Raw genomic sequence first — 72,089 nt, 5'->3', positions numbered from 1 at the left:
CCATCCCTACATATAAAGAACTTGATCTGCTGTGAGGATGGACTTTAAAGGAGAGAGTATGTATATGTGCTACTTGAAATCGGACACTAGTCAGAAGAGTGTTTGTATGTGCTGGAAAATGCTGCACACTGGTCAATTGTTTTGACATTTGGAAATATGATGGACTGTGCAGGGGTCAAGATTTTTTTAGGCAGGGTCCAGTTTAAATGCTTGCCTGTAACTTTATTATTTTATGTTATTTTGTATTTAGTCTGACACCCGACACCTCATCCCTTAACCACTTGCCGACAGCCGATTTACACCAGCAGAATGGCATGGGTAGACAAAAGGGAGTTCCTGTGCATCCCTTTAAATTTGCCGCCTAGTGGGCGTGCCGCAGGAGCGTGCCTGCGGGTCCCGTAGACACGATGTTCGCCAGTGTCCCGCGATTGCGGCGAGGAGAGACAGAAAAGGGAGATTGTAAACAAGGCATTTCCCTGTTCTGCTTAGTGACATGGCAGAGATCTACTGCTCCCTGTCAACGTGAGCAGTGATCACTGTCATGTCCCAGGTAGCCCATCCCCCCTACAGTTAGAACACCAGGGAACATACTTAACCCCATGCCGTATAATTGTCAATGGTCCCAAAATAGTGTCAAAAGTGTCCGATCTGTCCGCCATAATGTCGCAGTCCTGATAAAAGTCTCAGATCGCTGCTCTTACTAGTAAAAAGAAAAAATAATAATAAAAATGCCATAAATCTATCCCCTATTTTGTAGACTCTATAACTTTTGCGCAAACCAATCAATATACACTTATTGCGATTTTTTGTGTAGAAGAATACATATCGGCCTAAACTGTGGAAGAAATTTTTTTTTTTTTATATATTTTTGGGGGATATTTATTATAGCATAAAAGTAAAAAATATTAATTTTTTCCCAAAATTTCACTCTTTTTTTGTTTATAGCGCAAAAAATAAAAACTGCAGAGGTGATCAAATACCACCAAAAGAAAGTTCTATTTGTGGGAAAAAAAGGACATCAATTTTGTTTGGGTACAATGTCGAAGGATCGTGCAATTGTCAGTTAAAGCGACGCAGTGTCGAATTGCAACAAAAGCTCTGGTCAGGAAGGGGGTAAATCCTTTTGGAGCTAATGTGGTTAAGAGCACAAATAGGAAGAAATTTTGGGGTGGGATTATAACAGTGCCAACAGATAATAATGGAATCAGAAAATATTTAAAACATGAAATTTATTTTAAACATGATTAAAATTGGATCAAATATAAACACTATTTACTTTTATGAGATACTGTATGTGGCAGCTAAAAAAGGTGTGCTTTAATGCCCAGCTGCCCCACATACTGTATGTGTCCACGGTGGACAGTGTGCTCACAGCACATTGACTGAGCTGTCACTGACTCACGGCATCTGACCGGAAAATGTCAGAATGGGCTCTCTATCATGTAACCATTGACAGAGCTAATCACAGCAGTCACGCATAAAGGGCAGCTGATAAGTGATGTTAAGGGGTTGATAGAACATCTGTTGTTTATGGAATAGAGTGTCTTGGAAGTTTTTGCTTTTTGTCCATACAAATAATCGATTGGCAACCCAAGCAGATAGGGCATATATACACCTCTCATCTCAAAATTTATAGACAATGACATATTTAAGAAATTAAATCATGGGGCGTGGCCGCGTCATTCATGAGTGAGGATGTGTTCTCCCTGAGCTCTATGTGACCTGCTCAACATACCACTTGTACAGCAGGTTTCCAGGGGGGAAATTGGCATAAAAACATACCTCCTAAACGCAAGCTGTCCTCGCTGTCACATCTGACTTCCCGGAGCCAGTCTGGATCGCTGGACAACAACTTTTATGAGACCCGTCAGGGAACAACAGGTACTTCCAAGATGGCGCCAGGTGAGAATGCTGCCCATGCAGCCTCCCCATCGGTTCTCCACACCTGCTACTGCTGTCGCTTCCTCCCCCCTCCTCTCCCTCTTGCTCTAATAGCCAGGACAGACCGTCAGATGTGAGTGACACCTTAGGGGATAAAGATCTCAGTTCACATAACTTATCCCTCCCCACTAAGGCTGATCTGGAGCTGTTTGCTCACAGGGTAGAGAAGACCCTGCACCAGGACATTGAAGCCCTGCAGGCTGACACAGCTCACATAGGGGGAAAAGTAGAGTCATTGGAGACACAGTGGGAAGAAACTATTCCTGCTATACAGGCACTCACTGAGAGATGTAAAATGCAAGATCACAGGTTTATTTCACTGCTGGATCAAATGGATGACTTTGAAAATAGGAGTCGCAGGGTTAAAACCCTTATCAGAGGTCTGCCAGAAGTCATGGGCTTGCGGGGTGTCTTTAAACAAATATTGGGATGCCAAGCACCGGATTACATAGAAATTGACCGGGCCCACAGGGTTCTCCGGCCACATCTGAGGATCCTGACAAGCCCAGAGACATTATCTATAAATCGCATAAATATTCATTAAAGGAACACATCATGTTTCCAGTCAGGGGAATCCGTCATGTGGATTTTGATGGTGCTAAATTAACCTTCTTCTAAGATCTCTCCAGACGCATGCTTATGCAATGCCGTGTCCTCAAACCACTACTGGAAGTTCTGCAGGATGCACAGCTGACTTACAGATGGGGTTTCCCGTTCAGTCTTTCAGCTACCAATAATGCCCAGCAGTTCACCTTGTGGAATAAAGATGACCTACCCCAGTTTCTGGACACTCTTGGATTGCCTCCTGTGGACATCCCTGACTGGAGAACATTCCCGGCGATACCTCTCCCACCTCACCCTCAGCCTCAGCGCTGGGCTTGCCGCAGACGAAGCAACGGCCCAAGGGGAGGCCCCTCTGGTCAAGCCCCACTTGCTCCCCCCGGAGGACAACCTGACTAGCTGAACAGATTGTTGCAGGCCCCCCTGCCACACCATGGGTTCCACCATTCCCTCCGGTTGCTGTACTATTATTTGCTCTAAGTTGAGGTGAAGGCCTGCACCTGCTGTTAGTAGCCGGTTCCCTTTCGGACTCGCTCTCCGTGCCTTACCACCAGCACCTACCCCCAATAGGTCTACTCCTCAGAGTTATGTTCCCTTTTTGGGGCCTAATGCTGCTTGCTGGCCTCCACTACCTCCTTGTCTGAGTGGTGGCTCCTGACTAGCGGTTTTACTGCACTTTGGTGCGCCCATCAGAGCTTTGTGTTTTTTATCTTTTTTGTTTTATTTATGCAATAACTGTGGTTTGTTTTCTAGGCTCTTATTCCTGCTTGGTGTGTCATCAGTGCTCCCTGGCTCCTGGTCTGGTGTGCTGCAGGTCTCTCTCTCCTCCTGATGGGGGCCCAGTTGTTCCCCTATGCGGCCTTTCACCATGGCCTCCTTGAAAGTCGTATTGTACAATGTACGTGGTCTGGGTTCCCCTTCGAAACGCAGTAAGTTGTGGCTTGAAACAAAATGTCTAGGGGCACACATACTCTTTTTACAGGAAACACACTTTTACACTGACTCAGTCCCCCGTCTCTCACCTGTATAAATCATGGTGCTTGAGCAACTCCCCATGAGAAATCTGGGGGGTTTGCTATAGCTATTCACAAACAATGCCCCTTTGTTCTGTTAGACCATCTGGCGGACCCTAATGGTAGGTTTGTGTTTCTTAAAGGCACTATTTTTGACCATAAGTTCACAGTTGCAGCTGTGTACACCCCAAACAGTAAGCAGTTTACTTTTCTGGACTCTGTCCTAGAATCTCTATCCTCCTTCCGGGAAGGCCAGCTAATATTGGGGGGTGATTTTAATGTTTGCCCCAATCCAGTCTTAGATACGTCCTCAGGCCATTCTGCTCATTCGTTTGCTTTCCTGAAGCATGTTAGGAAGTCCCTGCATGTGCACCATTTGGTCGACTGTTGGAGGCTGCTCCATCCCATTGGTAGAGACTATAGCTATTTTTCGGCCACCCATAATGTCTATACTCATAAAGACCTTCTGTTTATGGAACAGTTTTCCCTTGACCCCCTATCTGGCGTCTTCTGGCGCTATCCATTGGCTCCATAACTATATCGGATTATGTTTCCATTTCCCTGCATCCCCTGTCTTTGGATGCGCGGACATGGAACTGGCGCCTGAACGAGGGTATACTGGATAAGGCAGTGGCTCCGAAACAGGTTTCCGACACCATCTCCTTATACTTTGCTGAGAATAAGACAGGTGAAGTGGGGATGGGTTTTATATGGGAAGGACATAATGCAGTGGTTCAGGGGGAGCTGATCTCCCAGGGTTCTAGATTGAGAAAAGCAAGGGAGGGGGAACTGCAAACCCTCTTGTCAAAAATCTGCTCGGGTGAAGTCACCCATAAATTCTATGAATTTGGCAACAAATGTGGCAGAATACTTGCACGAGCTCTCAAACGTCAACACGACTCGGGACATGTTCATAAGCTCACCACTGTGGCAGGCTCATCCGTGGATCATTCCTCAAAAATAGCTAACGTGTTTAGAGATTACTCTGACCAGCTATACCACCTCCCTACCACTCTACCTAGTTCCACAGGTTCCACTTTTTGATGTAAAGTGCATTATAAATAAAATCTATTATCATTATTATTATTAACGTATTCTACAATATTTAAAGGAGGCCCAGTCCCCGCAGCTTGCTACATCGATTAGCAACCAGCTGGATACCCCCATCTCCTTGTCAGAAATTGCCTATTATAAGACATTTACATCACTGCTTTCCAGTCCCATGTGTGCCTATTTCAATGCTTTGGCATCAGGCACTGCGATGCACAAGAAGGCTCTGATGGCTCACATTACAGTTCTCCCCAAGCAAGGAAAAGATCACTCCATCCCTGGGAATTATAAGCCAATCTCGCTTCTGAATACTGATATTAAAATATTAGCAAACATTTTAGCCAACTGACTTAAACCATTCCTTCCAACGGTCATACACCTTGATCAAATGGGGTTCATTATGGGGAGAGAGGCCAGGGACAATTCTAAAAGAGCGATACAGTTAATTAATTGGGCTGAATCACATGCTGCATGCCCCCCCTGTCTTTTGCTTTCCACTGAAGCCGAGAAGGCATTTAACAGGGTGGATTGGACTAACCTGCGAATGGTGTTGACCAGTTTTGGTCTGGGTCCCAACATGTTGTTGTGGATATCCTCCCTTTATAGTGCCCTGGAAGCCAAAGGGAAAGTGAATGGGCTACTATCAGATTCATTCCCTATCCGCAACGGGACGCAACAGGGGTGCCCTTTGTCCCCCCACATTTTCGCTTTGACCCTCGAGCCACTACTTAACAAGATCTGCCTTAACAGTGCCATTAAATGTTTTACGGTGGGGCCGACGGAGCATAAGTTATCTGCTTGTTATCTACCTGTTCTATGTCTCAGACCCCCTGATCTCTATTCCTAATATCATGGCCAAACTGAAGGACTTTAACCTGCTGTCCAGTTTTAAAATAAATTAAAATAAGTCGGAGATCCTGTCCCTGAATGTGCCCTCGGGTTTGCGCACACAGCTGCAGGCCTTTTTTAACTTTACCTGGTGCCAAACTTCACTAATATATTTGGGAGTTTACTTACCCGCACGCTGCTCCCAGTTATACACCTGTAATTATGCCCCATTGCTTTCTACTATCAGCAGACCTAAAGAGTTGGGACCACACTGCCTTCTCCTGGATGGGCCGAGTCAGTGTTTTAAAAATGAATGTGTTGACTCGTATTCTTCTAAACTTTGGGTCTCGCTTGACAAATTCCTAGCAGGCAGCAAATTATCACATGCCCCTTGGATCCCCAAGACTGCAGGAGACTTTCCACACTTGCCTCTGAAATGGTCACCCATGTCCTGGCAACTTGGAACGCCTTGAATGGGAAGGGACAGCTCGCTCCTTTTATTTCCCCTCTAGCTTCCTTGGGGGGCTTCCACTGGAACATCCCTCCTTTTCCAGGGCTTGGTCGGCTGAGGGAGAGTTGAGATGTGGCAGATTTAAGACCAGGGTTTATTACTGCTGGCCGCATTGAGAATACAGTATGCTTCTTTCCCCATGGATAAATGGTGCTATAGACAGCTCCAACACTTTGTAGCCTATCCCATGAAATCCGTTGCCTTACCACAGCGTCTCCCTTTAAACGGCTCTGTATGGCTACCTCTGCTATTCATGAATCTATCCATGGCCACTGTAGCCACCCCATATTCAAGCGCCCGGCCACTTTTCGGACACAGAGTGCCTGAATTACAGCAGCAGGGCTGTTCTTTTTAAGCACCTGATTAGAGCCATAGGCTCTAATAGGCTTCAAAAAAGGTGGACTCGTTTCACACAGCATTGCGCTTGGGGTCCACCCCAGTGTGTTAGAAAAGCAAATAAATATTTGCTTTTCTAACACTGAATCGCCTCTCTGCCAATCAGGAAGCGCGGGTCTAATACCTGTCACCTGATTGGCTGAAGGCTTAGGCGTCCCTATTGGAAGCCTAGCGGAACAGAAGAAGAGATGCAAAGGAACCATGGAGCTGTCACCTGACCCGCTGCATGTCCCACAGATCGCCGCCATCACCCGCTGCCTGACCTGCTGCCAAGATGAGATAGTGCCGGTCAGACAGCGAGCAAGCAAGAGCACAGAGGCTGCATATTATTGGCACAGAGGCTGCATATGATGGACACAGTGGCTGCACATGATGGGCACAGAGGCTGCATATTATGGATACAGAGGCTGCATTTTATGGGCACAGAGGCTGCATATGATGGGCACCGTGGCTACATATAATGGGCACCGTGGCTGCATATGATGCGCACAGATGGGCACAGTGGCTGCATTTTATGATGCTGCATATGATGGGCACAGAGGCTGCATATGTTGGGCACAGTGGCTGCATATGATGGGCACAGTGGCTGCATATTATGGGCACAAATGCTGGATTTTATGAGCACAGAGGCTACATATGATGGGCACAGTGGCTGCATATGATGGGCACAGAGGCTGCATATTATGGGCACAGAGGCAGCATTTTATGGGCACAGAGGCTGCATATGACGGGCACAGTGGCTGAATATGATGGGCTCAGTGGCTGCATTTTATGGGGCACAGTGGCTGCATTTTATGGGCACAGAGGCTGCATATGTTGGGCACAAAGGCTGGATTTTATAGGCACAGAGGCTACATATGATGGGCACAGTGGCTGCATGTTATGGGCATAGTGGCTGCATATTATGGGCACAGAGGCAGCATTTTATGGGCACAGTGGCTGAATATGATGGGCTCAGTGGCTGCATTTTATGGGGCACAGTGGCTGCAATTGACGGCACAGTGAGGCTGCAATTGATGTTTTTTTTACAGTATTTTTCCGTTTGCGCCTCCAAAAAAATTTGAGCACCAGCCGCCACTGCCAGAAGGAGTGAAATGTTAGAGCTGAGATTTGGGAATGCACTGATTTCCAGCTTCACAGACACAAATGATGCCTTTGTGTCCAAATAGTAAGGAGAGGGGTGTATCCCCAACATGAAGTAATGATATTTCCCTATGCCTACATGGCAATATACACATGGTTGGTTGCTCCGCCCACATCCAACCCGCAGGATTATTATAGCTGGAGTCTGTTCTTTATTTTTTGTTCTGTTAAGACCTGTGCCCTGAGTATTTTATTGATATATGTGTAGCACACCCCCGTGGGGGTGTTAGATGGGGCATACACACGATTGGAATATATGATCAAAAGCTCCCATCTGAATTTTTCTGTCGGACATTCTGCTCGTGTCTACGCGGCATTACACACCCTACACTACTTCTAGCACAAGCTAGGGGGTGCTACATATGTACGTTTTTGAAAATTCAATAAAAATATTTTAAAAAAAACAGCAATACATCCCTCACTCCATTCCTTTTTCTGTGTTCAAATCTGCAGGATTATTTGGACTCCGGTCCCTTGCTTCACCTCCTTTAGGTACTGCCATTCAGGTTAATGCTCTCCTGCTAGATCACTTCAGGCTGGCCCCTTTTGCAGTTATAGTTAAGTACAGTCGATCACAGATCGGGTAAAGGGCCAATCACAGCAGCCTTTTACCATGTGATCAGCTGTGTCCAATCACCACTAATCGATGTAAACAAACTTGACGAATATTGGCATTCCTTTCCTCACAAGCTGTCACAGCGTGAGGAGAGAAGAGACAGTAACTTGCAAATGTGACAGGGGACATTTACACTGATAATCAGGATACAGATTATCAGTGTCCTGATTATCAGTGCAGCCCCAATAATGCCATTCAGTGCCCATCAATGTTGCCTATTAGTGCCGCCTCATCAGTGCCCATCAGTGCAGCCTTATCAGCACATATCAATGAAGGAGAACAATTACTTTTGGGTACAGTGTTGCACAGTCATTCTAAGTGCAACAGCACTGAAAGTTGAAAATTGGCCTGGGCAGGAAGGGGGTGAAAGTACCCAGTACTGAAGTGGTTAAAACAGAATTAAACCCTCCTATCATTTACAGCCAAGGAAGCTGCTTCTGTTTAATCTGCAACTGCCATGGTGCTGTACATGTGATCAGTTATGACAACAGCTGTTTGAGAGTTTGACAGATTGGCTGAGGACACAAGCAAATGTGACAGTTAGCATTCCTGGTATTCCAGGAATGTAGCTGTTTTTTTGAAACTGTTAAATTGATGGGTTTAGTTCTGCTTTATGATTTACAGCTGGGGCTCTGGACTTCAGCAAGATGGCAGCTTCCAGCAAGAAGAAACAGGAGCAATGCTTGAGGCAATTTACAGCACACACTCATTTTTGTAGCATAATTATTCATGTGGAATGTATGTTCCTTTCTAAAGAACATTATCCATACTTGGCAGAATCCAGGATTTGGGATCTTCATGTAGGACTGCAAGTTCCAGAAATCCTCCTACATCTTGCTGTCTGTGTCTTTCCTCCCATACAGACCGTGTGGGTGACTTCTCTCCCACCACCACTGAATCCAGGCCCCCTCTCCCTTCTTTAGCTTACAGGACCGGAGGGTCAGACCCAACAAAAGCCTGCCAAAACAGAAAACCTGGGAGTTCAGGTAACTCTTAACTTCCCAATGGGACAGCAGTGATCTCTACCTGCCTACAAGGGCCCAGTATCAATGGATCTTTTTTCGGTCAATATGGGTTTTGACTTATTGTCACAGTCTGCTAGTGGTGCTTCGGCTTCCTTTTCTACTCTGCTGTCTTTGCTTTTCCTCCTCTGTTGTGTGGACACTTGTGTGCATCATTGTAGCTGATAGGTCAGGTTCTTCCTGCACCTCCTCCTGATCAATTCTCTTTGAGCAGGGTTTGGATCAACGTGTGTAGCGATAACATCATTGCACAAGCACAATATGGTAAAAATTTTCGAAAAAATTTTAAAATAGTGATGTTCAGCTACCCGTGCTGTGCGGCCCCTTGTATATGTTGGCTGCCTTCTGTACACATGTGTAACGCACCCCGTAAGGAGCTGCGAGTAGAAAGGGATTCCCCACCCTGCACAGCCAGGCACTCTGCATATTTACAGCACACTTGAGGCAAGGAACAGTCCAGTGCTTTGTTTTGTATTCTTTATTAGGGGGTTTATTTGGATAGGGAGAATGATAATATGGAATGCTCACTTGAGTTTAGTAGAACTTTCAGGGACAACTTCTTCTGTACAGCTATATACACTCCTCAGCTTGCTTCAGCACAACATTGCTTGAAGCACTGCAACTCCCAGGACCAGCTGGCACTGTTAGATTGGTATCAAATGCCCTTTACAGGCAGGGACTGCAGGCCCCTTGTTTGTATAGCAAAGCCCTAGTGCCCAACTGTTCTTCTGTGGCTACCAGAAAGAGGTTCCTTCTGCACCCGAGCTCCCAGACCCAAAGTCACCCCCCCAGACTAGGGGGCTACAATCAAGGGGCTCCGACAGCCTCCTAACACTCCATCTTCCATCCGAACCCCACTGCCCCAGCTGGGCTGACCCTGAGTATTTCAGGAAGCCTGTCCCCTGCCAATCCCCTGTTGGGGATTGGTTAGAGCCCTCATGAATACTCCAGGCAGCTCCTCCTCACCTCCAATCCTATCCTTCTATAATCTTCTCCAAGTTTCTAGATGTAGGATGAGGTATCAGAGGTGCTGTCTGGGAGCCATCTAGCCCTCTTGGAGTCTGCCCTGACTCAGATAAGCCAGAACATTTTACCTACACTAACAACAATTAAACTATTACTCTATCATACTAGCTAGGGGGTGGTACACATGAATTCTATCCCTTGGTAAGTTCAATGTGTTATGTTTTATTTGTCTTTAGTTGCAGTATTCTAGTATGGGCTATGAAGCTTAAGCACTGGGGGTAAAGGAGTTAAAAATTGCATATGTGCTTAGTGAGTGTATGTTTCAATATATGTATATAGGTAGGTATATGTACAGTATGTATTCAGTTGTGCCAGAATATAAATGTATATGGGGATTTACAGGCGTATTATAGGAAGGTAAAGGATATACAGCAGGTGCGTATAGGATTATATGTATGTATGTATTTGCATACTGTATGTATATAGGTTTGGATATACAGTATAGGTAGGTTTACATGTGAGTTTCATGATAAGGAGGTTTTGTAAGGTTCTGTGCTGATAGGGCTATTTTCCTTTCTTTCTTCCTTCTCAGCTGTTTTAGACAGTATACCACCGTGGAACAAGGATCCTCCATATCCTACTATGAAAATGGCTGCACCTAGGGGCAAGTTTTCTGCAAAAGAGTAGTTGGTAGAGGTTAAGGGATGTTTTTTCTCTGCTTTCTACAGCCCACATTATTCCTTGGCCCGCAGAAGATCTAACAGTCATAGTTGATCAGGGCATAGACGTCATCACTCGTCCTCCTGCCAGTCTGACTGCAGAACACATTGTAAATCTCATCATAACCCAACACATTTGGGCTTGTCTCAAAAGGTTCTCTGCCAAGAAAAGATGCCTGCTGGACCTGCGAAAAACAAGCTACCCTTAACAAGGTAATTTGTGGAACCTGTTCTGGAGAGGTTTACAGGGACATGGAAACTAAAAGACAGAAGGCAATGCTGTTGATGAGGCAGATAATAAAGGATTCTATCAAGAAGTAATCAGTCTCTCAGGAAATGCCAGGTCCAATCACGATGTTGGCAATGAGCGTAGCAATATGTTTTGGGGTTATTACTACCCCTTTCTAAAGTTTTGAAATTATTCCATAGGCTTAAGAAAGGTGTAGTAATGGACCTGAAATGCATAGCTACACCCATTACAGTCATCTTGACATCATCAGCTGCCAAATCTAAGCTGCTTGCGTTTCTGAGATACTGCCGCTCACACCAGCAGCTTACTGGCGCAGCTCTACCACTGCTGGCCTGGATTCTTTCTTAAATGTACATAATATAACTGGGTACTAACATTTATAGATAAAGTTGATCCAGAGAATATCTGATTGCCTCTCTGGGCATCAGGAAGGATTTTTTTCCCCTGCTGTAGCAAACTGGATAATGCTTTGCTTGAGTTTTTCGCCTTCCTCCTGATAAACTGCAGGTATAGGATTGTGTATATGAGATTGTATGATTTATTTAAAAAAAAAAAAAAAAAAAAATTTAATTGGTTGAAATAGACGGACTTGTGTCTTTCTTTCAACCTATTTAATTATGACTTCTGCAAAAAAATCCTTCCATCAAAAATCAAAGGACCCAAGATCTTTTCGCCCTGGACAGAAGTTCAGGAGAGTATGGAAGGGCTCACAAGAAACCTTTCTTAAATTGGCAAAATCAAAAGTGGCAAATTCTGCTCAAGATAACCAGAAATCTTTTTGACTCTTTGTCCACCCAGCTCTGCCCATTAGGTGCACAGTTAAGGACATTTGCTCAGGCTTGGGTGGATGGGTGTTCAGACCAGTGAGTGTCAACAGTGCAAAAAGGTCATTTTTGGAGTTTCAAACGACATCCTCCTCATGCGTCTCTCCTTCCTACCAAAACTCCAAGGTCAAGGCAGAAAAAGCCCAAATTCTGCATCAATATGTACAGACACTTCTTCATCAGAGGGCAGTAGTGCCCATTTCTGATTTGGAAAGGTCGGTTCTAGACTTAAAAAAGCTAAACATGTTTATTTGTCTAGAATGATTCAAGTCGCTGAACACAGTCATTTTGGCAGTCCAGCCAGGAGATTGGTTGGTCCTCCTAGATCACCAGGATGCCTATTTGCACATTCCAGTAAATCATCAATTCCAATCTAATATAAAGGTACAAAGTACACAGTTATCACCTCCAGCTCCAGTGTCTATTGTTTGACCCAATGATGTCACCAAGAACATTCACAAAGGTGTTGGTAGTTGTCCTGACACCTCTGCAGGAACAGGGGATCAGCGTCCTACACTATCAGGATGACATTATAAAATTGTCTCAATTCAGGTAAAAAGTTTTGTTACATTTATGAGTGGTGATAGGCACCTTACACAAGTTTGGTTGGTTAATCAGCCAGGACAAGAATCAACTGGTTCCTAGACAGGAGATAGTATTTTTAGATGCTTTCTTCACCTGGAAATTGCAGTGGAGAAGACAGCCCCTGTCTCAGAGGATAACCATTTCCCTAAAAATGAAATCCAGGCTATGATGGTACACAAGATCCCATTATGTCCAAAATCACTGCCACCTGGCTCTTCAAGACTTCAGGAGTGGTCGACAACATCCTAGAACTCAGGGGAGCTTGGATAGCCATCTCATGCCCCTACTCAGGGCCAAATTCAATAATAATACTAATGGACAACAGTGAGGCGGTGGCCTATATACAGAACCAGGGAGACTAATGCAGCAGATCACTAGGTTAGGTTATGCCTTTTCTCCAGTCCCCTTGCTTCTGAGGTTGCTACAATGGCTAGTGGAGGAAGAATTAGTTCTCTTGCCAGTGATTCCTTACTGGCCAAGTAGGCCTTGGTTGACATTGCTCACTTATCTGGCAGTGTGTGACCCTCTTCCTTTACTGATACTGCTGAATCTACTTACACAGAAGAATCCAGAAGAATTGAGTTTAAAGGTTTGGTATTTGAGTGGGAAACGCTGAAAGATCTTGGTTGTTCTCACATAGTCATACAGACGTTGCTTTAAGCAAGAAAAAGCTCTATTAGCAATAATAATCTGGCAAAAGTTCCCAGCATTTACAGAGATGGAAAGATTTGATCCGCTTTCTCAAGAAGTACACAATGGGGGTTATTTATGAAAGGCAAATCGACTTTGCACTGCAAGTGCACTTGGAAGTGCAGTACCTCTAAATCTAAGGGGTAGATCTGAAATGAGTGGAAGCTCTGCTGATTTTTCATCCAATCATGTGCAGGCAAAAATGCTGTTATTTATTTTCCTTACATGTCCCCCTCAGATCTACAGTGGCTTTACTTCCAAGAGCACTTTCAGTGCACTTTCAGGTGCACTTGCAGTGCAAAGTGGATTTTCCTTTAGTAAATAACCCCCAATGTCCTCCAGTTCTTACAGACAGGTCTAGATTTGGATCTAGGACTAAAAAATACTTGAAAGTACAGATTTCAGTATTATCAGTCCTCACAGATGCTAGATTGGCTCTTAATTCATTAATAGATAGATCCCTGAAAGAGATTCTGAGACTTAGACAACCAAGGAAGAATTTGTATCTAAATGGGATTTAGCGGTAATTTTAGATTTTCTTGCTATAGCACTGTTTACTCATACTAATTGCTGCTCATTAGAGGACATAATGCACAAGTCAGCCTTCTTAGTAGTCATCACCTCAGGATGTTGACATAGATATTTTATAGATAGGCAACTCCTATGCTCATATTGATTAGTGGTTCCAAATTAATAATAACTACTGCAGTAGGGAACAAACACAAAAGATACGCTCAGCATTTTTCCAAATAACCGTTCTCTTTAATTATGATGCATTTGAAGGTTTTTATACACATGATTACGTAGGTATCACATTCATATTACAATTGTACATTTATGGTAACAAAGGGCGTTACATAGGCAGGCTAATTCTAATCAGGACTCGAAAGAATGCAAAACATGTACTGAAAACATTATTAGTGCCGTGTGCACAGTGAGGGCATTGAACAATACATATAAAATAGAATACAATTATATACAGAACCTACAAATTTCCATTACAGTCTCCTCTCTTTTGATCAATATTTTGATCACTAACCATACCTGCTATCACCTTTATCCTGGAACCTCCACACGCTTAGGTGGAGGTAGTCCTGGCTGTACTGGGAGTACTGGCTGTACACTCCTGTGGCCAGAATGGCCTTCTAGCTTAATTGTTGGTATGCTGCCTTATCAGCAAATGTAAACACAGACACTACATAAAATGGAAGAGGTACAAAAGATAAATATGACTTCAACATGGCTAAACTACTTTTCAAATATATATATCCCTTACAATTAAAGTAATTGAATCAAAAAGTACCCTAGACTGTGATCGCAAGAGAGAAACAAATCAAACACAGAGATTTCTTTAATTTAGTCATTTTTTGCAGTGTCTGGTGTGGATCCAGGTGACTTTTCCTGTAAATTTTGCAAAACTGTACATGAAATAGATGCTGTATTGAGTCTCCAAACATTTCCTTATATATAAATGTCTCTTAACAATCCACAAGTCACCTGGCTTTAGTTTTAGATCCTTCAAACTTTTAGGATCTGGAATTCGGGAGAAAACACATAAATTAGTTTGTCAAAAATCTTAAAAGATCAGCAACATTCTCTGTGAGATCCAAATGGAGGACTTCAGCTACTGAGACAAAATATAAGCAAACCAATTTCCATAGGGAGAGAGTCCAACATCCCCTTAGAGGCTTGATGAAATATAATAAAACATTCAGGCAAAAGTTTTCTAGTTTCTTACTCTACTTTGTCCGCTACATTGTAGACAGCAGGGAGTGTAAAAATAAAACCTCAAAACTTCTAGTAAGGACTCTCCTATAAAAATGATTTCCTCTTTTACTCTCTGTAGATTCTGCACTCTGTACTTACAAACTACTTCTGAGAACACTTTTTACTGTGGCCTTTGCAGTAGCACTTGCCACTGGACATACAGAAAACATGTCCATACAAACAAAATACATACTCGTAAGATCCTGACTTGGGCATCTGGATATATCTTTTTGTTATCTCTGGAAGGGATGTTTAGCTTTTGGTAACACCTTTGGTAACAGGTAAAACAAGAAGTAGTATTTTATAAAAACAACTGTGGTGAACCCTGGCTCTATCCCACGCTCATTTACTAAGGCAGTCATAACTGCTTGTGACTGATGACACGGTCCATGTGTCAAGCTGGAGGGAAAAGAGTGGCTGCCAGACATAAATGATCACCTTTTCCAAAGTCTTGTTTCGTAAGAAGTTGCCCTCTGTGGACCACTTGTTCTTCTCGTTCTGGGGTCCTTAAAGTTGAATTATTAATCCCAGCTATACTGGGCCAGAACTAGGGTGGAATCTGTGAGTTGCACAGACCCAGCAAGTGTCCGGGGCTATAAATGCAGCATCCTTAGTCATCTGATCTGCTTCCATGTGTGAGTTTTAATGTCAGTATGGCTACCTCAGCAAGAACCTGGAAGGCTGAAAACAGCCAATCAAATTAATTTAGCATGCTTGAATGGTTTACCTGCTGAAGTAAAAATAAACTTCTGGCCCTTCAAATGGAACCAAAAGCTCTCTATATCTCGACTATCTATATAAATATATTTTTATTGTTCACAGGCTTTGCTAAAACATGGAGCTCTGCTTCTTGAGCTAGGGAAAAAGGATCCAATGACTCTGAATACAGAGTATCCTGGGTGATAAACTGCATCCTCAGTATAAAACCAGGAATAACACTACAAAAAAGTAAATACTCGGGTCTTCAGGGAGCATGTCCTGCACTGGGCTCACAGCAGCTAATTCCCATGTCATCAATTTAACACATGCGGTTTTTATTTGTCTCCAGCCTCCTCCAATAGAGGCAATAAGGTAGCTGGATTCAAATGTACGCATTTTTCATTGTTAGATTTGCACATAAACAAATTCATTATTTTGGACCTTTCATTAGACAAACATTTAGTTAGCTGTATATTTGCTGTGCAGAATGTCGGACCATTAAAAATGTAATATTTGACCAAAATAATGTCTGTAACTTTGTCTAATAGCAACTTTGCATAAAGCTACAGCTCTGATATATCACGATGAACCCTTCATTACTGGGTCCAGCTTGCATAAATATAACAATGGCTTGTTTTCTATCATGCTGTTTGTGTAAGAACTCCATGTTTCAAAAAGACAACTTTTTCCTGGGAATATTATAATAAATGATAACAATATCCTTCAGTCATGCAGAGATGTCCATAAATCCAAAATATTCTTCTACTTATACCCACTGCACTTACAAGGAAAACAGGCACATCATTTCACAATCCACACATTCTGCTTTGGATTTCAAAAATAAAAATACATAAAAACAAAAGGACCAACAATATGTTTGATGGACCAGAAAGCACTCAACCATCAAAAACTATAAAACAACTGCAGGTGGCATCTATCCTAACAGGGTGTGTGGACTTTATGTGATGGGTCTGTTATACTTAAATGTTATTTATTATTACTCTCACATCATGGACCGCACATCAAGTTATTATCAGACTTTAAGATTTCATTTCTGTCGAAAAACTTTGTATGTATGCTTTGTTAAACATTATTGCAGCTGTATTCAAATTAACAACCTCATCCTAATCTTTTTTTTCCCACTCAATAAATGTAAAAGTACAAAATTGTTATCTTAAAGGGGTTGAAAAGGTAAATGTTTTTTGACCTTAATGCATTCTATGCATTAAGGTGAAAAAACATCTGACACTGCCTGCGCCCCCAGTCCCCCCGTTTTACTTACCTGACCCCTCGAAAATCCTGCGCTCACCCCCGATGTCCTGTTCACCGCTCAGCCTGGCTGCTGATTGGCTGGAGTGGATGGATGTAAATTTACTTCACAATCCCTTTAATCTAAACTAATCCCATTTTTACCAATTTCCCCATTAACCTGGATTTAATTTCCAACCAAAGGTTGTCTAAATCAGTTTCAATATATCTATATTTATTAATAAAATTGTTAAACTCATATTAGAAATTAATACTCATATGATAATTTCAATATCACACACTAATATATACATGCACAGATAAATGTCCTTAAAGGGGGACATAATACTTAATTTTACTCAATTTCTCTTTTTTTTAAATGCACTGTTTCCACTATCATAGGATATTCAATTTGTATAAGACACGGTTAAATGTAACCTTCATTTTACCATGTTTGGAAAACAGATTCAAAAATAATTGTGATCACATTGTTTATCATTAGATTCGTTAACCCGGCACATTTTGTTATAAATGTTTTGTTTAAAAAACTGAAATTGGCATGGTGTCCTTCCAGCTTATCACCGACCTCTCATCCCAGCTCATTCTTTCATGAGAGCGCAAAGGAGGGGATCACATCTGCGTACATGACACACAAAAGCGATAGAACTCAGGGTTCCAGCATTCACAAACATACACCAATATCCCTCTAAAATCGCTTACATTTTTCCCATTTGTACACAACACATGCATATCATTCTCTCACTTTGTTTTAACTTTTAATTTCCCTGCTTAATTTCTGCTCTCTTTATTTTGTTCTCATATCCTTTGCTAGAGATGGACGAACTACCGATGGGACGTTTCGCAAACGCGATCCGCGAACGTGGCCGAAAGTTTGCGAACCGCAAAGTTTGCGGTGGGCCCCATTGATTTCAATGGCAGGCGAACTTTAAAAACCTGCAGGTCATATTTCCAGCCACAAAATAATTACTAGCTGTGCACACATAGTCCCACCACATGGCCACTGACATAACACATGTATGAAGTGAATCTGGGATCGACAACTACAATCTTTTTATTTATTTTTTTTTTTTTTATATATGTGAAATTTTGACAATTCAGGACTCAGGAGTGCATGAAGGCAATGGAGGAGAGGAAAGGTCAGGGTAGGCTATGAAGAGGGTGCAGGAGATGATCAACAGCACCGTGATATAGAGCACTGACACCAGCACCGTGATATAGAGCACTGACACCAGCACCGTGATATAGAGCACTGACACCAGCACCGTGATATAGAGCACTGACACCAGCATCGTGATATAGAGCACTGACACCAGCATCGTGATAGAGTGCACTGACACCATCACCATGATATAGAGAACTGAGACCAGCACTGTGATAGAGTGCACTGACACCAGCACCGTGATATAGAGCACTGACACCAGCACCGTGATAGAGTGCACTGACACCAGCACCGTGATATAGAGCACTGACACCAGCACCGTGATATAGAGCACTGACACCAGCACCGTGATATAGAGCACTGACACCAGCACCGTGATCTAGAGCACTGACACCAGCACCGTGATCTAGAGCACTGACACCAGCACCGTGATCTAGAGCACTGACACCAGCACAGTGATCTAGAGCACTGACACTAGCACCGTGGTCTAGAGCACTGACACCAGCACCGTGATCTAGAGCACTGACACCAGCGCCGTGATCTAGAGCACTGACACCAGCACCGTGATATAGAGCACTGACACCAGCACCGTGATATAGAGCACTGACACCAGCATCGTGATAGAGTGCACTGACACCATCACCATGATATAGAGAACTGAGACCAGTACTGTGATAGAGTGCACTGACACCAGCACCGTGATATAGAGCACTGACACCAGCACCGTGATAGAGTGCACTGACACCAGCACCGTGATCTAGAGCACTGACAAAAGCACCGTAATCTAGAGCACTGACACCAGCACCCTGATCTAGAGCACTGACACCAGCACCGTGATCTAGAGCACTGACACCAGCACCGTGATCTAGAGCACTGACACCAGCACCGTGATATAGAGCACTGACACCAGCTCCGTGATATAGAGCACTGACACCAGCACCGTGATATAGAGCACTGACACCAGCATCGTGATAGAGTGCACTGACACCATCACCATGATATAGAGAACTGACACCAGCACCGTGATAGAGTGCACTGACACCAGCACCGTGATCTAGAGCACTGACACGAGCACCGTGATCTAGAGCACTGACACCAGCACCGTGATCTAGAGCACTGACACCAGCACCGTGATATAGAGCACTGACACCAGCATCGTGATAGAGTGCACTGACACCAGCACCGTGATATAGAGCACTGACACCAGCACCGTGATATAGAGCACTGACACCAGCATCGTGATAGAGTGCACTGACACCATCACCATGATATAGAGAACTGAGACCAGCACTGTGATAGAGTGCACTGACACCAGCACCATGATATAGAGCACTGACACCAGCACCGTGATATAGAGCACTGACACCAGCACCGTGATATAGAGAACTGAGACCAGCACTGTGATAGAGTGCACTGACACCAGCACCGTGATATAGAGCACTGACACCAGCACCGTGATAGAGTGCACTGACACCAGCACCGTGATATAGAGCACTGACACCAGCACCGTGATATAGAGCACTGACACCAGCACCGGGATATAGAGCACTGACACCAGCATCGTGATAGAGTGCACTGACACCAGCACCGTGATATAGAGCACTGACACCAGCACCGTGATATAGAGCACTGACACCAGCATCGTGATAGAGTGCACTGACACCATCACCATGATATAGAGAACTGAGACCAGCACTGTGATAGAGTGCACTGACACCAGCACCATGATATAGAGCACTGACACCAGCACCGTGATATAGAGCACTGACACCAGCACCGTGATATAGAGAACTGAGACCAGCACTGTGATAGAGTGCACTGACACCAGCACCGTGATATAGAGCACTGACACCAGCACCGTGATAGAGTGCACTGACACCAGCACCGTGATATAGAGCACTGACACCAGCACCGTGATATAGAGCACTGACACCAGCACCGGGATATAGAGCACTGACACCAACACCGTGATATAGAGCACTGACCCCAGCACCGTGATGGAGAGCACTGACACCAGCACCGTGATGGAGAGCACTGACACCAGCATCGAGATATAGAGCACTGACACCAGCACCGAGATATAGAGCACTGACAGCAGCACTGATACCAGCAACTGCTGGGCCCCTAAAATATGACACCGCTCAACCTCTTCAAACAGGAGGGTACGGGCATATAGTACGGTGTGCTTTTTTTGTACAAGGAAGTGAGCCAAATGTAGAAAAAAGGTCTGTGTGCTCGATTAAATAAATCGTTTATAGAGATATACATGGTCTACTGGTCACATGTGTTGAATTCCTCCGAGATCCATGTCTCATTCATTTTTAGAAATGTGAGGTAGTCAACACTGTCGTGAGCTAGGCGAGTGCGCTTATCGGTCACGATCCCCCCTGCTGCGCTGAACGTCCTTTCGGACAGGACACTGGACGAGGGGCAAGCCAACAGTTTCATTGCAGATTGGGCAAGCTCTGGCCAGAGGTCAAGCCTGGCCACCCAGTAGTCCAGGGGTTCATCACTCCTCACAGGGTCCACATCGGCCGTTAACCTGATGTAGACGGACACCTGTCGGTCTAGGCGTTCCCTGATGCTGGATCCAGATGACACCTGTAGATGGTTCGGCTGAAAGAATGACCTCATATCAGAAGTCACCAACACATCTTCAAACCGACCTCTTCTTGCAGGCGCTGTTGGATTGGTACCTGCAACTCTTTCTCTGGGAGTGGGAATTGCTCCTCTGCCAGCGCACGCAAAAGCAGAATGCAGCATTTCTCGAAGCAAGGCCTGGAAGTGCTCCATTCTGACAGCGCTCCGTGACGGTGCTAACATTTCCACCATTTTGTGTTTGTACCGGGGGCCACCCAGTACTGGTCCTTGACCCTTATGCTTTTTATACGGGGGTCCCTGTTAAAACACTGGAGCATGAAGGCCCCCCATCCAGGATAATGGCGCCATGGCTGCGACTGACCAGTTTGGTGATCTCATCAAATGGCCGCAGAAGTCAGCATGTGTCGCGCATGAGCAGCCACTGGCGCGGTGAAAAAAAAACAGCTCCCCAGAATGTCAGGACCTGGACTTGAACCTGGGACCTCAGCTGTGTCTGGCAATGAATCTTCTCTCTGAGCTATCTGAGATGCTGGACAGTTCCTTGTCAGATCCTTTTGACAACCCTGCCTTGTACCTTGATTTCAGCTGAACCTTGAACTCTTTGCTCCTCCCGTGAACTTCCTGATGTGAGCCATGTCTCTGCACTTCCTCCTTGCCAGAATATTGTGCCATCTCCAGCCTGTATCTTGCTCCCGTCTTCTCTGCTGCCGCTTATATTTACTACTGCTCGTTATCAACCCTTGGCTTGTTCCACGACTACGCTTCTGCCTGATCCCAATCTGCAACTACTCGTTACCGACCTTTTGGCTTGCTTACTGACCACGCTTCTGTTTGATCGTTACCTGCTCATCCGCTACTGAACCCCGGCTTGCTCACCCCCTGGTGGGGCGATCCTGGGGACCGCGACCTGGTGCTGACGTGCAGCTGGATCCGTCTCTACCATCTGGAGCTCTGGTGAAGGCCGGTTGGTGCTTGGATTCCGCACCTCAGGTGAGCCTGTGTCATCTGCCAGGGTGACTGCCTGTGTTCCTATCCTGCTGGTTGGTGGTAGTCCTGCAACTGCTATAGCAATTGGTCTTCGAGCCTGACCCCTGATCGTGACACAGAACCTGTTCTGCCGCAGAGTTCATACAGGTAGACGTTAACTGCACGTTTCTGCTGGAGCAGCCTATCAAGCATATAAAAGGTTGAGTTCTAAAATGGGCAGAGATCTTCTGAAATGGGCCGAAATTTTCCTTGCCTGCCGCAAGATGTCCTGGACCCCAGGGTATTTGACAATGAATCACTGCACGACCAAGTTTAAGACGTGTGCCATGCATGGCTCGTGCGCAATTTTGCCCTGTTACAATGCGCTAAGCAGATTGGCACCGTTGTCACACACCACTTTACCAACTGTCAAATTGAGCGGTGTTGGCCACTGATCTGCCTGTGAACGCAAAGCTGAAAGGAGTGCCAGGCCAGTGTGGCTCTTGGCTTCCAGGCACAACAGATGCAGCACGGCATGGCAACGTCTCACCTGGCATGTCGAATAGGTTCTGGGGAGCTTGGGCGGCGCAGCGGAAAAGGAGGAGTCAGTCGAGGAGGAGAGGGAGGAGGATGGAGTAGGAGGAGGAGGAGAAGAAGAGCCAGGCCTGCATGCAATCCGTAGCGGTAAAACCAATTGTGTGCCAGAGATACATTCACTTGCCGCTGAACATATCCATATAGCTCTGGGACGCCCTTCTGTGAGAAATACTTCCTTCTTGGGACCTTACATTGTGGTGTTCCAATGGCCACAAATTTTCAAAAGGCCTCCAAGTCCACCAGTTTATATGGCAGTAGTTGGCGGGCTATGAGTTCTGACAAGCCAGCCGTCAACCGTTGGGCAAGAGGGTTATCCGGTGTCATCATTTTTTTTACGCTCGAACATTTGGCCCACGGAAGCCTGCCTTTTTGCAGAAAAACATGAGGATGGCATGATGGAAGGTGGAGTGGAAGACAATTATGAGGAGAGAGGAGAAGGAGAAGTAGAAGACAAGGCTGGACGGTGAGAGCCTGGAGTGTGGCTTTGTGTGTTCCGTTGCTCCCACTGGGCTCGGTGATGGCAGCTCATGTGCCTTCTTAAGGCGTCGTACCTAGGTGAGTGTTGGGCTTACCGCGACTTATGCGTTGACTGCAAAGATTGCAGATGGCAACACTATTGTCATTAGCGGACACGTTAAAAAAAGCCCACACTGCGGAGCCATGTACCGGCGTCCTGGGAGCGCCAGATGTGACCGTACATGGTTAATGTCTTGCTCCTGATACAGTCGCATTCTGCTTTGTCCCTCCTGTGCAATCTAAGTTCTTCCTGCTTCTCCTTCCTATCTGCTGGTCCATATCTCCCTCTGAACTCCCCTCCTCTTCCTCTCTTATGGGCACCCACGTGGCATCACTAGACACGTCATCATCGACGTCACCTTCCCCACCGCTATAATTAGAGATCTCGGAGTAGGCAGCAACAGCGGGGACAAACCTCCTCCTTGGGCTGATCTGGGTACTGTCGTCAGACTGCTGAGCGGCGGTTGTTGCTACCTCCTTTTCCTGATCCAATGCCAAGAGTGGCTGCGCATCGGAAATGTCTTGATATGGATCAGAAAATAATTCCTGTGACTCAAGCGGAAGATATATGGTGGTGGTGTTGTTGGTGGTGGTAGTGTCTTTGGGGGTGCACGTAGAGAGTGAAGAAGAGGGTGCAGTTCGAGAGGATGAGGAGGGTGCAGAAGAGTAAGGCTGAGTGAGCCACTCAACCAAGTCTGGTGCGTCCTTTGACGTAATCGCATGCACTTTCTGCAATTTGCCACTTTGGCTCAAGTCTATTGTTCCTGCCCTACCCCTACCACCCCTGCAGAAGGGCCTGCCTCTTCCTCTGCCTGTCATTTTTTAAATGACCCTGTGACAAAAGTCTCTAGAGAAGAGCAGTATGTATGTGGAAGTATATAACACCCCGCTTCAATCTGTTGTTTTTGGGGGCCACTGGTCTATCACACCAGTTATAATACTTTTTTTTTATTGCGTTTTGTCACTCTTTGTAGTATCGCTGCAGAACCGCTCAGCAGTCACAATACTGCACAGTGGAAATGCACTATACTATGCTTTCTATATATGCAAGTATTTTATACGTGTATTACACACCTATATACTGCATATCAAATAGTACACCTATACCAGTCCTTACAAGGACCTTTGTGGACCTAGTAGCTAGTGCTTTGCAGACTGTACCTCAGTCCCTACACTGATAAAGGACTGCTGCAGAATAGGGCAACAGTCAAGTATAATATTCTTTCTATATTTGGAAGAAAGTATATTATATGTGTACAACCCTTTATACTGTACACCTATACCAGTCCTTAAAAGGACCTTTGTGGACCTAATAGTAATAGCTAGTGATTAAACTGACTGTCCCTGCTGCACACAGCGTCCTATCCCTCCCTGCACTGACAAAAGACAGGCTGCTGCAATCACCAGCACAGCAGTGCACTCAACCCTATATACTGTACTACACCTATACCAGTCCTTAAAAAGGACTTTTTGTAGCGATTTGTGTCACTACAGTCTCTCCCTGCTCCACACAGTGTCCTGTCCCTACACTGAAATACGACAGAATGTAAATGACCGCTAGATCAGGTCTATTTATAAGGTAGGGGGAATGTCCAATTGTCCATGTGCTGAAATGTCTCAATTGGCTGTCCTGTACCCCCTGATGGATGTGTCATCATGGGTCAAAGTTTTTTCACACTGTAAACACATATGTCCGCCGGGCAAACAGTGGCAATAGTCCGCCGATCGGGCGAATCGCGAACACGAAAAATTCACAGCGAAACGACCGCTGGGCGAACAGTTCGGCCATCCCTATCCTTTGCATCCAATGTATTGTAATACCATACTTCACGTACTGTACCTTCTATGATCAGACAGGCAGCCATAGTGCTCGTCCCATCTTCCTCCCTGACAACATATAAAGCATTCTGTTTTAACTCTCATTACTGTTTCTTGACTTTACTACTAGTAGTGCCTGACCCCAAATTCATCCCACAACTTAACATCAAAATGTCCCTTTCTGTTGAGTATTAATTGTCACCCTTGATCCATCCTGCTCACATAGATAGGTGTTTCTCTAGCTGTATACTCTGCATGATTCTTTGTCCCTGTGGACTTTGGTCCACTTTAACCATTAATCTAGGGTCTCAGTATACGCAGAACCGCACCTTCGGTTCATATATAGCGCTCCTCTTGCGCTGGGCATTTTTGAGGGTCTCTTACCCTTCATTCCCTTACTTAATTTAATGCCCATAATGACTGGCCAGTCTTCTCTATGTGTGCCTATACCCTCTTGCCTCTAAACTACTTTATCTAGCAGATGTACTACATATACCTGTGAACAGCACTATTCTTCCCTTTCTTATCTCTAACACTCCGATGGACAGTAGACAGTGACAACATAACATATAACCAACAATAAATACAGTTTGATTAAGGAGAGTAAAATAGGTACCCTTTGTCCCAAAAATGCCTTACCGATCAAGGAAATTCCCGGATCGTCTCAAGCTCCTCTTTTCGGATACTCAGGGTCACCTGGACACCCCTCCTGGCTGGCTCGCCACCTGACATAGATATTTTATAGATCGGCAACTCCTATCCTCATATTGATTAGTGTTTCCAAAATAATAACTACTGCAGTAGGGAACAGACACAAAAGATACGCTCAGCATCTTTCCAAATAAACGCTTTCCTTTATTATGACGCATTTGAAGGTTTTTATACACATGATTACGTAGGTATCACATTAATATTACAATTGTACGTTTATGGTAACAAAGGGCATTACATAGGCAGGCTAATTCTAATCAGGACTCGAAAGAATGCAAAACATGTACTGAAAACATTATTAGTGCCGTGTGCACAGTGAGGACATTAATGTGCAATACATATACAATAGAATACAATTATATACAGGACCTACAAATTTCCATTACAATGTAGAATATCAGAGATACAGGCTTTAGCATTTGTAGAACCATACATCATTTAATTTTCACCCTGACAGGGTAGTTCTTGCATTACTTCATTCCTAAAGTTCCAGCAGTTTATCAATGAAATGAAGAATGGGTCTTTCCAACCTTTCAAGAGGAACATGATTCAAATAAACTACATGAATTGGATTTGTCAAGAACCTTAAGATATTATATCTCTGCTACACTCCCCTTCCTGAAGAATGAAGGGCTTTTTATAGTATCTGTTGGAGCAAGGAAGGGGCATGCAGCCTTACAGAAGACCTGTCAGGGCTGGGCTCAGCCCTTCCTTCTCTGAGCTGGCCACTCAGCTGTCGGCTAATTGCCAGCTTCTATCTCTCCACAGTTACTCACCTGTTGATGATATCCTACTCGTCAGTCCTGCCTACTTAAACCCTCCAGCCCAGATGATCTCTGCCTTCGCCTTGGTCAACATCACAGAGACTGCATTCTCCTGCATTCCTGTTAAAGACTTGCTTGGCTGACATTCCTTCTGGCTCAGATCCTGCTTTCTGTTCCATTACTCTGTTCCTTGGCTCCCTGGCTTTCTGGCTTGTCTGACTATCCGTTCCGGTTACCGAACTTTGGCTATGTTTTGATTACGTTTGTTCTATTTACTTTTATTATTAAACAAGTGGGATTTAACTGTACTGTACAATCCACTTGTTGGTAATATTTTTCCAGACTAGATGAGCAGTATTCACCACATGGATCAGTTTGCCATGGGTGGGTGAGCTTTATGTTCAACTCGAACATCGGGTGTTCTCTTGTTCGTCGAAAAATGAACATTATGGCACGTTCGCGGCAAATTCGAGCGCTGCGTAATGCCCTATAATGCACTGCGAGTTTGCAGTGCATTGCTGTATGATGATTGGCCAAAGCATGCACCATGACCTACATGCTTTGGCCAATCCCAGCGCCCTCAGCTATGAGAGCCATAATTGGCCAATTATGGCTCAGAGGGACTAATTCCACGCCCCACACTATATAAGGCTGCCTGCACGTCAGCCCTATATATATATATATATATATATATATATATATATATATATATATACACACATACACACATACACACACACACACACACACACACACACAGTGGGCCAAAAAAGTATTTAGTCAGCCATCAATTGTGCAAGTTCTCCCACTTAAAAAGATGAGAGAGGCCTGTAATTGTCATCATAGGTATACCTCAACTATGAAACAAATCCAGACAATCACATTGTCTGATTTTTGAAAGAATTTATTTGCAAATTATGGTGGAAAATAAGTATTTTGTCAATATCAAAAGTTCATCTCATACTTTGTTATTTGTAGTCAGAGTCTGGATACTGAATGGACATAAGACCCCCCAATCCTGGCGACCTGGGGCGTGCCATGGCCGCCTGTGAGAGTATACTTAAAAGAGGGCATACCCTTAGGCCGCGTACACACGCGGGGACTGTTCGCCCAACTTTGTCCGTCAAACAGTTTCAGCAAACAGTCCGCTCAAAATTAGCATGGACGGACATGGCCACACACGACGAACGAACAGTTTGCTGAAACCATGCGCGATGACGTGAACGGCACGTACGACGGGACGAAAAATACGACGTCCTATACACTGCATTATAACTTTCGGCGTGTAAATCCTTTCTGAGCATGCGTGGAACTTAGTTTGACGAACAAGCCTACACACGAGGGGACTGTTCGCTGAAACAAAGTTTCAGCGGACAGTTTTTCGGAAATTCCGAAAAACCTTGTTCAGCGGACTGTTCGCTGAAACTGTCCGCTGAAAGCCCACACACGAGCGGACTGTCCGCCGAAACACTGTTCAGCGGACAAAGTTGGGCGAACAGTCCCCGCGTGTGTACGCGGCCTAAGAGTAAATAAATGAAAAAATGGGAACGGGTGGGAGGGAACCCGGAAATAGCAGCCGACGCGATCATAGGGGGAGAGGAGGAGATTAAGAAGCCCCACACTCCTCCTACAAATGCAGGCTAGCCAATAGCCAGCCTTCTAACTTGTAATCAGAGTCTGGATACTGAATGGACATAAGACCCCTCAACCCTGGCGACCTGAGGTGTGCCGTGAGAGTATACTTAAAAGAGGGCAAAAAGACACGAACTAGGTATGATAAGTGATTTTAATGAAACCAACAAGAAATAAATCAACCCAACAACATGGTAAAAGCCCGTTTGACCTCAGCATGTGGATCCGGAATGTACCTAGTATAGCATGATGATTGCCAACATCCCATGTACTTAATGACATGGGAAGGGACCCCCTGTTTGGAAGCTGCGGAAGCTGCGCCAATCCTGAACGAGTGTCCTAAGAACTGTCTCGGGTTGAGCCCCAACCTACCAACCAAAATTCTAACATGGGAAATGAACTGACTGGAGAAGAGGCCCTGAGAAGGAAAGGGTAGTAATGGGCTGTCGGGAGGAGCTGCAGCGAGTAAGCCCATGAGCTGATCTAACACCTCCACTGGACACCAGTCAGAGTAAGATCTGTAGAACTTAATGACAAAACCCTGCCCCACCTGGCGGTCCTTATTGTCGGGGAGCTGAAGTGAATAATGATCTGGCCACCTGGTGAGACTATTCTTCAGGAGAACTGGTTCGTGATGCCCGGCACGAGACACCTCCCCCGGCCTCAGGAACCCAAAAAAACAAAAAGGTATATCGCTGCTTTCAGGACCAAACTAGGACCCAACCCGAAGGGCGAGAGGGAAAGTAAATCCGCTAGCCCCCGGAACAACTGCCCTGAAATAGGCAAACACGCGACAGCTGGCCTCCCCTGCGTTTTCTGAATACCTTTAAGCATAGCTCTAATAGGATGAGCCGCAAAAAATGGCAATGGCAGAGGTCAAATGTTTTCTGTAAGTCTTCACAAGGTTGTCACACACTGTTGCTGGTATGTTGGCCCATTCCTCCATGCAGATCTCCTCTAGAGAAGTGATGTTTTGTGGCTGTTGCTGGGCAACACGGATTTTCAACTCCCCCAAAAGGTTTTCTATGGGGTTGAGATCTGGAGAATGGCTAGGCCACTCCAGGACCTTGAAATGCTTCTTACGAAGCCACTCCTTCTTTGCCCGGACGGTGTGTGTTTGGGATCATTGGCATGCTGAAAGACCCAGCCACATTTCATCTTCAATGCCCTTGCTGATGGGAGGTTTGCACTCAAAATCTCCCGATATATGGCCCCATTCATTCTTTGATGTACATGGATCAGTCGTCCTGTTCCCTTTGCAGAGAAACAACCCCAAAGCATGATGTTGCCACCCCTCATGCTTCACAGTTGTCACGTACCTGGTGGATGAGCCCACTTATGCATGGAGCGGCTTCTCGTATTCCTCTGGCTCAAGAACCCCTGATAGAGCAGACAGGGGCTCAGGAGTGCAAAGGAGCAAAAGTGCCTGACAGGTCACAGGTGTAAGGACTGATCCGGACTTCAATGAGCTGTGAGGAACCCAGATGCGGACTGGAGCCGGGACCAGCAGGAACAGCAGGAGAACTGGGAGCTGGACCGGAATAGGAGGTGTATTGTAGTCCAGAAGCGGGAAACGGAAGCTGAAGACGGCAGGCAGCAGGGTGGTATAGCAGAGCAGTGCAACAGGAACATCAGGGAGGACCGGACTGGAAGCTGGAGGCAGCAACAACTGGGAGGTGTTCTGTAGTTCAGGACATAAGCAGGTCACAGGTAGGCCAGGTCAAACACTGGCGGGCAGAAACAGTACCAAAGCAGCAGGCAAGGAGTAGTCATGAAGCCATACACTGGAAGGCAGCGAGTTACCAAGAAGCAGGCAGGAGAAGCGTCAAGACAGGCCAGGATCAGAGGCTGGCAGCACATAGTTGTTACCTGTTTTAGCCTTCCAATGCCACTTACTGCGATAGCCAGCTATAGATGAGGGCAGTGGCAAGTTTTTGTTATCACGTGTGTGTTTGTATTGGTCCAGCAGTGCACAAACACCTTTGCAGCCATTGTGCTATCGCTGAGTATTTGGTGTGCTCCTATACCCTTAAGGAGGGGTGGGCACCCCTTCAGTCCACCCGCTCTCATCTATCCAACAGAATGCATGTGCCTCCACTTCGGGGACACTTATATTTTAGTGTTAGGACCACAGATATCAGGGTGCCGTGACGTGACTCTGTGGCTCACGCATGCATTTGCAAATGCGTGCAGACTAAACCCCTGTTTTTAGCGCATACTGTTAGACAGGTCAATTTGGTTGTCTGCGAGCTGGTGGTAAGTAGGCTTTTGTTTTTTCCTGGACATTCCCCAGACATTGTTACCTTTTTTGACACGTGCAGCAGATCGCACCATTGCTGTTTGCAACATATGTCTGAAGTGTATCAAGCGTGGCCAAAACAGCAGCCGCTTGGGCACCACATGCTTGACCAGACATATGACGACCTCCCATGCAGTCCGTTGGCAACAGCACTTAAAAGACCCACATCAAAGAACAAGGCGGACCTCTCCTAGCTCCTCATCAAACCTGCACTGAGAGGAATGAATGTATAGAAATAGGTGTCCCAAGTACTTGCAGCTAGTGGTACACCAACATCCGATTTTAGCAGGCAAATTTCCCTACCCCAGTTGCTAAACCATCAAAAGAAATTTGGTCTCAGCCATCCACATGCTCAGTGTGAATGCTAGCTTGGCCAAATTGCTAGCAATGCAACTGCTGCCTTTTCAGCTGGTAGACTCTACCCCCTTTCGGGAATTTTTGGAATGTGCGGTACCTCAGTGGCAGGTTCCCAAATGCCATTTCTTTTCACGGAAGTCCATTCCGGCTCTCTACCAGCATGTGGAAGGCAATGTCTTGACCTCGTTGGACAGGGCAGTCAGTAGTAAGGTGCATATTACCACTGACTCATGGTTCAGCAGGCATGTTACCTTTCTTTCATGGCGCACTGGGGAACTCTGCTGGCAGCTGGGAAAGATGCAGGACAGGGTTCAGCATTGTTGGAGCTTGTTCCCCCACCACGCCTCCAAAATGCTAGTGGTGATTCTGCCACAGCTCTCTCCTCCACCCCTCCTCTTCTTCTTCCTCTATGGCCTCTTTCTCTGCAGATTTGTCCTCTGAACCAGTGGTGCTCTGTAGGCGTTCAAGGGGCTACGCAAGCACTCAGGCAAAAAGATGCCATGCGGTTCTTGAGTTGGTCTGCTTGGTCTGCTTAAGGGACATGAGTCACACTAGGGCAGAGATTCTGTCAACTTTGCAGGGGCAGGCTCAACAGTGGTTGACGCCACGCCAGCTTCAGCCAGGAATGGTTGTATGCGACAATGGCACCAACTTCCTTTCCGCTCTCCGCCAGGGACACTTGACCCATGTTCCCTGTTTGGCTCACGTCCTGAATTTGGTGGTGCAGCAGTTATTGAGCAGGTACGCTGGCATACAGGATCTCCTGAGACAGGCCAGGAAAGTCTGTGCTCATTTCTCCTGGTCATATAATGCCAGTGCTCGGCTGGCTGACCTTCAAAGGGAATGCAACCTGCCCAAGAACCAGCTCATTTGTGACATGCCCACCAGGTGGAACTCAACGTTGGCAATGTTGCAGAGGCTGCACATGCAGCAGAGGGCCATCAATGAGTACATGTATGAGTATGGCACTAGGATAGGGTCAGGGGAGCTTGGCTTTTTTTCACCAGTGACTACTGATCAAGGATCCATGCACTGTCCTGTCACCATTTGAGGAGGCCACGAGGATGGTGAGCAGTGACAGCGCAGGCATCAGTAATACTGTACCTCTTGTCTTCCTGTTGGAGCACACGCTTCATGGAATAATGAACAGGGCTATTGAGGCAGAACAGCGGGAGAAACTTCCTTACCTCTTAAGGCCCCCTTTATCCAGATAGTATTCCTGTGGACCCGCCGATCACACAGGAAAAAGAAGAGGAGGAGGCAGCTGTGTGTCAGCATGGAGGTGCAAGATAACACTCAGCATCAGCAGCAGTCTTCAATGGATCGTTTTCAGTCCCCAGAAACCCATGGAGTTGTATGTGTCTGGGAGGAGATGGTTGCAGATCATGTGATCCTTAGTGACCCAGAGGACTCAGGATCGAATGCCTCTGCAAACGTATGCTGCATGACCACCCTGATCCTACAAAGCCTGTGAAAGGACCCCAGGATTAGTGGTATCAAGGAGAGGGATCATTACTGGCTGGCAACCCTTCTTGATAGATGTTACAAGGGTAAGGTTGCAAAACATATCCAGCCTAGGATGAAACATCTTCCGGAAGCCTTGCAGAAAGGTTTGTGCAATGCGTTTCCAGAGCCTAGGAGGTTGCAATTTCCTGGTGCTGGACAACGTGTTGCTGAGGCTTCGTTCAGTCACAGAAAGAGGGGCGGAGAAAGTGGCCGGCTGACCAATGCCTTCAGACAATTCTTCAGTCCTCAGCGCCAAGGTCTGATCGGTTCCAGCAACCATCACCAGCGTCTGAATTACATGGTGCAGGAATATCTAGGGGCAAGATCAGACTTGGAGACCTTTCCAACAGAACATCCACTGGGTTACTGGGTCTCGAGGATGGGCCACTGGCCAGAGCTTGCTCAATATACAATTGAGTTACTTACCTGTCCTGCATCCAGCGTTCTTTCTGAACGCATATTCAGTGCTGCTGGAGGCTTTATAACCGATCACAGAGTGTGCCTGTCCACGGACTCTGTTGATCGGCTCACATTCACAAAAATGAATCAGTCTTGGATCACCAGCTACCAAGCACCTGATGCTGATGTAACCGATTGATTTTTTTATAGACGTGGGATCCCTTGAAGACTGCCTATGCTGAGTGAGTATCCTATTCCTCCTCAAACTTCATGATGATAGCTTCTAAGAATATAAATTATAAAGGACCTTAGCGCTGATATGATATGTATGTAGGAATAAAAATAGAAAAAACCTAAATGATTAGGCTGCAACCATATAAAGTGTTCTGTCACTCTTAAAATTAATATTCTAAATGATGGTGCGCTCTAATCAATTTTCTATTAATTCACTGCTCTAAAGAGGTTTAGGTACTACTCATGCATCTAAAATGCTTAAGTGCAATAAAACATCGTCCAAACATACACCAGACAGTGTTAAAGAGGGATTCCACCAAAAAAAAAATATTAAAAGCCAGCAGCTATAAATACTACAGCTGCTGACTTTTAATAAATGGACACTCACCTGTCCCAGGTTCCAGCGATGCCGGCAGCCGAGGCCGATCGAGTCGCGCAGCGCAATAGGAAATCTCTGCGCTGTCACTGGGACCCGTGTGTGTCCCAGCAGACAGCGCGGCAGGGCAGGAAATGGCGTAGACTCCCACGGGAGTCTATGCCCGGAAGTGGGTGTAAATACCTGTCTTTGACAGGTATCTCCACCCCCCCTCCCCCCTGAAAGGTGTCAATTGTGACACCGGAGGGGGGGAGGGATCCGATCAGCGGAGGTTCCACTTTAGGGTGGAATCCCGCTTTAACCACTTAACAACCGCCCTATAGCCAAATGACGGCTACAGGGCGGTTTCTTATCTCTGGGAGCCCGTCATATGACGTCCTCCCAGAATTCTGCTGTCGCGCGCCCCCTGGGGCGCGCACTCGAGAGCATCCGTGACCGCCGGGATCACGGATCACGGTAAACGGCCGCTCATAGCGGCCGTTTACCACGTGATCGCTCCGTCAAATGACGGAGTGATCACTTGTAAACAAACCGGCGTCATGTTATGACGCCGGTTCCTCCCTCCCCCTCTCTGTACCGATCGGAACAGCGGAGGGGGAAGAGATCGGTGTCAGCAGCGATGTGGGCTGCATCTGCAATGCCCACATCGCTGCTCACCGAAAATTAACTTCTGCAACACCCTTGCAACACCCTTGCAACGCCATACTCTGCAACGCCATACTCTGCAACGCCATACTCTGCGATACCCAGCCATAGCCAGCCATAGTCGGTGATACCCTGCAATACCCAGCCATAGACACCCCCCCCTCCTGCTGCCCTCCAGTGCTTCTACCGACTCGCCAATACGATCAAATCCAGAATCTTTTTTTTTTTTTTTCCAGGCTTCCCAGCTTGAGATGCGGGGTCTTATTGACCCCATATATCACTGTAAAGAGGACCTGTCATGCCATATTCCTATTACAAGGGATGTTTACATTCCTTGTAATAGGAATAAAAGTGATCAAAAATTTTATTTTTGGGGAAAAAAATGTCAAACTAAATTAAATAAAGTAAAATGAACAATAATTTTTTTATTTTTTTTTTAAAGCGCCCCTGTCCCCATGTGCTCGCATGCAGAAGCGAACGCATACGTAAGTCCCGCCCACATATGAAAACGGTGCTCAAACTCCACATGTGAGGTATCGCTGTGAACGTTAGAGCGAGAGCAATAATTCTAGCCCTAGACCTCCTCTGTAACTCAAAACATATAACCAGTAAAAAAAAATTAAATCGTCGCCTATGGGGATTTTTAAATAGCGACGTTTGGCGCCATTCCACGAGCCTGTGCAATTTTGAAGAGTGACACGTTAGGTATTGATTTACTCAGTGTAACTTCATCTTTCACATTATGCAAAAATTGGGCTAACTTTACTGTGTTTTTTTTTTTTAAGCACAAAACTGTTTTTTTTTCCAAAAAAAAGCATTCGAAAAATTGCTGCACAAATACCGTGCGAGATAAAAAGTTGCAACGACCACCATTGTATTCTCCAGGGTGTTTGCTAAAAAAAATATATGTAATGTTTTGGGATTCTATGTAATTTTCTAGCATTTACATGTAGGAGAGAAATGTCAGAATTGTCCTGGGTGCTCCAGAACGCCTGATGGTGCTCCATGCATGTTGGGCCTCTGTATGTGGCCACACTGTGTAAAAGTCTCACACATGTGGTATCGCCGTACTCGGGAGTAATAGCAGAATGTGTTTTGGGGTGTAATTTGTGGTATGCATATGCTGTGTGTGAGAAATAAACTGATAATATGACAATTTTGTGAAAAAAAAAAAAAGTAAAAAAAATCTTGATTTTTCAAAGAATTGTGGGAAAAAATGACAACTTCAAAAAACTCATCATGCCTCTTACTAAATACCTTGGAATGTCTTCTTTCCAAAAAGGGGTCATTTGGGGGGTATTTGTACTTTTCTGGCATGTTAGGGTCTCAAGAATTCAAATAGGCCGTCAGTACTTCAGGTGTGATCAATTTTCAGATATTGGCGCCATAGCTTGTGGACTCTATAACTTTCACAAAGACCAAATAATATCCACCAATTTGTACTTATTTTTACCAAAGATATGTAGTAGTATAAATTTTGGCCAAAATTTATGAAGAAAAAATTACTAATCTGCTAAATTTTATAACAGAAACAAAGAAAAATTCATTTTTTTACAGAATTTTCTGTATTTTTTCTTTTATAGCACAAAAAATAAAAAACCCAGCGGTGATTAAATACCACCAAAAGAAAGCTCCATTTGTGTGAAAAAAAGGACAAAAATTTCATATAGGTCCAGTGTTGCATGACTGAGTAATTGTCATTCAAATTGTGAGAGCACCGAAAGCTGAAAATTGGTCTGGTTATTAAGGGTGTTTAAGTGCCCAGTGGTCAAGTGGTTAATTAAATCATGCACCCTCATTGAAGAAATATAATTATATGCTCCTCATTAGTACCTATATAGTAAAGTGCAAACTAAATGTGCAAATTAGCTTCTTATTAGTACCAAGGAATGGACTAAAATATTTATGTGCAAAAATTTGCTGTGCAAATTGCTTGATTGTATCAAGAAGAAAATATGCTACACGTATTTCTTCTACTTAAAAAGTGCAAAGTGCCTGGAGTATTCTCTGTGATCAAATCCTAAAATCATAATACCACAGATTGGAGTAAATAACAATAGCCACAAAAGCTCAGTCCATTTTCACATGCATGGCTTCAAACACAGTTGCATCACGATCACACTACGACAAAAAAGGTACCACTTCTATCTTCAAAACACAGTTTCAGACACTGTTGTTCACAATCACATTTCTCATTGGCATAGAAATTAAACAGAGAAAAATTTCATTGCGCAATGATTAAAGCTCCTGTATAGTAAACACAAGCTGCTTCACTCACATAACCTGGACCGATAACAGTGCATATAAAACAATCAGCTCGTCAAAGGCGTTTCCAACACAGTCTTCTCCGCCCGCTGTGTTCACAGAGACAATACATCGAATTACGTCACTGGCTTCTCCCGACGCATTGCGTCACATGTCACGTGACTTTATCAAGGGTAGCCATGTGATTGCTCGTGATATTTATATAGATGACCAAACAGCGTTCCGGTTGCCATAGTGACTATAGTATCTCACTTGAAGCATCATGTTGTTCAGTGCTTTACCACATAATAACAACTTTTAATAATAACAAACAATAAACTTAAAACACAATTTAAAACCATTTGACATCCTTCGAATTTAAAAACTTGGTGGCAGTATAATTAAATACTACTCATTACCTGCTGCCCTCTGGTGCAATACTAATTTAATGCATAGTTCAAAAGCTGATTTAACTCAATAGCAGTAACTAGACTCACTCACTGCCTCCAACTAGTGGGCTAACACCTCAGTGTCATCCAAGCAGGTACATGTATAAACAAATAATGCAACCTAAATAGGGCTCAAGTAGACAATAATTTGTAATAAAAATATGATTATTCCTCTCCTCCACATTCTAACACATCCAACTAGATACAGTGCCTTTCGAAAGTATTCGGCCCCCTTAAACTTTTCAACCTTTTGCCACATTTCAGGCTTCAAACATAAAGATATAACATTTTTATTTTTTGTGAAGAATCACCAACAAGTGGGACACAATTGTGAAGTGAAACGAAATCTATTGGATTTTTGAAACTTTTTTAACTAATAAAAAAATGAAAAGTGGGGCGTGCAAAATTATTCGGCCCCCTTGCGTTAATACTTTGTAGAGCCACCTTTTGCTGCGATTACAGCTGCAAGTCGCTTGGGGTATGTCTCTATCAGTTTTGCACATCGAGAGACTGAAATTCTTGCCCATTCTTCCTTGCAAAACAGCTCGAGCTCAGTGAGGTTGGATGGAGAGTGTTTGTGAACAGCAGTTTTCAGCTCTTTCCACAGATTCTCGATTGGATTCAGGTCTGGACTTTGACTTGGCCATTCTAACACCTGGATACGTTTATTTGTGAACCATTCCTTTGTAGATTTTGCTGTATGTTTGGGATCATTGTCTTGTTGGAAGATAAATCTCCGTCCCAGTTTCAGGTCTTTTGCAGACTCCAACAGGTTTTCATCAAGAATTGTCCTGTATTTGGCTGCATCCATCTTCCCCTCAATTTTAACCATCTTCCCTGTCCCTGCTGAAGAAAAGCAGGCCCAAACCATGATGCTGCCACCACCATGTTTGACAGTGGGGATGGTGTTTTGAGGGTGATGAGCTGTGTTGCTTTTACGCCAAACATATTGTTTTGCATTGTGGGCAAAAAGTTCGATTTTGGTTTCATCTGACCAGAGCACCTTCTTCCACATGTTTGGTGTGTCTGCCTTGTGGCAAACTTTAGATGAGACTTTTTATGGATATCTTTGAGAAATGGCTTTCTTCTTGCCACTCTTCCATAAAGGCCAGATTTGTGCAGTGTACGACTGATTGTTGTCCTATGGACAGACTCTCCCACCTCAGCTGTAGTTCTCTGCAGTTCATCCAGAGTGATCATGGGCCTCTTGGCTGCATCTCTGATCAGTCTTCTCCTTGTCTGAGCTGAAAGTTTAGAGGGATGGCCAGGTCTTGGTAGATTTGCAGTGGTCTAATACTCCTTCCATTTCAAAATGATCGTTTGCACAGTGCTCCTTGGGATGTTTAAAGCTTGGGAAATCTTTTTGTATCCAAATCCGGCTTTAAACTTCTCCACAACAGTATTACGGACCTGCCTGGTGTGTTCCTTGGTCTTCATGATGCTCTCTGTGCTTTCAACAGAACCCTGAGACTATCACAGAGCAGGTGCATTTATACAGAGACTTGATTACACACAGGTGGATTCTATTTATCACCATCAGTCATTTAGGACAACATTGGATCATTCAGAGATCCTCGCTGAACTTCTGGAGTGAGTTTGCTGCACTGAAAGTAAAAGGGCCGAATAATTTTGCACGCACCACTTTTCAGTTTTTTATTTTCTAAAAAAGTTTAAAATATCCAATAGATTTCGTTCCACTTCACAATTGTGTCCCACTTGTTGGTGATTCTTCACAAAAAATAAAAATTTTATATCTTTATGTTAGAAGCCTGAAATGTGGCAAAAGGTTGAAAAGTTCAAGGGGGCCGAATACTTTCGCAAGGCACTGTATCAGCAAAAAAATGTTAAAATATCCTTTACATGATAAAAATGTCACCAATATTTATATTAAAACAAACCTAAAAGTCAGAGATAAAACAATGTACAGGCCTTTGGGAAAGAAAGTTGATAACTCAAATATCCATCGGGATTCGCTTCTACTGAGCTCCCTAACTTTATTGCTCCTTCTCCAATGAAGCTTATATCTTTCTATTTCCCAGAATTTTGAATGTGTTGGATCCCTGTTATAGTGGGACGCAAAATGCTGTGAAACGCTATGTTTGGGAAAACCACTCTTTATATTCTGTATGTGTTCCCTTAGACGTTTCCACATAGGACGTTCCGTATGACCTACATACTTAAAGGAGCATGTACATTGCAGCATATGCACAACCCCTTCAGTTCGGCATGATATAAAATCTTTAATATCATATTCACGATTAGTGCTGGTAGATGAAAACTTAGTACATTTTTGGCCATTAAAACCTGTGTTTTTACATGCAAAACATCTCCTGCATGGATAAAACCCTTTACCCTGAAAAAAACTTAACTCATTGTTTCTACTAGGGGGATCTGTAACATTTCGTGACACCAAATCCTTCAGGGTTGGTGCACGTCTGTATATAAACCCTGGTTTATCAGGTAATACAGATGCTAGCTGTCTGTCTACTTCCAGTAGTGCCTAATGTTTCTTAATAATAGGCTCCACTTGCTTATGTTGACTATTATAATTTATTATGAGGGGAATTTCCTGAAACTTATTAGTATCTCTCTCCTTATCTTTAATTAAATGTTCTCTTGGATTCTGGCTTCTTCTTTTGGTTCAGGGCACCCCCACTATTGCCTAATGCCCAATTCTTCTGCCCCTGTTTAACAGGGGCGTGTAATTACAATTTTTGATCAAACATTTCACAGTAGGGCTCGTTTCTGTGCTCATCAAGAGTATCTGTGAGGGGTTGCAGTGTTGTGGCACCACCACCACTGCCTAAGGCCGAATTTTTCTGCCCCTGTTTAACAGGGGTGTGTAATTACAATTTTTAATCTAATATTTCACAGTAGGGCCCGTTCCTGTGCTCAACAAGAGTATGTGTGAGGCTTTACAGTGTTGTGCCACCACCACTACCACCACCACCCCTATTTAACAGGGGCATGTAATTACAATATTTTCTATAATATTTCACAGCAGGGCTCGTTCCTGCTCTCAACAAGAGAATCTGTGAGGGTTTACAGTGTTGTGGCACCACCACCACTGCCTAAGGCCCAATTTTTCTGCCCCTGTTTAAAAGGGGCACGTAATTACAATTTTTGATCTAATATTTCACAGCAGGGCCCGTTCCTGCACTCAAGAGAATCTGTGAGGGGTTACAGTGTTGTGGCACCACCATCACTGCCTAAGACCCAATTTTTCTGCCCCTGTTTAACAGGGGAGTGCAATTACAATTTTTGATCTAATATTTCACAGCAGGACCCGTTCCTGCACCCACCAAGAGTAACTGTGAGGGCTTACAGTGTTGTGGCACCACCACCACCAAAGGTCCAATTTTTCTGCCCCCTGTTTAACAGTGGCATGAGTGGCATGGCAAGAGTAATTGTGAGGGCTTACAGTGTTCTGGTACCACCAACACCTAAGGCCCAATTTTTCGCAGAGTGTATAGGGCAGGCCATATAGTATATACAGGCGGTCCCCTATTTTCAAACATCCGACTTACAAACGACTCCTACTTACAAATGGAGGGAGACAACAGGAAGTGAGAGGAAATCTACCCCTAGAAAGGGAAATTCTCTCCTGTAAGAGTTAATATGGGAAAAAGGTGTCTCCATTGATGCTTTATCACCAATCCTTGTTTCCCTAATAACCCAAAATTTTCAAAATCCAATTGTCATTGGGACAGAAAGTGAGGTGAAATCTTCTAAACAGGGGCACAGACAGCAAAACAAATGTTACACGGGTGATAACCCTTCCCTATGTTATCCAAAAAGCTTAAAAATAGATTTTTTGTCTGGAGCTACACTTAAAAAATGTACTTGTTCCAAATTACAAACAGATTCAACTTAAGAACAAACCTACAGTCCCTATCTTGTTTGTAACCTGGGGACCGCCTGTATACTGTTGTTCAGAGTATATAGGGCCTGGGGGCCTCACGCCTTTTTTTTTGTAATTTGGGTGCTGGGTTCCCCTTAATATCCATACCAGACCCAAAGGGCCTGGTAATGGGCCCTTTGCTGTTTTTTTCAATGATTTTTATCTATATTGCAGGGACCCGACAATACATTACAGCCACAAGCAGTTTTAAATTACTTTTGTTACTTTAGAAATTTCACTTTGCTGCAGGGACTGTTCTAAACATGGGAAAAGATGCGCCAGTTTACAGGCATACTATAGTCACCCCAGGCACGATATTTAAAGGAATATTGCACTTTTATTGGTTCACTTTAAGTGTTATTAAAATCACTGCTCCCCAAAAAACTGACGTTTTTAAAACTTTTTTGTTTTGATATATGTCCCCTGGGGCAGGACCTGGGTCCCCAAACACTTTTTATGACAATAACTTGCATATTAGCCTATAAAATTAGCACTTTTGATTTTTCACGTTCAGGTCCCATAATCTTTAATGGTGTTCGTGTATTCGCACAAACTTTTTGTCAGTTCGCATGTTCTGCTGCGAACCGAACTGGGGAGTGTTCGGCTCATCCCTAGCCAAGGCATTACAAACGCTCCTGAGTCGCACGGCTCACCTGGAATCTTTCCCTGTGGCTGCTCCAGTACAACCTGTGTTGCAGGCTGTCCCTGCTGCTGATCCAGTCTCTGTGCTGTCACCCGCCTCGAGTATTACCTCTGTAAGAGGTATGTCTGGTTCCGCTCCGCTTCCCCAGCGATTTGTGGCTGATCCAGTCCAATTCAGATGGTTTCTCAACCAGGTTGAGATATACTTTGAGATGCTTCTCCAGGCGTTTCCCACAGACAGAAGCAGAGTAGGTTTTGTGATATCTTTACTTTTCTGAGAGAACCTTGGCCTGGGCAAACCCTCTATGGGAGATGCAAATTCCTGTTGTCATGAGTTACCCTAGGTTTGTGGCTTCTTTTAAAAGGGTATTTGACATTCCCGCATGCTCCGCTTCTGCTACCAAGTGCCTCATGTCCATCAAACAGAGTACGAGAACTATTGCCGATTACGCCATTCAATTCTGTACTCTGACAGCAGAGGTTGCTTGGAACAATGAGGCCCTCGTGGCTTTTTCTCATGGTCTCTCAGATACCATTAGGATGGGATAGCAGCCCGAGATATACCCACTGAGCTGGAGAAGTTGATCTCATTTGCCATCCTCATTGACTCCAGACTCAGAGAAAGACTCTCTTTTAAGGAGTGCTTGCGGAAGCCTCCTGTACATTTGTCTCCGAACTTTGCAGACCCAACCTTGCCTCCCTCAACTCCCATGCCTCCTGGTAATGAGTCGGTCAGTGAAGATGAACTCATGCACTTGGGCTTCATGCATCTCTCTGTGGATGACAGAACCCTTAGGAGGAGGGAGAGATTGTGCCTGTATTGTGGCCAGGCAGGTCACTTTTTGAAGTCTTGTCCTACCCGTCCAGGGAAAGCCCGAACCTTGAGGTCCTGTCACGGACAGACCTTAGGTGGCGTTGTTTCATCCCCAGTTATCCAGAAGGATAAGTCCCTGGTTTTGGTTACCCTTTCTTGGACTGAGTCATCCGTCGAGGTACAGGCTCTAATTGACTCAGGGGCTGCAGGCCTGTTCATTGATGTTGCCAAAGGAGAAGTAAGACTGGTGCAAACCATAGCCAGAATATAATCAGGAGGAATCACAGGAACCGGACCCGGCTCCAACTTGGAAGCGGAGGAAAACTGTCATGACAAGGCATCAGCCCTTACATTCTTAGTAACGGGTAAGAATGAGACAATGTAATTGAAACTTGACAAGAAAAGAGCCCACAGCACCCTTTTGGGAGAAAGGCATTTAGCCTCAGACAAGAATGTGAGATTCTTATGGTGAGTAAGAATGAGGGCTAAAATGATTGCCAACAGCTCTCTGCAGGGCCGCTGATAGAAATCATTGGGCCCCCTACAGCCCACCTGACAGGGCCCCCTTTAGCCCCACCCCTGGTCCCTCCTTCAGCCCCACCCCTGGTCCTGCCCCTGGTCCCTCCTTCAGCCCCAGCCCTGGCTGCTTCCCAGTGAGTTAGGACACACAGGGGTCTCAATATAAGGAGTTAAATCTCCCCCATCCACATGACATGACAGGGGGTCGCCCATTATGAGTACACTGTTCGCAGGACACACAGGGGGCCCCCCATTATATGAAGTACAGTACACCTCTTCATACATGTTCTATCACTGTGCACCTATTCACACATGTGCTGTCACTGTACACCTCTGCACACATGTTCTATCACTGTACACCTATTCACACATGTGCTGTCACTGTACACCTCTGCACACATGTTCTATCACTGTACACCTATTCACACATGTGCTGTCACTGTACACCTCTGCACACATGTTCTATCACTGTACACCTCTTCACACATGTTCTGTCACTGTACACCTCTTCACACATGTTCTGTCACTGTACACCTCTTCACACATGTTCTATCACTGTACACCTCTTCACACATGTTCTATCACTGTACACCTCTTCATACATGTTCTATCACTGTACACCTCTGCACACATCTTCTGTCACTGTACACCTCTTCACATATGTTCTATCACTGTACACCTCTGCACACATCTTCTGTCACTGTACACCTCTTCACATATGTTCTATCACTGTACACCTCTTCATACATGTTCTATCACTGTACACCTCTTCATACATGTTCTATCACTGTATACCTTATCATACATGTTCTATCACTGTACACCTCTGCACACATCTTCTGTCACTGTACACCTCTTCACATATGTTCTATCACTGTACACCTCTTCACATATGTTCTATCACTGTACACCTCTTCATACATGTTCTATCACTGTACACCTCTTCATACATGTTCTATCACTGTATACCTTATCATACATGTTCTATCACTGTACACCTCTTCACACATGTTCTATCACTGTACACCTCTTCACACATGTTCTATCACTGTACACCTCTTCACACATGTTCTATCATTGTACACCTCTTCACACATGTTCTATCACTGTACACCTCTTCACACATGCTCTGTCACTGTACACCTCTGCACACATGTTCTATCATTGTACACCTCTGCACACATGTTCTGTCACTGTACACATGTTCCATTGCTTTCCCCTCATGTACATATGTGTCATCGCTACACATGTGTTCCCTCAGTGCACCCCTCTGCCCACATGTTCCATCACAGTACACCATTGATGGTAAACAGGGTTGAGTGTACAGCTATAACAAGTGAGGCCACTGGCTCTTACCACTCTTGCTTCAGCAGACATTTAAATCTCCAGGCTGCACATTGTATTTCCTGCACAGACTGGAGGTCAGGAGGAAGCGGTGCAGCTCTGAATGACAGAGCAGCAGACCAATTGGTTTGACATCCTGCTGGGAGGCAAAAATCTGTAGATAGCAGTGTAGGAGAGGCTTCCATGGTGCTCTTCTCCTCACTGACACAAGGGACACGAGCAGAGATGTGAGTGGAATGTGAGCAAGTCACACATGCAGGCTACCTGCCGTCGGTGCTGTTAAACTGAAGTCAACCCCTGCCTTGAGTTTACTCACTGTCTGGAAAGTGTTCTCCTCCTCCTCTCCAGCCTCTGAGTGGCGCCTGCCGCTCCTCACCTCTCCGGTGGTCAGACTCATCTCGTGCTGGCTGGAGAAATATATATATATTTTTTTCTATCATTCTCTGCTCAGATTGCCCGGGCCCCCCCCTGCTGGCTGGGCCCGGTACAACAGGGCCAATTGTACTGGCTTATCAGCGGCCCTGGCTCTCTGTCACCAATCTCATAATTGCACTCTGCAGGTGACAATTTCTTGGAAAAGTAGCCACAAAGATGCATAACACTCTCAGATGTAGGCCGTTGAGACAGAAGGGCGCCAACACCAGTCTCAGAGGCATCACCCTCAAGGATAAAAAGTAACGTAGGATCAGGATGTGCCAACACAGAAGCAGAAACAAATGCAGCCTTGAGATTCTCAAAGGCCTTAATGGACTCTGGAGAACAACTCTGTGTGTTACCGTCCTTTCTGGTCATATCAGTCAGGGATTTGACCAGAGACATGAAGTTACGAATAAACTTCCGATCATAGTTGGCAAAATCCAGGAAACGCTGCAGAGGATGTAAACCAACGGGTTGGGGCAACTGTAGAACTTCCGAAAGTTTCTCTGGGTCCATCGAAAAACCAGCAGTGGAAATGACATAACCCCAAGAATTGAACCTGTTCACGATGGAACTCGCACTTCTCCAGTTTACAATAGATATTGTTCTCTCTTTCTGAAGCACACGACAGACATCTGTGTATTGGCTCTCCAGGGACTTTGGAAAATATGAGGATATCATCGAGATAAACCACCACACATAACTGCAACAAATCTTGGAGGACATCGTTACTAGATTCCTGGAAAACTGCCGGGACGTTACAAAGGCCAAAAGGCGTTATGAGGTACTCATAATGGCCTGTTCTGGTATTAAATGCAGTTTTCCACTTGTTACCCTCCTTAATCCTCACGAGATTGTATAACCCTCTCAAATCAAGCTTTGTGAAAACCGTTGCTCCCTTGAGGTGGTCAAATAACTCCATAATCAATGGAATCGGATAGGCATTCTTGATTGTGAAATGATTGATACCCCTATAATCAATACAAGGTCTCAGTTCACCACTCTTCTTCTTCACAAAGAAGAAACCAGCACCAGCAGGAGACAAGGATTTGCTGATGAAACCTTAAGAAAGTGCATCTGCAACATACTCTTCCATGGCCTTATCCTCCCAGACCGACAAAGGGTAAACTCGGCCATGACGGGGTATGGCACCAGGTTGAAGGTCAATTGCGCAATTATAAGGCTGTTGTGGAGGCAAACTACCAGCTTGACCTTTGTCAAAGACATCGCTAAAATCGCGGTACTCTGGCATTTAGGAGAGTGAAGAGGTGCACAGGACCCTGGCTACCTTCTGGAAGCATGTCTTCCACTGCATTGTGGTGACCAGGAGAGAACCTCAGCATGGAGCCAATCAAAAGAGGGGTTCTGCCTCTGTAACCAAGGATAATCAATAACCAGCTGAAACTTAGGTGAGGAAATAACTTGGAATTGGATTATATCATGGTGAAGAGCCCCTATGGTCATGGACAATGGAACTGTCTCATAAGTCATATGGGCAGGCTGAAAAGGGTCTCCCGTCAAGAGTCTCAATGGCAAGTGGAGTGTCATGCATCTGCAGCGGAATTGAGTTCTTCTATACAAAGACAGCATCAATGAACAGTTCTGCAGCCCCAGAGTTGAATAGAGCCTGTATCTCAGTGGATGACTCAGCCCAAGAAAGGGTGACCGAAACCAGGGGCTTATCCTTCTTAATAACTGGGTATGAAACAATGCCACTTAAGGTCTGTCTGTGACAGGACCTCAAAGTTCGGGCGTTCCCTGGATGGGTATGGCAAGACTTCAAAAAGTGACCTGCCTGGCCACAATAAAGGCACAATCTCTTCCCCTCCTAAAGGTTCTCTCATCCGCTAGGAGACACGTAAAATCCAAGTGCCTGGGTTCACCTTCACTGACCGACTCGTTACCAGGAGGCATGGGAGGTGAGGGAGGCATCAGTGGGACTGTAAACCTCGGAGACAAATGTACAGGAGGCTTCCGCAAGCGCTCCTTAAAGGAGAGTCTTTCTCTGAGTCTGGAGTGAATGAAAATGGCAAATGTGATTAACTTCTACAGCTCAGTGTGTATATTTGGGCTGCTATCTCATCCTGGATGGTATCCGAGAGACCACGAGAAAAAGCAAACAAGATATTTGGGGGGCACACCCTAAAAAAAATGCATAAAGATGGTGCTGCTATAAGACCATACAACAGAACAAAAATATTACAGCGCACACATGCAAAACTAACATTTGCCTCCAGCAAGGCTTTTTAAAAACACCTAGACATTTTCAAAAAACAATTAAAAAAAATATGGGGATTTGGTCACACCATATTGCTATATGGTGCTTAAGCCCACTTACTGCAACAAAATAACCCATGATTAGTGGGTCCTACACTATCCATAGATTGGGAGATCCTGGTTCTCTGAACCATGGGAGCTATATTCCTCTATATGGGAGAACATGAGGTCTCCACCATGATACAGGTGGTCACTAATGAGAGATACTTACTGAAGGAGTGGGGTGCTCCACCCAAAAGGTTTTGGTCAGAATCCATACAATAAACAAGATATTTGGGGGGCACACCCTAAAAAAATGCATAAAGATGGTGCTGCCATAAGACCATACAACAGAACAAAAATATTACAGCGCACACATGCAAAACTAACATTTACCTCCAGCAAGGCTTTTTTAAAAACACCTAGACATTTTCAAAAAACATTATAAAAAAAATGGGGATTTGGTCACACCATATTGCTATATGGTTCTTAAGCCCACTTACTGCGACAAAGTACCCCATGATTAGTGGATCCTACACTATCCATAGATTGGGAGATCCTGCTTCTCTGAACCATGGGAGCTATATATATATATATATATATATATATATATATATATATATATATATATATATACATACTTCTGTCTCGGCCTGATTTGATGGTTTCTGACAGTAGATAGGGGGGGGAAACACCGCGCTGTATTAGAATAAAGGTGAGAAACACCACGCTATATTAGAATAAGAAAAAACAGCTGCTAACACTTCGAACAAACAAAGCCCAAAAATATAAACAACAAAATAGTGTAGCGCTAATTTAAATCATGATATCTTCACTAGGGAAAATATCCAAATGTGAATAATCATAAGTGCTAAAAAAACAGGAAATAAAATCCTCTATAATGTGATTAATACACATAAAATGGAGAACACGTGAAATATCCAGTGAAAACAATCATAAATAAAAAGCAGAGAATAAAGTCCTCTATAATGTGACTAATACAGGTCAGGTAAAATAGGAGACAATCTTCAAATGCAGTAGACATTTCACTGATCAGATGTGGCAAGGTGTATCAACTTGTCTGAAGTTCTAAAAAGTAGATGGAATACTCTTACCAGATGAGGTGGACTCCCCAGTCTTACGACAGTAGAGTCAGGAACGCTTGGGGTCTACACATGAGACCAGATGGTAGATTGGAAGTAGTCAAACCGGATTCCCAGGAGACTCAAAATGGTGGAGCAGCCATAGTGGGCGTCTTTAAGTACAGTTAAATCACACTTGTTTAATAATAAAAGTAAAAAGAACAAACGTAGTCAAAACATCAGCCAAAGTTCTGTAACCGGAACGGATAGTCAGTCAAGCCAGAAGTCAGGGATCAATGTAGTGAAACAGCAAGCAGGATCTGGAGCCAGAAGGGATGTCAGCAAAGCAAGTCATGAACAGGATTTCAGAAGATTTCTGTGATGTTGACCAAGGCGAAGGCAGAGCTCCTCTAGACTGGACGACTTAAGTAGGACTGATGAGCAGCTGAGTAACTGTGGAGAGATAGGAGCTGGCAATTAGCTGACAGCTGAGCAGCCAGCTCAGAGAAGGAAGGGCTGAGCTCAGCTCTGACACAGCCATGCCTCCCGTCTGAACATCAGCCGATAGGAGGAATAGCCTGTGGCATAATTTGTGGTGCTGTTGTAAGCATGCACAGTAGTAGTGATATGCTTGCTCCAGTGCTGCTTCTGTTCTGAATTAAGAGTCTCAAGCATATCCAGGAGTGTTTACTTGAATCTCTCCAGTTGAGGGTCCCCCTAAGGATGATATGGAGTGGTTCTAGACATCTTGATGTCCAACAGGTCTAAAAGTCTCTTGATAAGGCTGCCCTCAAAGTTTCCCCCTTGATCAGAGTGGATACGTTGGGACAGACCATAGTGCACAAAGAATTTCTCCACTAAAATCTTGGCCACCATGGATGCCTCTGGGTACTTTGTGGGAAATACCTGGGCATACCAAGTGAAGTGGTCAGTAACTACCAGGATATTTCCCTGTCCACTCAGATCAGGCTCCAAGCACAGAAAGTCAATCCACACCAGCTCCATTGGCTCTGAAGATGACATACATTGAATGCAGTAGTGTATACAATATGATCAGGGAACTCTTGCTTGCCCTTGGTGGGCGAGGACAGACCACTGCCAGTGTGTCGAAAGTCTCTGCTTTTCCAGCTATGGAGGGGTCAAAAGTCAGTTTGACTGGCAGATAGCTGTCATAGGGGAAGTTCTGTATCCCAATGCCCCATATCTCTAACTCCTCCAACTTCTGCAGTGGCAGATGCTTTAGGTGCCTATCATCGAAGTCTCTGTAGAAAAGGGTTACTTGAGCTCCAGAATCCAGCAGGGCTTTGGTGTAGATTCCCTTTACTTAGATGGAAAATGACAGGAGAAGATCACACTAGCTTGGTAGGGAGCTTGTACGAAGTGATACCCTTGGCCTGTTCTGTGGCCTGTATTCGTGCTCCTTTCTGGGGGGAATTCTGAATCAGCTTGAGTCTCTTTTGAGTTCTAGGGTTTCGGAGTGCACTGACTGGCGGCATGTGTCATAGAGAGCGGGGCACTGGGTCATTCAGAAACAACCATGGGAGCCCTCTAAAGGCCCATACACACGATCAGACTTTTTGACAACAAACATGCAAATTAGCTGTTTTGGAGCAACATCCTACCGTGTGTACGCTCCATCGGACAAACTTTTTTGGTTTTCATCAGACTTTTGTTGGCTGTGCGAACGGACAAACTTTCTGGCAACAAAAGTCTGATGGAGCAAAGTCTGATCGTGTGTACAGAAAACCATAGGACTTTTGTACAAAGTACAAACAGGCATGCTCAGAACCAATGCAAAAGATCAGACAACAATACAGAAGTTGACCAAAGGTGGCGGTAAAGAGCAGAAAAACCACGTGATTTGGTGAAAGTTGGCTGAAAAAGTCCTGCTGTGTGTATGCAATACAAGTTCAGGGCCGACGCCCTTTGTACAAAAATCCAAGGGAAAGTTTGTACAAAGTCCTATCGTGTGTATGAGGCTTTAGAGGGTTTGGACTCCCGTCATGGTCTCCTCACAACTTTACTTTTGGAGCTAGCTACTGTAGATGGGCACACAGTTGGCTCCTTCACCAGGGCCCTCTGAAGTTTCCCGCCGGTTTTTGGCGCTGGGCTTCAGGCTTCACTGGGCTTGGACACACCTGTCGATAATGTCCCACTCCTCCGCAGTTGAAGAAAATTCTTTGACTTGCTGGCTTGTCTACCTGAACAACCCTAGAGCTTGAGGACTTCTTGGACTCCAAAACTTCACCACTAGGTAGAACATTGGGCTTTGCGGTCAGCAGGGCCATCATCTTTATCAGCTGTGCCACCTGAGTCTTAAGAAGCTGGACCTCATGGTTGCCATCAGCTGCACTGGCCACTCTGACCCCGACAACAGATTCCAACCTCTGTTTCTTCTTTTTGTTCTCTTGCATTGCCTCCTCCTCCCGCACAATCCGGATCAAATCTGGATACTTCAAGTTACCACCATCTTGCCAGGTTCTCAGGAGGCTGGAGATGGGGTTCAAAGGCTGGGTACCCCTCAAGACTTGTTGTGTCTGGACATCATCCACGTTCCAGGGATCCAAACCCTTCTTTAGCAAGATTTGGTGCATGATCTTGTCCAGGCGCCTCATGTAGTCAGATAGCTTTTCTCCCTCGTCTTGGTAGGTACGCTCCAACTGGTACATGAGATCAATAGCCTTCTCTATGTGGCTAAACACATCCTGCTGGATATTCAGGTAGTCCTGGGCAACAAAATCTTGCTTGCTGAGCTTCAGATTGCAGGTAGCTTCTGAAGCAGGACCTCTTAAACGCTCTGTAATTCTCTGCTTCTTGTGGGTCTGAGGAATGTCCCATTAATCCAGGACTTGTGTGGCCTGGTCCAGTCAAAGTTGTTCTCTCCTGTAGATACGGGTTATCTTCCAGAAAAGTCCCTGAGTTTCCGATACCCAGTTCCAGGGTATGTTTGAGTGTCCTTCTGGCATCTTGACACAAATGGGGGTTATTTACTAAAGGAAAATCCACTTTGCACTGCAAGTGCACTTGAAAGTGCACTGAAAGTGCATTTGGAAGTAAAGTCGCTGTAGATCCGGGGGGGGGGGCATGCAAGGAAAATAAAAAACAGCATTTTAGCTTGCACATGATTGGATGATAAAATCAGCAGAGCTTCCACTCATTTCAGATCTACCCCTTAGATTTAGAGCGACTGCACTTCCAAGTGCACTTGCAGTGCAAAGTGGATTTGTCTTTCGTAAATAACCCCCACAGTCTCCCAGGGCAGCAAAGAACTCCAGCCCAATCGCACCCAGGGGTACCGTGCAAAAGGAACTTTCCTCTGTAGCCTCAGCTTGGCTGGAACTTGCTGAACATATGATACCTCTCCCTGCTGCTAATCACTGTCAATATCGATGACTGCAAGAGTCACATGGGGCAGCAGCATCCAATGGGATACCTTCCCAAGTAACCCAGGAAACCATAGAGGTTCCCAGTTCCTCTTGACTTTCCCTACAACTTCAATGCCACTGCGGTCGAGTGACACCTGACGTTGGAGAAAATAGACTGCACCTGCCCAAAACCCTAACAAACAGTAAGAAAAATATTTATAAAATGTATGCAATAGACATAAGTCACAAAGGTAACATATCAGGATAAAGATCTTTATTTTGAAAGTGACAGTTATTTACAGCTCAGGCCAATGAGATCTGAAAATTACAGTCACGTGGTTAAAGTAAAGCTTTGTGAATTGATCCCGTTGTAGAAAAAAACTAAAAACTGTGAAATCTTTTTTTTTTACTGCCTAATGAAAAGCAGCAATTGTGCACTTCAACCAGCAAGGGGCAGGCTAACACAAAACATTAATAGAGCCCATGGCTAGAGAGAAGAATGTGATAAATGCCATTGACATTCATGTCTGCATAACCAGCCAATTAGCTCCACCACTGACTGTGCTCATGTTTGAAAAACAACAGAATTTCAGATAAATTCATAAAGTGTTCTTCACGGGGGTTCTTGGTTCAAATCCTGGCCAGGACACGGGGCTTGCATGTTCTTCCTGTGCTTATGTTAGTTTCTTCCAGGTACTTTAGTTTCCTCCAACACGCCAAAGACTTGCTGGTAAGTTAGTTTTACTCTGTCTAAATTGGCCCTAGTCAGTGTGTATGCATGTGAGATGGGGCTGGGACAAATAAGAACGTACAGTATTTAAAATGTGTTAGCTCTATATAAATGCCTGTAATAAATATTCCAGTGTTTGGGAAACTCTGGGTAGGTAAATCCCCTAAGAGTTTATATACAGTATCTCACAAAAGTGAGTGGATCCCTCACATTTTTGTAATTATTTTATTCTATCTTTTCATGTGACAACACTGACGAAATGACACTTTGCTACAATTTAACGTAGTGAGTGTACAGCTTGTATAACGGTGTAAATTTGTTGTCCCCTAAAAATAACTCAACACACAGCCATTAATGTCTAAACCGCTGGCAACAAAAGTGAGTACACCCCTAAGTGAAAATGTCCAAATTGGGCCCAGTTATTGTCATGTGACTCATTACTCATCTTACAAGGTCTCAGGTGTGAATGGGGAGCAGGTGTGTTAAATTTGGTGTTGTTGCTCTCACGCTCTCATACTGGTCACTGTAAGTTCAACATGGCACCTAAATGGCAAAGATCTCTCTGAGGATCTGAAAAAAAGAATTGTTGCGCTACATAAAGATGGCCTAAGCTATAAGAAGATTGCCAGTATCCTGTAACTGAGCTGCAGCATGGTGGCCAAGACCATACAGCGGTTTAACAGGACAGGTTCCACTCAGAACAGATCTCACCATGGTCAACCAAAGAAGTTGAGTGCATGTACTCAGCGTCATATCCGGTTTTGAAGCAAATGTGATTTGCAGGCAGGGACCACAGGCCTCTTTGGTGTAGAAAAGTTCTAGAGCTCAGCTGTCCTATCTGTGGCTACTGCTCCTAGTACCACCTCTTCAGGCACTGCCAGCCCTCCAGGCTGCAGCTGCCCCTTTCTCCTGCCCATTCAACCACAATCCTCCTGACTGACTCTGCATCCATCCTAAACTGCTCTTACCCAGTCCTCTCAGGTTTGCCTCTTAGTCCTCTCAACTGTGTCTCACTCACAAGCCCTCCTGGCTGTCTTCCTCCCTGGAGATTTGCCTGGCAGTGTCCTCCTGCTGTGCTTCTCCTGCTCCCATGCCTCCTGGTCAGGATCCCCCTGTGTGTCTTGAAGAGGGGTCCCTTCCGCACCCAAGCCCAGGCCCAAGTTTACCCCCCACACTTGGGGGTTTCTCTTAAAGGCCTTCAAGAGCAAACACTCCATAGCCAGCTTCCACCCAAACTCCACTCCTCCCCAGCTGGGCTGAGGGGGCTTGTCCCCTGCCAACCCATCTGTTGGGGATGGGTCAGGGCCCTCAGGATACTCCAGGCAGCTCCTCCTCCCCTCCCCTCCCATTCTTTTTTTTTAAATCAAATAAGTTTTTATTGTAAAACACTTATGGTACAAACCAAACATAGGAGTAAAGTACAGTCTTACAATAGCATTGGTTTTTACATCCAAAAGTATACAGGAGATATAAAAATACAAATAGGTTCGGTTTGAAAACTGTTGAGACATGGAAAATATCAATAAAACCAAAAAATAAAGAAGAAAGGAGGTAAGAAGAAGGAACCAAAAGTAAAAACAAAAGTAACGTTCTCTCATAGACCACTCCGCATCAGGAAACAGCCGCATAGGTACCTTACATATATACTACGGCCCACAGCCCATCACACAGTCCCACTGGTGTCTCCCTACACCCCGTACAATTACCGGATAAGGGAGAGACATAGATTTAGACCCATCCTGGAAACATGACCATCTATGTACCTCCATATACCGGTCCTAGGACCTTCAGTTAACCCTGTAAAAGTCTGTCCTGTATAAGTTGGTGGGGAGCTAGTCCCGGGACCTCAAGCCACCCCCCCCACATGGCATTAAATTTGTGCGGTGCGTTTCTGTGTTGGTATGTTATCTTTTCTCTGATCAGCATCTGGTTCACCTGTTCTATCCATTGCTGCCTGGTGGGAATCCCCTCCCATTCTTCTGGAAGTTTCTAGTAAGTGTGAGAAGTTGGGGCGAGGGGGTCTCAGTGATGCCACCTGTGAGTCACCCAGCCTTCCCTGGACCTCTGCTCAACCCAGGATAAAAAAACATGAAGCCTGAACAAATTTACCTACACTAAAACAAAAATATAAACTATAGCACTCTAACAATGCTAGGGGGTGCTACAGGAAAATGTCATATGCACAACTACTGCTAATGTTTAGGAACTTGCACCACGAGGTGTCCACAATGTGTCTTCACCTGGTAACAGTTTCCTTAGTACTGCCTTAAGCCATTTACTTTCAATATGTTTTTATTTACAATGCGAAGTAAGACAACAAGATGATATCACAAAAAGTACAGTCAGTAAACATCAAAATTCTAAAAGATGTGACTTCCAACATAATCATCAGCTAGGTCCTCTGACAGTGAAATTGGGAGTGCAATTTCTCAAAGTTGTAAGTTAAATATAAACTGTATATAACAAAAATATTGATGGACTGCACATTATTTAGCAACCTAGAAGAGTATGGTGCTTCATCGACCAGGATTTGAAGTATGCCCCACACTCTGCTAGGCCCACTTACACCTCACCCAGGGAGCCATTTATGCCCATATTGTCAGGGGCAATAATAGTGCAGGGAACAGAGCAGGGGGAAGGGGAAGGAGAAAAAAAAAGGCGGGGGGGGGGAATTCCCCTACGCCCTTCTGCCGTGAGTATCAACCTCATGAAATTGCGCCTGATATTTTGTAAGTTATAAGATTGTCTTGTTGGACAGTAAATATAGAGAAGAAAAAGAAAAAACAGAAAGGAAGGAAAAGAGAAGAAAGAAGAAGAGGAAAAGAAAAAAAGAAGAGGGAAAGGGAGGGTCAACCAGTGGCAAATCACAAGGGAGAGACATATTTGATCCACGGGTCCCATATCATATCGAATTTCTTGGAATTATTACGGAGGGTCCAGGTGAGTCTATCATTACCATGATCCAGTTAAGCTTAATTTTCACAGAGTCAAGAGGAACCATCGACTGCTTCCAATATCTAGCTATAGTTATCCTAGCAGCCAAAATTATATATATTATCAGTTTTGAGGATTTCTTAGGAACCCCATCAGGGAGTTTTTGAAAAAGCGAAATTTCCGGGGCTCTACGAATATTAACCCTAGTAACTGTGTATATGAGATTAAATATACGAATCCAAAATCTAGTTATCGTTGGGCATTGCCACCAAATGTGGTACATTATACCCACCTGGCCACACCGTCTAAAGCACATGGGAGATGCAGATGGATGCATCTTAGCGATCCTGGTTGGTACTAAATACCATCGCAGTAGGGTTTTATAATTTGCCTCAATCAGTGTTGTATTAATGGATACTTTAGATAAAGCATAAGCTACAGTGGTGTGAAAAAGTGTTTGCCCCCTTCCTCATTTCCTGTTCCTTTGCATGTTTGTCACACTTAAGTGTTTCGGAACATCAAACCAATTTAAACAATAGTCAAGGACAACACAAGTAAACACAAAATGCAATTTGTAAATGAAGGTGTTTATTATTAAAGGTGAAAAAAAATCCAAACCATCATGGCCCTGTGTGAAAAAGTGATTGCCCCCCTTGTTAAAACATACTATAACTGTGGTTGTCCACACCTGAGTTCAATTTCTCTAGCCACACCCAGGCCTGATTATTGCCACACCTGTTCACAATCAAGGCATCACTTAAATAGGAGCTGCTTGACACAGTAAGGTCCACCAGAAGATCCTTAAAAGCTACACATCATGCCGAGACCCAAAGAAATTCAGGAACAATTGAGAAAGAAAGTAATTGAGATCTATCAGTCTGGAAAGGGTTATAAAGCCATTTCCAAAGCTTTGGGAATCCAGCGAACCACAGTGAGAGCCATTATCCACAAATGGCGAAGACATGGAACAGTGGTGAACCTTCCCAGGAGTGGCCGGCCGCCCAAAATTACCCCAAGAGCGCAGCGACGACTCATCCAAGAGGTCACAAGAGACCCCACAACAACGTCCAAGGAACTGCAGGCCTCACTTGCCTCAGTTAAGGTCAGCGTTCATGCCTCCACCATCAGGAAAAGACTGGGCAAAAATGGCCTGCATGGCAGAGTTCCAAGGAGAAAACCACTGCTGAGCAAAAAGAACATCAAAGCTCGTCTCAATTTCTCCACAACACATCTTGATGATCCCCAAGACTTTTGGGACAACATTCTGTGGACCGATGAGACAAAAGTGGAACTCTTTGGAAGGTGTGTGTCCAAGTATATCTGGCGTAGAAGGAACACTGCATTTCATAAAAGGAACATTATACCAACAGTAAAATATGGTGGTGGTAGTGTGATGGTCTGGGGCCGTTTTGCTGCTTCAGGACCTGGAAGACTTGCCGTGATAAAAGGAACTATGAATTCTGCTGTCTACCAAGAGATCCTGAAGGAGAATGTCCGACCATCTGTTCGTGTACTCAAGCTGAAACGAACTTGGGTTCTGCAGCAGGACAATGATCCTAAACACACCAGCAAGTCCACCTCCGAATGGCTGAAGAAAAACAAAATGAAGACTTTGGAGTGGCCTAGCCAAAGTCCTGACCTGAATCCTATTGAGATGTTGTGGTATGACCTTAAAAAGGCTGTTCATGCTCGAAAACTCTCTAATGTAACTGAATTAGGACAATTCTGCAAAGATGAGTGGGCCAAAATTCCTCCAGGACGCTGTAAAAGACTCATTGCACGTTATCGCAAACGCTTGGTTGCAGTTGTTGCTGCTAAGGGTGGCCCAACCAGTTATTAGGTTTAGGGGGCAATCACTTTTTCACACAGGGCCATGATGGTTTGGATTTTTTTTCACCTTTAATAATAAACACCTTCATTTACAAATTGCATTTTGTGTTTACTTGTGTTGTCCTTGACTATTGTTTAAATTGGTTTGATGTTCCGAAACACTTAAGTGTGACAAACATGCAAAGGAACAGGAAATGAGGAAGGGGGCAAACACTTTTTCACACCACTGTATGTCTTGCCAGTCGGACAGGTCAAAAGTAGTGTTCAAGTCCCGTTCCCAATGGGTCATATAGGGGAGTTTAGTAGTTGGATCCGTAATAGCGGCATAAATAGTAGATATGTATCCCCGTAATAGGTCCTTTGATTGGCAAGATAACTCAAAGCCTTAAGCCATTTAAAGCCAAAGATGGATTGAAATTAGTCCGGTTCAGCAGGATTTCAATCCATGTATAGCCCTCTCTGTTTAACAGATGCCAGTCATCAGACCAGTTTCTGTCAAATGGCAGAATAGGGATCTGAAGAAACAGCGGATGCTGTGAAACGTGTCATCACATTGGCTGCTCTAATTATGTCACTTCCGGTCCTCTTTGTTTGTGTCCCAGGCTGGAATGCACTTCCGGTTCCGGTTTCCGTTCGTTGCATAGTACGCTTGGATAATGTACCTCCCAGTCTTCCGGATTACATCAGCGGTTACACCGCTACATCGCTACTCCAGCACCTTATTGTTCATCCCATCTGGACCCTGCCACCTTTTACCATATTAACAGCACCTTGGACCACTGAATGACTTTTCCTCTTGGACCCTGCACTATATGCCTGCATGTACTCTCTTCTTGCGAATAGCCATTTGACTTGTTTTTAATTTTATTAAATAGATACTATAATACTGCACTGAGTCTGGTGCACCTGGTCTTGTTGTTGTAAAACCAGCATTTAGTCAGTGCGCAAAGCCAATGGGCTGCAGCGCTGATCAGTGTATTCTTACGGCAGAGGAGTCCTGCTGTCAGACTACAAGGACACAACAGGGAGGATGGGGAAATCAGTTCAGCCGGCTGAACGGAAAAAAAAAAACTGAGCCCGATATAGATTTAAATCAGAGCATTGCCCTGCACTACCCAGCCATCTCACAATACAATGTAGACCCTTCTCTATTTATTGTTGTGGTGCCTTGAGTGCATTGCAGTGCTCTGTCTATTAAGACAAAAGAAGACTTATTTCACACAAATTGTGGCCAAAAAACGTTCACGATCCCTTCCTTTATTCTCCTGCTGCCAACATTTTAAAGCCCAGATACCACTTAAATTATAGTCCTTTTTTATAGCATGAATAACTATGTGAGGCATTTACTAACACTTAACACTAACATTGCAGGGATTTTAACAAACTTTGATGCAGAGTCCTACCTTTTGTTATGCTGAAGAACTAGCTGTTTCTTTGTCTGTTTATCATTATCAACTAGCTGTTGCACCTGCAGGGCTCTAATGAGGAAACTGCAGGGTCTGCATCTCATTGGATGTGATTTACCTTTGAGTGTATCACACCAAAAATAAATTTTTTGTTTCAGGGGATACTCAAAATCAAAAAGGTAATTTTTAATAACATTCAATTACAGTATGACTTGTGACGCACTTGTATATGCTATATTATTTTATTTGCAATTTTTTTCCCACAAATGTGGAGTTATCCTTTAATGCTGAAAAGAGGTAGTATATTTAATTGCTTAAGGGAATTTTTTTTTTCTTCAGATGAAAAATTGAAAACGCAAAAAGCACAATTTATAACATTTTAAAAATTTTTAACATGTTTTTAGATTGAAAATGCCCAAGATACAATCAAGGATCTACATACAGTAGATCTAGTTTACTCTTAGCCCTTGTACACACGATCGGAGATTCCGACGACCAAATCCGTCGGAGTTATTCCGACGGATTAATTCCGGACCAGGTCCGGAAGTGATGTTGCATACACACGGTCGGACCAAGTTGTCGGAATTTCCGGTTGCCAAGAACACGGTGACATAAGCGTACGGCGGGCCTACAAAAGGGAAGTTCAGCACCACGTCCGGCACCCTTTGGGCTGCTTCCGCTGATCTCGTGTGTATCGCGTGTTAGTAGAAGCTTGGTAAGAGACCATTCGTTCTTTTCAGATTTGTGATTCAGATCGCTACTGCTCTTCAGTTTGTGCTTGTCTTTGCGTATCTGATAATCAGTGCGTGCAGTCAGTAAGTATTTGTTTCTCATTGTGGACTATATCTTGGTATAGTACGCTTTGATTTGCATTTCTTATTGTCTGCTTGCTTCTGCTATTCAGTTCGTTCTTTCAGGCATTGCTGTTTTTCGGTGCTTTCTGTTGTCCGTTCTGACGAGCCGACCGTTTTGAAACCATGTTTCGTCAACGTACTCGTCGTAGAGTTTGTGCTGTGCAGGGGCTTCGTGTTGGGGTTGTTACTTTGACACAAGCCCGGTCCATGAACAGGGAGGGGAGGCGTTTGTGGACCAAGAATTGGTTGCGCCAGCCTGACCAGTTCTCGCACATGCCTTTGCTCCGTGAGATCCGGGAGAATAACCCTGATGATTTCAGGAATTATCTCCGGATGACGGACCCCGTTTTTCACAGTCTGCTGGCTTTGCTGACCCCTTATATCACCAGGCAGGATACCTGCATGCGGCAAGCCATCACTCTGGAGCAGAGGCTCATCGCCACGTTGCGCTACTTGGCGACAGGGAGAAGCCTTCAGGACCTCAAGTTCTCTACAGGCTCTGAGGATCATTATTCCAGAGACCTGTTCTGCCATCATTCATGTCTTGCAGAAGGACTATATGAAGTTAAGTTTTCTTCTTTAACATCACATTCTATGTATTTAATGATTGCTAATGTCTTGCATTTCTTTCCTCCTTCCCTAATTACCCTCATTGCAATATGCTCTAATTCATATACTCTGCCCCTTTGTCCTCAGGCATATTTGCCTCACTAACTTCCCCACCATGCTCTTCTTGGCCCATAAAACTATAGTCTAGTCACTTACCAATGTCTTTTGTCAGCTCCAGTATTGCTTTCCCCTAAACACCCCCTAAAATCTCCACAAATGTGATGTGTGTGCATCAATTCATGCAGAGTGCTTCTTTTTTTTTTTGTGTTGTGCTAAACTCATGTCGTGGGTGATGACTCTCATAAGGGGACCTTATACTTTAGGCTTTAAATACTCAGTTCCCAAAATGTTATACTAATCTTCGCCAAAAATGTTGGTGTCTAATCTGCTTGCAATGTTGATTATTTAAATTACTAATTTTGGTTCTTGTTTCACTCCACAGTGTCCTTCAACGCCACAGGAATGGCAGACTGTGGCCTCCCACTTTGCCAGTCGTTGGAACTTTCCCAATTGTGGAGGAGCAATAGATGGGAAGCACGTCCGCATCGTCCCACCACCCAAGTCGGGGTCGTACTATTATAATTATAAGGGGTTTCATAGTATCGTGATGTTGGCGGTGGTGTCTGCGACATGAGTTTTTGTATGTGGACGTTGGGCAAAATGGGCTTGCCACCCCCAGAGGAGAATCAGGAAGGACTCCCATTCGTCTTAGTCGCGGATGAGGCGTTTGCCCTGGCGAACCATCTGATGCGGCCTTTCCCGATGAGGACCCTCACCCCAGACCAGAGGATTTTTCATTTCCGTCTGTCCAGAGCCCGAAGAGTGGTGGAGAACACCTTTGGTATACTGGCCAGCCGGTTCCACCTTTTTCTTACGCCTATCCACATGGCGGAATACAAACTGAATCACATAGTGCTGGCGTGCTGTGTTCTTCACAATTTTCTTAAAAAAGTTTCTGTGAACTATGCGGTCTCAGTTGGCCAACAAGAAGCAGACTTGCTTGAAAATGATGATAACCTCACGGGCCTTGAACCTGCTCATCCTGGCTTGCCCCCCCCCCCCCCTAAGCGCCCGTGAGGTTAGAACCCAATACTTGTCTGAGAGGCATTTTCAAAATAAATTTTTCTTTGAAACATCTTCATTTACTGCTTGGCTTGCTTTTAGGTGTCTCCTAGGTAAATTTAGGTTTTTTCTTGTTGTGCCTTTTTCACCAACAGTGCAAACCCAAGTTCAGAGCGAGATGAGGGGACAACCTCTTCTTCAGATAATCTTATTATGTTGTGGGTCTGCTGCACACACACACCTTGTTTTTGGTAACTAATGTATGTAGTGCATTACTGACCAAAATCGTGCTAATTTTCAGCACCATGGCAGGAAAATGGCATGATTGTCCAAATTAACACATCACTGTGGGTGTTTTTTACTAAAGGCACATCCACTATGCACTACAAGTGCACTGCAAAAGTACACCTGAAACTGCACTTGGAGTGCAAAGTGGAGTTTCCTTTAGTAAATAACACCCATTCTCACCGCAATCTAAAATTTAACTCCAAATACATCTTTGGCGCAATGAAAAAGGAAGCCACACATTGATGATAATTTAACTTTTTAATCCAAGCACATTCACATGTGCGTTTAGAAAAGGTTTTTACAACAAACCAAGAAATTGTGTGTATCAAAAACAGTCTTTCAGCTAATTTTTGTGCACTTGTTGTTTTTGTGTAAACAGGCATGTATCAAAGCTTAACATACAGAACACAGGAACTTACAAAGTTCAACTTTGAAAAGTGAAGACAATATCAGACATGAGTATGTACAAACTGGGCTGATATTGCCTTCATCACATGGGGTGTCACCCCTGGAAAATCCAAATTTGGAAGATGCACACAGTGTGTCAACATGTGCTATCTCCCATCAAGGGGGATCAATGTATATGTTTTGGGACTGCAACCCCTTCATCTCAGCCACTTTACACAAAACACGTACATTGATCCCCCATGATGGGAGATAGCGCATGTTTACACACTCTGTGCATCTTCCAAATTTGGATTTTTTAAAAATAGAAAAGTTGTGGTTTAAAATACAAAAAATAAAACCCTAGCTAGTTTGGGCTGTTTCACACTCTCCCCAAAACATCAATGATGTTCTTCATTTTATTTTTAACATCATTGATGTTTTGCTGTATATTTTCCAAATCCCAATTGCACCCCATTATCTCCCCAATCAGGATCTGGGCACTTTCACTGGTAAAATGGGATTCTTCTTCCACATCACCTACAAAAGAAATAAAAAAAACACACTATGTATTAAAAATATGGTGATATACATTGATGAGCTTACCGGAAGCTGTGTTCTGGTGGTGACAACTTCAACGATCTCTCCTTCCTCCTCCTCCTGCTCCTCTGCTTCTGGTTTTGGAATTTCGCCTTCTTTGGGAGGGGTGTGGTCTCTGGTGTCCTCATACTTGCCGAGTCTTCTCTCCCCTATGAGAATGTAAAAAAATAATAATTAGCACACAGAGGGCAGAATTAGGAATATGAAACATTGCTTGGAAGTGTCATACAATTGTGCTTTTTTTGCCGAGTTCAACGGTGAGAACATTATTGTGGACACTTTGTGAAGCTGGAATACTTACCTGCAGAATGATGTTTCTTACGAACGAATTAAACCATGAACTTGAAAGTGGCCATTTTAAAATGCACAACATGAAATCAAAGCACATGGAGAAGTATGCAAGCAAGAATGATGATATGAACACACGACAACTACTTACTTTTTTGAAGAACACACTTGATCCTTCTGTACTGATGGTGCTCCCTCAATTTCAGGTCTGACCAGCGTTTTCTCAGTTGATCCTTGGATCGTCGTACCCCAAAATTCTTATGAAGACTCTTCACAACTTTAGTCATGATCTTGGCCTTTCTGATATTTGGGTTTGGGTAAGGTCCATACTTCCCATCATAGTCGGTCCTGTTCAATATGTCCACCATCTCCAACATCTCTCCAAAAGACATATTTGAGGCCTTAAATCTTCTCTTCCTGGATCGGGACGTTTCAGGCTCTGGGCTTTCCTCACCCTCCTCCTCGTTAGTGGAACTGTGATTGCGCACCTGCGTTCTCTCCGCCATGTGCTCTCCCCACTGCGCTGAAAGCGAAGGGGCAGGGAATAGTCTAGAGAGAACGTCAGGGGCGGGCGGAGTTTCACGCATGCGCACTGTATATAAAACGCAATACGCGTGTGTCGTCCATACGATCTGGGAGTGAGGCGCAGACGCGACGATTGTGCAAACGAAGGTAACATTTTTAACTTGGTGCATCACTAGACTAGACTGCTTCTATCTAGGCCGATGTTGGGACAAGATAAGGAGGGTTTTTCATGGCATTATTAGTATTTTAGGGTTTGTCTTGTGTTGTGTCTTGCAGACAAGATGTATCCATTCATAAACCCCAATTTTGTGGGGCTATTCCTCCAACTGTACAGGGAGATGCCCTGCCTGTGGCAGATCAACAACCAGTTTTATTACGACAGAAGAAAGAGGAAGGCAGCGCTGGAGAAACTTCTTTCTTTGGTGCGGATCATGGTCCCCACAGCAGACATGGCCTATCTGAATAGGAAAATTGGGGCCATGAAAATTACATATCTCAGGGACAGAAAGAAGCACCTGGAGTCCTTGAGATCAGGAGATCCAGATGCCGTTTATTACCCCAGGATGGTTTACTTCTAGAGGCTGCATTTTCTGGTAGACCAGGGGGTACCCAGGCCACCACTCGACCATCTTCCTTCAAGGCATCCTTCACCCCCAGCTGAGGCTTCCAACGTCCAACCTGGGCCTTCCAGGCAGCAACATGTGGTGGGGCCTAGCTTGAGACAGGTATTGCATTGTTGAACATATTTCTTGTGGTACATTTAATGATGTTAACTAGATGTTGTGATTTCACAAAGTGGTTTACATCTCAATAGACAGTAGTGACCAAAAATTATTGGGACAGGAATGAAAAATGCTGGGCTCAGAATGATAGTCTTTTCTATTTGGTAACATTCTATTTGCAAAAGTCAGGAGCTCAAAATGGTGTGATTGATGAGCAAAAAAATAAAACTATGTCCAATTTTCATACACAGGAAGACCTCAGTCGGGGGGAGGCTGTGGCAAGTGGCAGCCAGGAGGTCGATCAACGCCCTCCTTCTCCTCCTCCTGCCCCAACTACAGGAGCCCAGCCACAGCCTCGAAGGATGCCTGGTGGGTAGTGCCTAAGGAAGACGAGAGAGTGATGGCCTGGGTTCAGTCTGGTCTGCCAGAAGATGCAGCCTCTTGAAGAACCACATCCTGGGGACATAGATGGCATCCGATTTTCCTGATCTGTAGGACTTCTGGACCAGACTTCTCTCCCTGAGATATGTACTCCTCAGGCCACCAATTTTTCTTATTCTAATTTGTTCATGTCTGCCCTGGGGGCCAAAGGCTGCACCAAAGTAACAAGTTTCTGCAGCGCTGCCTTCCTCTTTTTATTTTACTGCAACCAAAATAAAGGTTTTTTTTGTTTGATGAAATACTTGTGTATGTGTTTTCCTTCCAAAAGGCCAGTTTATGTGTGAGCAGGCAGGTACATTTCCCCCAAAAAAGTGACATGAATAACAAGGGGTACCAACACTAAACAACCTCCTGTAGATTAAAAAAGAAAAAGAAAATATAAAAAATACAATAATGTTGTTGTGGTAAGTTTACACACAAAACACACCCCAAAAAATGGAAAAATGAGCAAACTGTCAAAAAAGGAGATGTTTAGTAAAAAAAATCTAAAATTGTGTAGATGTGACGAAATCAAAAATTGTATTGCCGAAATGATTAAAAAAGAGTCAGGAAATACGTTCGGGAAAAGTGTGTGTGACTATGAGCATCAAAAGAAGTTCCTTCATGCAGCATTGTAAAGAACAAGAGAATGCGCTTCATGAAAGAATTTTTAACATTGCAGCGTGATGAATGTGCTATATCGATTACAAGCAGTAGTTTTACCTGAACGAGCGCTTCCGTGTCGGAATTTGAATGTGAGCATGCATGGCACCTTGTCCGTCGGAATAGGCTACACATGATCGGAGTATGTCCGATCGGAGCAGTTTGTCGGAAAATATTTCCGGCAAGTTGGAAAATTTGGTCCGATGGATATTCCGACGGAAACAGTCCGATGCATACCACACACAGTCGGAATATCCGACAAAATGCTCTGGTCTGACAGATTCCGACGGAATCTCCGACCGTGTGTACAAGGGCTAATGCGTTTTTTCCGACGGATTTTGGCCGAAACGTGTTGCATACACACGGTTGCACAAAGTTGTTGGAAAATCCGATCATTCTGAACGAAGTGATGTCAAACACAAATGTTGGGACTATAAAAGGGCCAGTAGCCAATAGCTTTCGTCTCTTAGTTTATTCTGAACATGCATGCCACTTTGTCCGTCGGAATTGTCTACACACGATCGGAATTTATGCGATCGGATTTTATTGTAAAAATTTTAGATCCTTCTTTCAAACTTTGTGCGTCGGAAAATCCGATGGAAAAAGTCCAATGGAGCCCACACACGGTCGGATTTTCCAACAACCTGATCTGATTGCACATTTTCAGGGGCATTACATTATATAACCAAAAGTTTGTGGACACTTGACCAAAATATGTATATGGGTCTGTTGGACTTCCCATTCCAAAACCATGTGTGTATGGAGGTGTCCCCCATCTTTTGCCACTATAAAAGCCTCTACTCTTTTGGGAATGCTGTTTATTAAAGATTTTGGAGTGTTCCTATGGAAATTTGTGCCTATTCAGCCAAAAGAGCATGTGTGCGGAAACAATCAGTGTTCCAATTTTAATAAAAGGAGTTTAGAGAGTTTAAAGTTTAGGAGTTTAAAGTAGAGAGAGATCAGGGTTTTGTGCATGCCACTCAAGTTTTTCTACAGCAAAGTGGTCAAAAACGTCTTTATGCAGTACCCTTACCCATTCACTTGGTGAAAAAAAGTGTAAAGAAATAAACACAACACATGTTTTTAAAATAATTTATTGGACAGCTCCAGTGGTCTTCCGTTTTGGGGGGTCTTCTCGCCAGACTCCTCCGCTATCTTCTGTTGTTTTGCTAGCTTTTTACTAGCGGAGGAGCCCTGCTTTCTTCTTCATGATCGCCGCCGCCGTGCGGAGGTCTTCTTCCGACTTCCGGGGTCTTGTCTCCCTCTTCGGTTCTTCTTGCTGGGCCTCCGCTATCTTCTTATAGCTCTTTTACTAGCGGTGGCCCGGTCTTCTGTCGCCGCCTTCTCTTCTTCTGACTTCGGGGGTCTTGTCTCACTCTTCGGTTCTTCTTCCAGCTCTTTTACTAGCCTTGGCCCGGTCCTCTGTCACCGCCGCCTTCTCTTCTTCTTCCTTGAGATGTTGACTCAACGCTCTCTCTGGCCGCAATGACAGGGACGCGTTGTGCGGCGACTTATATAGGGTGAAGGGGCGGGATCACTGGGTGATGTCACATGGTGACCCCACCCCTTTATGTCACAGTCCCGGAGGACCCGTTAAACATAATATCTAACCCCTCCAAATCCCCCCACAAATGACATGACAAGATTTTGGAGTAAATGGCCTTGACGGCCTTTTATTAACAATTACCATATTTGTAAATGATATAGGGTCTAGGATTATAAGTGCAATGTCTTTGCAGGTGACACCAAGCTATACAGTGGAATAACATCCTTACAGGATGTCTCCAACTTACAAGGCAACCTCAATACCTGTGGTGTATCATCCATGTGTGCAGGGTGTTCACTTTAGAGGTGCGTCCCCCTTCTGTGGCTGCCAGGGCTCCATGGAAGATGAACGCTTTTTGGTTGAATCTCTTCCCTTCCCATGAGCAAGTAGAATCCCACATTGAGAATTTTTGTTACTCTCATGCCGCCGGTAAAAACATGGGCACAAATTGGGAGGCCTTTAAAGCTGTCCTGAGAGGACTTTTTTTTTGCTGAAATCCAAGCCATTAAGAGGCAAACAAATGCTCAGAGGGAGGGAATGGAACAGATGGCAAAAGATCTGGAGGATGCCTTTATTACAGACCCAACTGATGCTAACAGGGCAGCGTGGCTCTCGCCACAAGATGCTTTGTACGGCATGACAGCCTCGGGGGCGGAGAGAAAGAGATTTTTTCAAAGAACGGCTTTCTACGAGGAGGGTGAACACACAGGACGAATGCTAGCGACTATTGCCCATTCCCGGCATACCTCCCCATCTATTGGAGCGATGCACACTCCGACTGGCGGAATAACTAACTCTCCTGACCAAATCATGACTGTACTGATGGGATTTTATTCTTTCCTATATGAATCCAAGCAAACTGGATGACTACCTGGATACCATACAGGTGGCCAGCCTGTCGGCATGGGCCAGACTGATGCTTGACGCCCCTCTAACAGTAAAAGAACTGGAGCAGGCAACCAATCTGTTTCCTAACTCTAAGGCCCCAGGAGATGATGGGCTTCCCATAGAAGTGTATAAGCAATATGGGGGCTCTGTGCTACCACATCTATTACAGGTGTTCATCTCTGCGAAGGAGACTCGCTCACTCCCTCCATCTATGACCAGAGCAAATATAGTCTTGATACTAAAACCTGATAAAGACCCTCTCAACCCTGGCTCATACCGACCCATTTCCCTTCTGCAAAGCGACATGAAAATACTTGCTAAGGCCTTAGCTATACATCTAAATAGTGTTATATCTACCATAATACATTCGGATCAGTCCGGATTCATGCCCCAAAAGTCAGCAATTAATTTGCGGAGATTGTTCCTTAACATTCAATCCAGGGCGGACAACGGGGGAGACAGGGCCCTGCTATCCTTGGACGCCCACAAGGCATTTGATAGCGTTGAGTGGGCATACTTATGGGCAGTGATGAGAAAATTTGGATTTGGAGAGGGGTTCACTCAGTGGGTTCAGCTTCTATACACTTCCCCAGTTGTGGCTATATGGGAGGGGGGTAGGATCTCCCCCACATTCAACCTACAAAGGGGTACTAGACAGGGCTGCCCTCTGTCTCCCTTTTTGTTTGCCCTTGCCATGGAACCCCTGGCAGCCCTTATCCGTGCTAACCCCTCTATTCGGGAGTTTCAGTACGGGGACCTGGAGGAAAAGGTCATGCTTTACGCAGATGACACCATGCTCCTCCTTGGGCATGTGTCCGCCTCCCTGACAGAGGCTATGAGGGTTGTGCGGAAATCTGGAGAGTACTCGGGTTTGATCAGTAATTGGACCAAGTCCTCTCTGCTGCTTTTGGATCATGAACCTTCCTCATTCCCATCGACCATGCAAGATATACCGTGTCCACGTCCTTTAGATATCTTGGCATTCAGGTTACTGCCCATCTGCTGGATTATGTCAGCTTTAACCTTACCCCCTACTTAATCGATGTCGAGACAGAGTCAAGGTGTGGAGCAAACTGAAGCTCTCTCCCGCTGGAGGGTGAACTTGATCAAAATGAACCTTATGCCACAACTGCTCTATGTGCTCCACAACATCCTATGGTCATCCCATTAAAGAAGTTTAGGATTATTAATTCACTCTTTAGATCGCTTATTTGGCTATCGAAACCCCCAAGAATAAAGCTAGAGCAGCTACAGTGTTCAAAAGATGCAGGGGGAGTGGCACTACCCAACCCCTGGCTGTACTATTTAGTTTCCCAGATGCAACATATTGCACGAGCGGTGTGACCAGAGCAGGAGTCACACTTGAATTTGAGGGACTCCTCAATTCGTCTACTCAGTTTCACGACTGGCGGGGGGGGGGGGGGGTTGCGGATGGTCTCGAGGCCCTAAAATTTAATAAGTCCAACAAGCTTTTCCCTACATATGTTCTTATGCAGAAGATCTGGAACAAGGTTAGGATGCTCCAGGGTGTAACTGGGTTCACTAAATATAGCCTGATTTGGGATAATCAATATTACCTGGAATTAGCGAAATTACCAAACGGCCTGAAATGGAAACAATATGGGGTGTCGCTCCTGACACATGTCTTTAAGGATGGCAAACTGAGATGCTTCCAGGATCTCAGGGAGGCTTTCCATTTGCCTATTTCCATGCACTTTTATTATTTAGAAACTCAAGCATGCGGTGTATGCCCAGGGGGAGGCAGACATATGGGCCTTAGACTCCACTTCGGTGTTCAACTACATGTTTGAGGTAACTAACTATAAGGGGTTTATATCCTGTTGTTATGCCATGCTGTTCGGTCTCTCCCGGGTGCTCCCTTGAAGGCGGTGTCTCGTTGGAGAGGGATGTGGGGATGTTTGAGGAGGAGCAGTGGGAGGAGGCCCTGCAGGCGGTTTCCACGTGCTCTCTGAATGTGCATCAAAGACTGTCACAGCTCTATATACTAATGGTACCGTACATTACATAGTTACATAGCTAGCCAGGCTGAAAAAAGACACATGTCCATCCAGTTCAACCCTAAACAGACGGTTACACGCCGGGGAGATTGACCCATATGGGGATAACCACGGACCCCACTTGCACTAGATGCTCTAGAGACCATGGTGACCTCATTCACCTTCTGTGGCGATGCCCAAAATTGCACCTGTACTGGGCAAAGGTCACTGACACTATCAGTGGAGCTTTCCAGGTCCGGATACCTCTGCAACCAAAAATCTGTCTGCTGAGGATAATGACGATCCTGAGACACTGGAAATCCACGGAGTCGCCCACTGTGAAGGAGTGGATCACATGAATGGGTGATATACTCAGGCTGGAGAAACTTATACATCAGTGTAGGGGGACTAGTACTAAATATGACAAACTTTGGGCCCAGTGGCTGGATGTACCTGGCTTAGCCCTGGTGGATCTGGTCTATGGTCGATTACTTTAAAGCTAGTGGAAGTTAAGTGAATAAACCTGGGGATATGTGGCAAATACCTACCTGTCTATGTAGAGCTGAGTAACAGTGAGCATGTAACCACTGGGATATTTATATGTGGGAGAGATTGCTTGATGTGATACCATGACATATGCAGGGGTGTAACTCCACACAAACTTTAAGTATGACTTGTACTCTGGAGCTGCTTGTTTGTTAATGTATCTATGTTCAACAAAAATTTTTTGCTTGAGAAAAAATAAAAGGTCCGGTATTCCATCCTACCTTACAGACGCAAAATTTAACGGTTTGGCTATTGAGACCCACATTCTAAAGGATCATGGGTTGTCTCCTTCAGTAGTGTCTACTTTGATTAATGCCAGGAAGCTGGCTTCCAGAATCATTAACTATAGAGTCTGGAAGGCATATGTTTCCTGGTGTGGATCCAGGGGTTGGCACCCCAGGAAATATGTCATAGGTAGAATCCTTGATTTCCTGCAAATGGGATTAAAAATTAAGCTGGCCTTGAGTACTATCAAGGGCCAGATCTGGGTCTTGTCAATATTTTTTCAACGGCCTCTGGCTTCTCACTCTTTAGTGCGTAGCTTTGTTCAGGGGGTAACACGGATCAATCCCCCTATCAAGGCACCTCTAAATCCTTGGGTCTTATTGGTTTTGCAGAAACAGCCTTTTGAACCTTTACGTTAAATTCCCTTGGTTCTCTTGACTAGAAAGATAGTCTTTCTGGTTGCCATTTCTTCTGCTAGAAGAGTATCAGAACTAGCGGCTCTGTCTTGTAAGGAGCCATATTTGATCATGCATAAGGATAAAGTGGTGTTACGTCCTCATCCTGAATTCCTACCAATTGTAAACTTAATTCCTACAGATTTTCACTTAAACCAAGATATTGTTCTTCCTTCTTTCTTCCCAGAGCCTCAATCTAGGGAAGAGAAGGCACTACATTCCCTTGATGTAGTGAGAGCGGTCAGAGTGTATTTAAAGGCGTCTGCTCAGGTTCGCAAAACAGATGTTTTATTTGTACTGCCAGATGGTCCAAAAAGAGGACAGGCGGCATCAAAAACTACTATTTCCAAGTGGATTCGTCAAGTCATTATTCAGGCTTATGGTTTTACCACTAGAGATCCACGCTATAGCCAAATGACGGCTACAGCGTGAACCTCCTTTGCCGGGACTACATCTATTGACGTTGTCCCGTGCACAAGCGGCCTGCGCGCCCCCTGAGGGGCGCGTGCGGCACGCTCTGTGATCGGCGAGTCTATGAGACTCGCCTGATCACGGATCCGAGCAAGGGGTCGATCCCGACCCCTTACCATGTGATCAGCTGTCAGCCAATGACAGCTGATCATGTGATACAACGGAGCCGGTAATCGGCTATTATTCCTCCTCGCGCTGACAGCGCGAGGAGAAAAAAAAAGAGCCGATCACCGGCGGCCGTGATCGGGACATCAGATCACGGCCAGCCCTGCCAGTGCCCACCTGCCCCCTGCCAGTGCCACCTCATGAATAAATAAGTGCCCCCCGTCAGTGCCACCCATCAGTGCCCACAGTGCCACCCAGCAGTGCCCACAGTGCCACCCATCAGTGCCCACAGTGCCACCCATCAGTGCCCACAATCTGCCTCAACAACGGTGCTGCACCCCAGTGCCACATATCCGTGCCCATCAGTGTCATCTACCAGTGCCCATCAGTGCCCATCAGTGCCGCCCATCAGTGCCCAGCAGTGCCACCTATTAGAGCCACCTATCAGTGCCACCTATCAGTGCCCATCAGTCCCATCTATCAGTGGTACCTATCAGTGCCCCTTAGTGCCACCCATCCGTGCCACCTATCCGTGCCATCTTATCTGTGCCCATCTTTACCCATCAGTGCCGCCTTATCTGTGCCCATCAGTACTGCCTTATCTGTGCCTATCGGTGCCACCTTATCTGTGCCTATTAGTGCCACCTTAACTATGCCTATCAGTGCCCACCAGTGCAGCCTATCAGTGCCCACCAGTGCAGCCTATCAGTGCCCACCAGTGCAGCCTATTAGTGCCGCCTCATCAGCGCACTTCAATGAAGGAGAAAAATGACCTGTTTGCAAAATGTTATAACAAACTATTAAACATGATTTTAATTTTTTTTTTTGCATCTTTTTTTGTTTGTTTAGCAAAAAATAAAACTCCCAGCTGTAATTAAATACCACCAAAATAAAGCTCTATTTTGTGGGAAAAAAATGATAAAAATTTCATTTGGGTACAGTGTTGTATGCCTGCGCAATTGTCATTCAAAGTGCATCAGCGCTGAAAGCTGAAAATTGGTCTGGGCAGGAGGGGGTTTAAGTGCCCAGTGAGCAAGTAGTTAAAGAAGAAAATTCCTCCTTTTCATGATAAAGCGCACTCAGCCAGGGCAATTAGTGCCTCTTGGGCAGTGCCTCATCAGGCCTCTATGGCTCAGATCTGTAAGGCCGCAACTTGGCCGTCAGTTGATATGTTTACCAGATTTTATCAAATCGATGTTAAAGGTCATGAGTGTACTTTGGGCGCAGTGTACTGCAGGCTGCAGTATGAGTCCTCTGGCCTACTGTTTTTTTGTTGTGTCTCCCTCCCTTCAGTTGCCATTGCTATGGGACAGCCCACATAGTAACTATTATGGCTCTGTGTCCCCTAATGTAAGAAAAGAAAACAGGATTTTTAAAACAGCTTACCTGTAAAATCCTTTTCTTTGATTAACATCAGGGGACACAAAGGTCCCTCCCTTTTTGGTGTACACTTGTATTGCTTGGCTACAAAACTGAGGACTCCCAGTGGTGGGAGGGGTTATATAGGCAGTCCACGTCTTACCTTAGGAGAGTGCCAGTGTCCATCACCTATCAGTGGCCCATATAAACCCACATAGTAACTACTATGGCTCTGTGTCCCCTGATGTACATAAAAAAAAAAAAAGGATTTTACAGGTAAGCTGTTTTAAAAATCCTGTTTTTCAGCTCTTTAATGCCACCTTTTGGGCTCCTTCCGCTAATTTCATGTTAGTAGAAGTTTGGTGAGTGTTGATTCGCTCGTGCTTTTCATTTAGCGCTTTTCAGTTTGTGCTTTTTATTCCTGCTTTTTAGTTAGTTTCTGAACGGCCATTCATCAACCAGACATGTTGCGGAATAGGAGGAGATAACGTGTTATTTATTATTGGCCTTGGAGTTATTGCTTTGACCCAAGTCCAGTCCAGAAACAGGAGGAGTTCTTGGACCAAAAATGTGTTGCTTTATTAATCGTGACCAATTATGTCATATGCCTTTGCTGCAGGAGCTCCAGGAGAATAATCCAGATGTTTTTCGGAAATATCTCCAGATGACGGACCCCTACTTTCACCAACTCTTGGCATTGTTGACTCCCTATATTAAGA

The 72,089-nt window shown here is 44.7% G+C and overlaps 1 long non-coding RNA gene across 1 annotated transcript; it reads left to right on the top strand.

The window, feature by feature from the left end:
• The first annotated feature begins 51,058 nt into the window (after positions 1 to 51,058).
• On the top strand, positions 51,059 to 59,961 carry LOC143942123 (uncharacterized). Its single transcript, XR_013264700.1, has 2 exons — positions 51,059 to 51,193; positions 59,269 to 59,961. It is a non-coding gene; the product is annotated as an uncharacterized LOC143942123 (long non-coding RNA).
• Positions 59,962 to 72,089: the final 12,128 nt, after the last annotated feature.

This window comes from Lithobates pipiens, unplaced genomic scaffold, assembly GCF_037356315.1.
Source record: "Lithobates pipiens isolate NorthernLeopardFrog02 unplaced genomic scaffold, aLitPip1_a1.2 Scaffold_30, whole genome shotgun sequence".
NCBI lineage: Eukaryota > Metazoa > Chordata > Amphibia > Anura > Ranidae > Lithobates > Lithobates pipiens.
This window is presented reverse-complemented; position numbering and strand designations above follow the sequence as displayed.